Source organism: Anomaloglossus baeobatrachus, chromosome 4, assembly GCF_048569485.1.
Source record: "Anomaloglossus baeobatrachus isolate aAnoBae1 chromosome 4, aAnoBae1.hap1, whole genome shotgun sequence".
Lineage (NCBI taxonomy): Eukaryota > Metazoa > Chordata > Amphibia > Anura > Aromobatidae > Anomaloglossus > Anomaloglossus baeobatrachus.
The window spans coordinates 599,358,659-599,430,747 of record NC_134356.1 but is presented as its reverse complement, the minus strand read 5'-3'; the positions used below and the strand labels follow the sequence as shown (position 1 = coordinate 599,430,747).

General features: G+C 49.6%; 1 protein-coding gene across 2 annotated transcripts; it reads left to right on the top strand.

Moving 5' to 3' along the window:
- The first annotated feature begins 25,412 nt into the window (after positions 1-25,412).
- On the top strand, positions 25,413-70,706 carry PRNP (prion protein (Kanno blood group)). 2 transcript variants are annotated; one of them, XM_075346177.1, is made up of 2 exons: positions 25,413-25,522; positions 65,722-70,706. In XM_075346177.1, exon 2 carries the CDS (start codon positions 65,732-65,734, stop codon positions 66,488-66,490), a length of 759 nt encoding a protein of 252 aa, XP_075202292.1. In that variant the 5' UTR covers positions 25,413-25,522; positions 65,722-65,731; the 3' UTR covers positions 66,491-70,706. The 2 variants fall into 2 exon arrangements, with proteins under 2 accessions (XP_075202292.1, XP_075202293.1); XM_075346178.1 differs by lacking the exon at positions 25,413-25,522 and adding an exon at positions 25,846-25,952.
- Positions 70,707-72,089: the final 1,383 nt, after the last annotated feature.

The window sequence follows — 72,089 nt, the reverse complement described above, 5'->3', positions numbered from 1 at the left end:
ATCACTGTGAAAAACAAGTATCCTCTACCTCTGATCCCAGAGCTATTTGATCGGCTCAGGGGGGCCCGTATATTCACCAAGGTAGACCTTCGCGGAGCTTACAACTTGGTCCGTATTCGCACGGGAGACTAATGGAAGACGGCGTTCAACACCCATGACGGGCACTACGAGTATTGTGTGATGCCCTTCGGCCTCTGTAACGATCCGGCTGTCTTCCAGAAACTGGTGAATGATATGTTCAGGGACCTTCTCTATGAATGTGTGGTCGTATATCTGGACGATATCCTGGTCTATTCCCCAGACTTGCCGACCCACAGAAGGAACGTACGACTCGTTCTTCAAAGGCTTAGGGAGAACCGCCTGTACGCTAAGTACAAAAAATGTGTGTTTGAACGGACGTCCCTTCCCTTCCTGGGTTACGTGATCTCCGACACGGGCTTTCAGATGGATCCCGAGAAGCTGTCTTCTATCCTTAAGTGGCCCCCTCCTTCCGGACTGAAAGCCATCCAACGTTTCCTAGGCTTCGCTAATTATTATCACCAGTTCATCCCTCACTTCTCTGCTCTGATGGCGCCTCTCTCCGCTTTGACCAAGAAGGGGGCCAACCCGAAGGACTGGTCACCTGAGGTTGACGCCGCTTTCTGTTCCCTGAAGCGGGCGTTTGCCTCCTCTCCTTGGAGGTGGATGCCTCCTTCTCAGGGGCTGGGGCCGTGCTCATGCAGAAATCGTCCACCGGGAAAATGGTCACCTGCGGCTTCTTCTCCAAAATCTTCTCGGCACCCGAACGCAACTATACTATTGGCGATCGAGAGCTCCTAGCTGTCAAGCTGGCTTTGGAGGAATGGCGTTACCTCTTGGAGGGTGCATTATACCCGGTTATCATTTACACTGACCATTAGAACCTGGAGTATCTGCGATCTGCTCGAAGACTGAACCCGCGACAAGCCCGTTGGTTCCTGTTCTTTGCCCGGTTTGACTTCCAACTACATTTCCGGCCCACGGATAAGAACGTGCAGGCTGATGCCTTGTCCCGGTCCTTTGTTCCGGTGGAACAAGAAGAAGAGACGAACCAGTCCACCATCTGTCCCAGTAAAGTCATTCCGGTGGCTCCCGTCACTCTGGCACAGATACCCCCTGGGAAGACTTTTGTCACGGAGAACGTCAGACTTAAAATTCTTCAATGGGGACATTCTTTTAAAGTGGCCGGACATGCCGGTCAGAAGAAAACATGGAGCGCTATTGTCTATCACTATTGGTGGCCATCCCTCCACAAAGATATCGTCTCCTTTGTCTCCGCTTGTCCATCCTGTGCCCGGAACAAGATGCCCAAGCACTTGCCCTATGGTCGTCTCCTGCCTCTGCTGATTCCCTCCGTTCCATAGCAACACATTGCCATGGATTTTATCACGGACATGCCTTTGTCCTCCGGACATACGGTCATCTGGGCCATGGTGGATCGTTTCTCGAAGATGGCTCATTTTGTCCCCATGGTCGGACCGCCTTCTGCCCAGGATCTCGGTGATGCCTTCATTCAACATATCTTACGGCTGCACGCCTTTCCCTTACATATAGTGTCCAAGAGGGGAACTCCGTTCACCTCGCGCTTTTGGAGGGCGCTCTGTGAACATCTGGGAGTATTTCTGGACTTGTCCTCGGCCTACCATCCCCAGTCGAATGGCCAAGTGGAACGTGTCAACCAGGTCCTGACTTCCTTCCTTCGACACTACGTCAACGTCCATCATGACAACTGGTCCACGCTTCTCCCTTGGGCTGAGTTCTCCCATAATCATCACGTCAGTGAATCCTCCTCCAGCTCTCCCTTCTATGTTGTCTACGGTCTTCAGCCTTCCGTTCCATTATTATTATTATTATTATTATTATTTATTATTAATTAATGCTATCCTCGACTTCTGATGTTCCCGCTGCAGATGCCCTGTCCAGGGACTTCTCTAATATATGGAGTTCTGTCAAAATCTCCCTTGAACGTGCTTCCGCCCAGATGAAGAAGCATGCAGACAAGAGACGCCTTGATCCTCCTTGCTTCTCTCCTGGGGATTTGGTATGGCTTTCCTCCAAATACATCCGGTTGAAGATTCCATCTTACAAGTTTGGCCCGCGATACATCGGCCCTTTCAAGGTCGTCAAGCGGATCAATGAGGTCTCATACAAACTGCAGCTCCCAGCCACGATGCGGATCCCGAACTCCTTCCACGTCTCCTTGCTCAAGCCAGTTGTCCTTGGTCCCTTCTCCTCTGATGCTGGTACTCCTCCATCTCCTATTGCTGACGGCGATGTATACGCGGTAAGAGATATAGTGGCCATGAAGACCGTGCGGGGTAAGCAGTTTTTCTTTGTTGATTGGGAGGGCCACGGTTCCGAGGACTGGTCCTGGGAACCCCGAGAGAACTTTGGCACTCCTCTTATACGCGACTTCTTGTCCCGGTTGCGCGGAGGGGGGCGTGAGGGAGGGGGTACTGTCACGCTCCCCAGGTACCGGTGCCGTCTGTCACTCACCGCTCCGGTTCCCGGTCCTTCTGCCCGCGGCTGCCCTCCTCACTCTCCCTCCTCTGCATCATCCGTGCCTCCTGCCCGCCGGTCCCGGCGTCTCCCTGCGACCCAGGACACTCTGTCTGGTCTCCCTGCATCTCCTGCACCGCTTCCTGCTCTAGTCTCCGGCACACGAGCCTCGCGCATGCGCATTAGGGCGGCCGCGCGCTCGCTTACCTCTTCTTAAAGGGCCAGCGTCCCAGAAACAGGATATGGTCAAATACAGGTACAGGGTATATTAGGACTTCCTTTCCATGTGGGTGGTGCCTGATCAACGTGTTCCCATAGCTAGGTGTTCAGGTCCCTTTGTGCCTTGCCTCCATTTAACTCTGTCTCTTCTGCAGAACCTGTCCTGCCACCTTAACCTGGTCCTGACTGCTGATTCCCCAGGAAGTCCCCCGGTGACTGCTGAGGATCCCGCCATCTACCGTCAGCCTGAACCCGTCACCGATCCCCGATTTCACCTGGTAACACCAGCCTTCACATCTCGCTGGACCCAGACCCCCTCTGCGGTTCCTACCCGGCACCTGAATCCGGTTCCAGTCATCCGTCTGGCCACTGGTGCTCGTTGAACTCAGAGACATTCTCGTACAAGATCCCTGAAGGACTCTGATCCCGTACCCATAGTGTTCCGGCTACCGTGCATCTAGGCCCTCTGGTGGGGTGATCGGACAGTCCCTGTATAGGGGTTAACTCCAGGTTGCCTCACTGGGGGAGTCCAGTGCACGGCCCAGTGAATCCACCTCCAGGACATTACAGCAGCGATTATCGGAAGGAAAAGCGGCGGAAGACAGAGTGCAGGACGCGTTGCGGGGACCTGTAAGTGTTATGGCAATGTTTATTAACTGCATGTGTACATGTATAATGTGTTTTTATGTGTTTGTGTTTGCCTCCCATTGTTTTCAATGGGGTTCGAGTGGTTCGGCGAACAGTTCGTCGACTGTTCGTCGAACGGAGCCTCCGTTCGGCGAATCGAACTGAACTCGAACGCTAGGAGGGTGGCTCATCTCTACTCATAAGGGAAGGAGTGCCACATTGGGGTTCAGATACCACTGAGTGGCAAAGAAAAAAAAATTACATTTTTTTCACTAAATTGTTGTTTCAGCGCCAAATTTTTAATTTTTATAACAGCTAATAGGTAAAAAATTGTTCACATAGTTTTTTGTGCAATTTGTCTTGAGTACACAAGTACCTCATACAAGTGCATCGCAATAAATTAGAATATTATGAAAGTTAATTTTTTTCATTATTTCAATACAAAAAGGGAAACGCATATATTATATAGAGTCATTACACACAAAGTGATCTATTTCAAGTGTTTATTTCTGGTAATGTTGATGATTATGGCTTACAGCCAATGACAACCCAAACGTTATTATCTCAACAAATTAAAATATTATACATTATAAGACCAACTGAAAAAATTATTTTAAACTCAGAAATGTTGGCGCCTACTGAAAAGTCTGTACAGTAAATACCTCAATACTTGGTCGGCTCCTTTTGCATGAATTACTGCATCAATGCGGTGTGGCATGGAGGCGATCAGCCTGTGGCACTGCTGAGGTGTTATGGAAGCCCAGGTTGCATTGATAGCAGCCTTCAGCTCATCTGCATTGTTGGGTCTGGTGTCTCTCATCTTCCTCTTGACAATACCCCATACATTGTCTATGGGTTTAGGTCAGGCGAGTTTGCTGGCCAATCAAGCACAGTGATACTTGTGGTTATTAAACCAGGTATTGGTACTTTTGGCAGTGTGGACCGGTGCCAAGTCCTGCTGGAAAATGAAATTTCAATCTCAAAGAAGCTTGTCGGCAGAGGGAAGCATGAAGTGCTCTAAAATTTCCTGGTAGACGGCTGCGCTGACTTTGGTCTTGATAATACACAGTGGACCTACACCAGCAGATGACATGGCTCCCCAAACCATCACTGATTGTGGAAACTGCACACTAGTAGGGCTGAGCGGGCCCGGGCTGTAAATGTCCGGATCCGCGCGGTTTCAGCACTATTCCCGGGCCCGATCTGGGCCCGGGATTCCGGCTGCAGGATCCGGAACCGGCATTTAATAAAAAATGAAAAAAAAACAATAAATAAATAGCGTTTCATACTTACCAGACTCTGTCATGACGGCACACTTGCTTCCGGGTCGCGCTTTCACTTCCTGTGCTGTCCCACAGCTTTCCGTGTTTTCCCCGCCCACCGGCCATCCTCTCAGCTGTGATTGGTTCCTGGCTGACCCGCCCCCCAGCCTGTGACAGTGTCTGCTGTGCAGTCATCGCTTATCGCGGTCAGTACTACGCTGCACTCAGAGCGGGCGGTCGTGCTCTATGGCTGCTCGCTGTAACATGTAGCAGAGCTGAAGCGGCGTGGGACTTCTCCTGTGGATTACGTCGGAACTGCAGGGTGTTTGGGGGTTGATAAAGTGGTGAAGGAGGAGTGTTTTGTATTTTATTTCAAATAAAGTATTTTTCTGTGCCTGTGTTTATTTACTGTCACTTACAGATTTGTGTGATGCAGGTATCTGATAGATGCCTGTGCCATCACACAAACCTAGGGTTTAGCAGCAGCTATGTGCCCCTGCGAACCCCTGCTATTACCCCGAGCTGGTATTGCACCGGTATGTCGCATCTAACAGATGCGACATACCAGACGGCTGCGGGCTGAGGATATACCAGCCCCCGGCCGGCGTTATCTTGGCTGGATGTGAAGATTAGGGGGACCGCACGTCGTTTTTTTTTTTTTGTTTTTTATATATATATATATTTTAAAAAAAGCAAGCGTTTTTTTTCTACGTCGCAGTCACACTTGTGAGCAACCCCCGCGAGTCTGACATCGCAGAACAGCTGCACACTTCTGACAGGAGCGTGCATGTGTTTCTAGGTACATGCACGCTCATGTTCAGACAGCAGCAGGCTGTGCCGGGTGATGTCAGACCCGCACAAGTCTGACAGCGCATCACCGGCACTGCTGCACACTTCTCACAGGAGCGTGCATGTATTTCTAGGTATATGCACGCTCATGTTCAGACAGCAGAATATGGTGTAAAAATCCCAGCATCAAATTTGCATCCCTTGGCCCCCAAAAGTAAAAAAAAAATTTTAAAAATCTGCCACAGGTGGAAATTTGGTGCTGAAAGCTGCTGCAGGCGATTTCAGCACAAAATGTGCACCTCCTGGCAAAAAACCGCGGAAAAATAACCGCGGCAAAAACCGCAGCAAAAACCGCGGCATACAAATTGCGTCAAAACACCGCGATTTTTTGCCAGGAGGTGTAGATTGGATGCAGGAATATGGTGTAAAAATCCCAGCATCAAATTTGCATCCCTTGGCCCCTCAAAAAAAAAAATTTAAAAAAATTCTGCCACAGGTGGAAATTTGGTGCTGAAAGCTGCTGCAGGCGATTTCAGCACAAAATGTGCACGTCCTGGCAAAAAAACGCGGCAAAAATCGCGGAAAAATAACCGCGGCAAAAACCGCGGCATAAAAGTTGCGTCAAAACACCGCGATTTTTTGCCAGGAGGTCTAGATTGGATGCAGGAATATGGTATAAAAATATCAGCACAAAATCTGCATCTCTTAGCCAAAAAAAAATGCGCTTTTTCTGCTAGGAGATGCAGGTCTGTGAACTCAGTGACCTCCACCTGAGGTCAGGTTACCTGCGATTGTGTGGCGCCCCTGACCTGGCCAGGCACCACTGAGTACTGCACCCATGCTGGGGACAGTACAATACAGGTAATCCAGAAGGCTGACCGAGGTGTGACTACACAGGCGCATAGTGATCAGGTCTCACACATGTACCTTTGAGAGGACCCCTGGGGATCCCAGGAGGGGGTAAAAGCCTTCACCTCCACTTGAGGAGTGGAGGGGGCGAAGCCTCCATCTCCACTCAAGGGGTGTGGTAGAGAGCCTGGTTGCTAGGTGGCGTAGGCAGGCACAAAGGGGAAAGAGAAGGAGGAGTAAACAGTCTGAAGCAGAGTGTGGAGGAGTGAGGAGCATGGAAGTGGAGCTCAGACAGGAGCAGCAGTGCAGGTCCCACGAGTGAGCCAGTTTAGTGCAGCAGTCCAGGAAGAGCAGAAGCAGACCCTGGAGCTGTTGCAGTCTAACAGCGTCCGCGCAGTGACTACCGACGGGGGAGAACGGTCACCTGGTAGTGCTGCCCGAACACCACACACAGCTGGAGAGAGAGCAGTGTAGTGGAAAGTAAGGAGACTGTCAGGGAGTACCAGGCCCAAATGGGCGGCAGATCCCGGTGCGGGGATAGATCCACCTTTCCTTGCTAAACCTGCCGGTGTGGGGCCCTTAAAGCCCACGCCACAACACCACAAAAGCCGCAGCCACGTAGCCACAGTTAGGGCCCATAGTTCACAGGAGGCAAGCAGCTGGAGTGATCTGGTCCAGGCGACAAGCAAACGGCAAACAAACGAGGGGAGCAGTTACTTCCCTGGGTGACCCCCATAGGGACTAAAAGTCGGGGTTACCACAAACCACAGAAGGGCTAAGGAAGGCGAGTCGGTAGCCACCCTCATCAGTCAGCCTGAAGGACACCTGGTTCCAGCCTGGTTCATCCCAGCTACGCCCGGGTTACTCACCCTGCCATCTTCAGTGAGTAAAACCCCTGAAAGACATTCTGCTTGTGTTGAGTTATTCTGCGCCTTGTGGTTCTACACACCTACACAGGGCCCTGGGGCTTGCCTCACTCTCAGGAGGCTATTACAACTGGCTGCACCCACCATCAGCCCCAGGCATCCCTTAACCTGCAGTGGCGGTCCCCACTGACCGCAATTCTGAGAGTGGCGTCACGACAATCCTAAAAGAAGATCTCCTACCTGTGACAAGATCCAGCTACGTGGAGTCCCTGAAGGTAATGCACCGACACAACACTGGAGGGGCTTCACATCTGGCGTCACGAACAGGATTCGAACCTGTGCGGGGACTAGACCTGTTCAGACAGGTGACCATGTGCCTGGGCGGTCCGCTTGAAAAATTGGAAGCGCCGCCATATTGCCACCATGAAAAGCGCGCTGAAAAACAACAGCAGCCCGCGCTGGGAGAAGTTACCGCCCACGAAGAGGTGTGGCTACCCAGAGATCCCCTGCAGAGTCCTGACCTCGCAAGTGATGAGAGCGGAGGCGTTCAGAGACGTCGGGACAGAAAGGGAGCCAGAAGCCTGCTGCTGGAAGAGGCAGAGCAGAAACTGAAGAGCCTGCTACTGGAGGCAGCGACGAGTCCACTGCTGGGAAATCGTGCAGAAGAAGGCGCAGAGGAAATGGCGTCTGAACGCAGAGGCCCAGAACCAGGCTCCGCTGCCTGGTGGTATCGGGAGCTTGCCCAGTTCTGCGACCGACTGGAGACCCGGGTCGTAGAGCAGATCAGAGAGGAACGCACGGAGCTTCTGGAGATGGCTGCAGCGGTTCAGGCCTATGAGAGGGGAACCGCACGACGAGTGCCAGACCGGACGGCGACGACTCAGACCCCGATGGTGCCACCAATGGGTGAGTCCAGTGTTGCCCCTGCCAGCGCGAGTGCCCCGACCCCTGCTGCCACGCCCGCGGTCCCTGAAGAGGCGCCCGGCGCGGCGACGCTGAACCAGGCCGCAGCCACGCCAGGTGCGGCCTGCCAAGCCCAGGCCGCCGCAGCGATGCCCTGCCCGGCCCGCAAAGATCCGGCTGCCACCGCGACCCTCATCCATGCCGCGGGTGTGACGCTGACCCAGGCCGCCGCCTTGCTAGGCCCGGCCCGCCAAGACCCCACCGCAGCAGCGACGCTCATCCACGCCGCAGGCGAGGTGCTGAACCAGGCCGCAGCCACGCCAGGTGCGGCCCGCCAAGCTCCGATCGCTGCAGCGACGCCCAGCCCAGCCTGCATAGATCCCATCGCAGCTGCGACGCCAATCCAGGCCGCCGCAGCGATGCCCTGCCCGGCCCGCCAAGAACCGGCCACAGTAGCGACGCCCGCTAAGACTCCAGCTGCGACCCTGATTGAAACTGCAACGCTGATCCAGGCCGCCGCCATGTCAGGCGCGGCCCGCCAAGACCAGGCCGCCGCCATGTCAGGCGCGGCCCGCCAAGACAAGAATGTACCACTGTTTACCCCGGCCTGCAAGGCCAGAGCAGACACCGCTCCCCAGTCTAAGGAAGTCCCTGCTAGGAAGTCCCTGATAGGAGAGGACCCCGAATACTGGAAGCTGAAGGCTGACCTAGAGGCCCAGTTCCCACAGGAGATGGTGGACCGGTATCTGCTCCCTCCGCACACCCCCAGGAAGATTCCGGCAATATCCACGCCAAAAAGTCCACTGCCCTGGCCGGCTGATGAACATCCATCCCTAGCGCTGCCACAACAGGAGTGCTCAGAAGAACTAAGGGGGAGAGGAGGACAGAAGGCTGAGGAGCTGACCCCGGAGCCATCAGCAGGGGATCCATGCCCAGAGCCAGAGATGTTGCCATATTCCCGCTGGGATGAAGAGAGCCCGACACCCTCCGCTGAGGAAGATTTGTCCAGAAACCTCACCTGGGAGCCTGCAAGCAGTGAAGTAGCAACCCAGCAGAATCCAGCCCGCAAGACACGGCGCCGCAGCAGAACAAAGTTTTCCCCTGCACAGCAATCTCCGAATAGGAAGGATGAAGTAACAGCCAGAGACTTGGAAGAGAAACGGTCTTTAAGGAGAGCCAAATCCCAGGTCAGAGGCCCACTTTGTCGTGGAGTAGTGGAAGACTTTAGTTTAAAATCAGGATATGGCTTCATAGTAGCTCCTGGTATGAAGGAAGGCATCTTTGTTAACAGAAGAGACGTTAGAGCCCATTTGCCCAGAGGACATCCAGGAAGGAACCTAAGAACAGGAGATTCAGTGGAATTCACCATGCACCAAGGAGAAAGGGGATGGTATGCATTGGATGTTACACCATGTCTCAGACATCCCTACAGTGAACCTGCAGTCTCAACAGAAAAAGAAACAGATACAGAAAAAGAAACAGATACAGAAGAAGAAGGAAAAGACAGAGATGGAGAAAGCAACAGGTGCCGCAGCCCTACAGGCCCAAGCCCTGGTGAGGAGGAATCTGTGTAAAGTAAAGTAAAGTACAGCAGTTACAAGTTTTGACAAGTTTTGCAACGTTTACAAGTTTAAGAAATGCGCCCACATGAACTAATGTGAGAAACCCATGAACCTTAAGGCTATGAACTGGCTATAGCCACAAACTCTCGCAGTGTACATAGTTACCCCAGAGGTACCACCACCAGAGCCAGCCTGTTTAGGGGCCTGGCTCGCCTGCAACCAGGGAGCACGCCTGTTTATGGGGCCTGGCTCACCTGCAACCAGGGAGCATGCCTGTTTATGGGGCCTGGCTCTCCACCACAAAGAGGGTACCTGGTCAGCACCAACTGTGGAGGCCGCCTCTACATCCTGCCAGAAGAGGCTGAAGGCGCGGCTTCACCAGGCCAGGTATGCCCTGAAGACCACCAGACCATGAAAGCCGCCTCTACATCCTGCCAGAAGTGGCTGAAGGCGCGGCCAACGTGAGAGGGTTTTGGGTGGGTTAACGGACTTGTGGGTGGAGGGTGGTGATGTATGGTACCTGGTGGTTTTAAAAGTTTTACCATGTTTTACTGTTTTATGCATTTTAAACTGTTGTCTTGCAGCCCGAGGACGTGCTGGTGATAACTAAGGGGGAATGTGGCGCCCCTGACCTGGCCAGGCACCACTGAGTACTGCACCCATGCTGGGGACAGTACAATACAGGTAATCCAGAAGGCTGACCGAGGTGTGACTACACAGGTGCATAGTGATCAGGTCTCACACATGTACCTTTGAGAGGACCCCTGGGGATCCCAGGAGGGGGTAAAAGCCTTCACCTCCACTTGAGGAGTGGAGGGGGCGAAGCCTCCATCTCCACTCAAGGGGTGTGGTAGAGAGCCTGGTTGCTAGGTGGCGTAGGCAGGCACAAAGGGGAAAGAGAAGGAGGAGTAAACAGTCTGAAGCAGAGTGTGGAGGAGTGAGGAGCATGGAAGTGGAGCTCAGACAGGAGCAGCAGTGCAGGTCCCACGAGTGAGCCAGTTTAGTGCAGCAGTCCAGGAAGAGCAGAAGCAGACCCTGGAGCTGTTGCAGTCTAACAGCGTCCGCGCAGTGACTACCGACGGGGGAGAACGGTCACCTGGTAGTGCTGCCCGAACACCACACACAGCTGGAGAGAGAGCAGTGTAGTGGAAAGTAAGGAGACTGTCAGGGAGTACCAGGCCCAAACGGGCGGCAGATCCCGGTGCGGGGATAGATCCACCTTTCCTTGCTAAACCTGCCGGTGTGGGGCCCTTAAAGCCCACGCCACAACACCACAAAAGCCGCAGCCACGTAGCCACAGTTAGGGCCCATAGTTCACAGGAGGCAAGCAGCTGGAGTGATCTGGTCCAGGCGACAAGCAAACGGCAAACAAACGAGGGGAGCAGTTACTTCCCTGGGTGACCCCCATAGGGACTAAAAGTCGGGGTTACCACAAACCACAGAAGGGCTAAGGAAGGCGAGTCGGTAGCCACCCTCATCAGTCAGCCTGAAGGACACCTGGTTCCAGCCTGGTTCATCCCAGCTACGCCCGGGTTACTCACCCTGCCATCTTCAGTGAGTAAAACCCCTGAAAGACATTCTGCTTGTGTTGAGTTATTCTGCGCCTTGTGGTTCTACACACCTACACAGGGCCCTGGGGCTTGCCTCACTCTCAGGAGGCTATTACAACTGGCTGCACCCACCATCAGCCCCAGGCATCCCTTAACCTGCAGTGGCGGTCCCCACTGACCGCAATTCTGAGAGTGGCGTCACGACAATCCTAAAAGAAGATCTCCTACCTGTGACAAGATCCAGCTACGTGGAGTCCCTGAAGGTAATGCACCGACACAACACTGGAGGGGCTTCACAATTGCAGATGAAGGACCGTGGGAACCTCCAGCTGTGACCGCAAATAACCTGAGTGACGGCACCGCTCAATGCGCAGCTCTTTCATTCTCTGGAACTCACAGAGAGCGGTCGCTCGTGCCGCTCTCTGTGATATTCAGATGTAGCAGAGCTGAAGCGGCGTGGAACGTCGTGTGGATTACGTCGGAGCTGCAGGGTGTTTGGGGGTAATAAAGAGGTGAAGGAGGAATGTTTGTATTTTATTCCAAATAAAGGATTTTTATGTGTTTATTTACTGTCACTTACAGGTTTGTGTGATGCAGGTATCTGACAGACGCCTGTACCATCACAAACCTAGGGTTCAGCAGCAGCTATGTGCCCCTGCAACCCCTGCTATTACCCCGACTGGCACTGCACCACGCCAGCGGGAAGAGCCGGTATCGCACACCGGTATGTCGCAGCTAACAGATGCGACATACCGGATGGCTGCGGGCTGAGGATATACCAGCCCCCGGCCGGCGTTATCTTGGCTGGATGTGAAGAGTAGGGGGACCGCACGTCGGTTTTTTTTTGTTTGTTTTTTTTTACTTTCACCGGAATCACAGGTGCGAGGGGCTCTGGCAGCACCCGGCAGCCTCGCACGTGTGACTCCGGGCACTGGATAAACAGCACAGATACTGTACGACGGCTGGGGCTGCAGCCGAGCGCTATAACTGTGCTGCCGAGTGTGTTTACCACCGTGACCGACAGTGCACTGCTTTCCCCGCCCACCGGCCGTCCTGGCGCCTGTGATTGGTTGCAGTTAGCTGACACGCTGCCACTCAGGATGGGGGCATGTCTATCTGCAACCAACACATGCCGGTGGGCGGGGAAAACCATGAATATTGAATTGTCGGCTCCGGAAGGTAACAGCGTGACCCGGAAGGAGTGTGTCGCCATGACAGCGCTTCAGTGAGTATGCCGCGCTCGTTTCCAGCCCCCTAGCCCCTCCACAAACGTTTTAACCCTCCGGATTCCGGTCCCCATTGACTTATATGGGCACCGGATTGCGGAGCGGATCAGACTTATTTTTAAGTCTGTTAACAACCCGCCGGCCCCAGATTATTGCCTTCCCACTCAACTCTACACACTAGACCTTAAGCAGCTTGGATTGTGGCCTCTCCACTCTTCCTCCAGACTCTGGGACCGCGATTTCCAAGTGAAATGCAACATTTACTTTCATCTGAAAACAACACCTTGGACCACTGAGCAATAGTCCAGTTCTTTTTCTCCTTGGCCCAGGTAAGATGCTTCTGGTGTTGTCTATTGGTCATGAGTGGCTTGACACAAGGAATGTGACGTTTGTAGCCCATGTCCTGGATACCTCTGTGTGTGGTGGTTCTTGAAGTACTGACTCCAGCAGCAGTCCTCTCCTGATGAATCTCCCCCAAATGTTTGAATTGCCTTTTCTTAACAATCCTATCAAGGCTGCGGTTAACCCATTTTTTAGTGCACTTCTTTTTACCACACTTCTTCCTTTCACTCAACTTTCCATTAATATGCTTGGATACAGCACTCTGAACAGCCAGTGTCTTTACCAATGACCTTCTGTGGCTTACCCTCCTTGTGGAGTGTGTCTATGATTGCTTTCTGGACATCTGTCGTCAGCAGTCTTCCCCATGATTGTGTAGCCTACTGAACCAGACTAAGGGACAATTTTAAATGCTTAGGAAGCCTTTGCAGGTGTTTTGTAGTAATTATTCTAATTTTCTGAGATAATGACTTTTGGGTTTTTATTGGCTATAAGCCATAATTATCAACAGAAATAAACACATGAAATAGATCCCTCTGTTTGTAATGACTCTAATATACTGTATGTATCCCTTTTTGTATTGAATTACTGAAATAAAATAACTTTTTGAAGATATTCTAATTTATCGACATGAACATGTATGTGTTCAGAAACCATTTTTCCAGCACAGTGCAAAGCTCAGAAGTAAAGGAGCGCCATATTATAGAGTTGGCTGTTATGGTTTGCAGGTGCCATGTCATATTGGCAGAGCCCAGCAAAACAGCAGGACACCCACTAGTGACCTAATTTTACACACTACATCTCTCAATGAATTCTTCTAGGGATGCAGTGATCGTATTTACATCATAGATGTGTCAGAGAATTTTATATTATTGAGCAGTGGAGAAAAAATAATTACATTTTTACTACAAAAATTTTTAGTTTTAGCTCCAGATTTTACATTTTGACATGAGGAAATGGATAAAAGCGGCATCAAAATTTGGCACACAATTTCTGCTAAACGTAAATCTACCCCACATGTGGCAGTGCAGTTCTGCTTTGCTACATGGTGAGACTCAGGAGGGAAGGAATGCTATTTGACTCTTGGGGCACATATTTTTGTAGAATAGTTTTCAGATCCAGATATACAGAGCCTTTAAGTACCACCTCAAGTGACCCCATTTTGGAAACTACACCCCTCAGAGAATTTATGTACAGGTGTAGTAATGATTTTGACTCAAGCGGTGTTTACGAGAAACAAACATGCAGTGAAAGTTGCTGAGTGAAAATTGCAAATCTGCCATTGTACTATCCATACATTGTAGTGCCTGTACGTTTTTGTGTCCAGTACATGACTCCGGAATGTCTGACTAAGGCCTTTTCTATTTACCCAACATCTCATACCCACTGTGGTTCTTATCTAAAACAAACTCAAACACTGCGTGACATTGGCTATAAAGGCCACAGCAGCCCCATTTATTAATAACTGAATTAAGCAACATAACAATACAAATCTTCAATACAAATCTTCATTGAAAAAAACCCAAAGGAGGGGGGGGGGGTACCTGAAGGTTGACCAAAACTGTTCCTTGCAACATCGGCCCACCTCCTGACCCTCAGTCGCAACACACCGACTCGAGCGCCCTGGCCAGATGTTGCCCACACCATGTCCCGCTGAGACTCAACCCAGCAAGGACCCGTTTTACCAAACATTTGCACCGTTAGAGGTAACCCGCTCCGGCACTGGGTTCCGTCCTCTCCTCTGTGCAACCCCCACCTTCAGACACCCCCCTCCTTTCCACCGCTTCGACAGATCACGATCTTCCTTCTCTTCTTCATCGATGTTGAATCAATCTTCAGGGCGGGCGGGCGGGAACAATTCCAGTCACCGTCCAGGTAGGAATGCTCACCCCCTCCCCTGACCTGACCTATATATGACCCCCTCCCAGTACCACCTCCTAACCAATCAAACTGACCCCTAGTCCTAACAGCCCCTTAGTTCCACCCCCAGATTTCCCGCTCAAACTAACTTTACACATTAACCCCTTACTGACACTATGGCCTGGCATCCCTCCTAGTCATGCTGCCCTCCCTTGAGCCCCTTTGGGACAGCAGTACGGGCTATTCCTTGACTCCGGAATGTCTGACTAAAGGCCTTTTCCATTTATCCAACATCCCATACCCACTGTGGTTCTTATCTAAAACAAACTCAAACACTGTGTGACATTGGATATAAAGGCCACAGCAGCCCCATTTATTAATAACTGAATTAAGTAACATAACAATACAAATCTTCAATACAAATCTTCACTGAAGAAAACCCAAAGGAGGGGGGGTACCTGAAGGTTGACCAAAACTGTTCCTTGCAACATCGGCCCACCTCCTGACCCTCAGCCGCAACACACCGACTCGAGAGCCCTGGCCAGATGTTGCCCACACCATGTCCCGCTGAGACTCAACCCAGCAAGGACCCGTTTTACCAAACATTTGCACCGTTAGAGGTAACCCGCTCCGGCACTTGGTTCTGTCCTCTCCTCTGTGTAACCCCCACCTTCAGACACCCCCCTCCTTTCCGCCACCGCGAGTGCGTATGACCCCTTGTGCGCGCGAGTCCTCCCACAACACCAGCACCTTCTCGACCCCCGCCATAAGCCCTAAGGCCCATATATCATTTCCAATCGAATTTAAATGGACCCCGTCCCGTCGCAACAAGTCGGCGGACGCCGATTCCAAATCCGGGTGCCGAACCGAGACCCCCCAAGCCGAGAAACAAAACGCCCAATCTCACGATTCACTTTATATCGCGCTCTATTAACAGCCTCCACCGACCTGGCCCGCCGCCAAGCCTGTCGCGCAACAATGTCAGACCACACAATGACTAGACCCGGATGGGATGACAGGAGTCGCAGGAGGTCGCATTTAATGTCCTGAATCAGATCCCTAGACGCCTGAAGACTCAAGTCATTCCCACCCGCGTGTAGCACTACCAGATCCGGTGGCCTATCCAACTCTGCATGGTGGCGCCAGGTAGGCAACACTTCACTCCACATCATACCCCTGACGCCGATCCATCGTACTATCGCCTTCTCCCTGGGAACACCCAACTGGCGGCCATTAGGTCTTACTCCCGCGCGAAAAGCACCCCAGTACACGTACGAATGGCCGAGCACCCACACCAACAATGGTAAACCTACAAAACAAAAGGTTGCAAAATGGAGGGGGGAGGGAGGAGGGGTGGTCGAGAGAGGGGCAACGGAAAGGAGAAGGGGAACATGGGGAAGAATGGGTAATGAAAACCAAGCAACATACCACCCCGACCTAACCCACTCCGTCATATTACAACAAGTATGGTCGCACATATGATCTATACCTAGCCGAGTCCCAGCGTCCAATCTTACGGACGGCCTGCGCGCCCAGGCCCCAACGAGCCGCCTGAGTCGCCGCCCCAATCCGAAAGGAATGAGACGCGAACTCAGCCTCGTTGAGATCGCAACACTGCAGGCACCTCCGAAAGATGCAGACAAACTGGTATCCGGACAAGGCTGACCCGTCTCGATGCGACAAAAAGGAGCCCGAACGGGTTCCCCTCACTTCCAAAAAAGCCGACACCTGTTTAACAGGACACTCCGCTAGGCCAGGTACACCCCACAGTTCCACCACACGACCTCTACCCAGCTGATCCGTCTTTGACCGTCTCAAGCAACACCGTACCGCATTCACACCACAAGCCACATCCTCCAACAACAAACCTCCGTGACACCTCGTGTTCCTACTCACCAGTTCACTGATTCTGAACTCCCCAAAGAAGGGCAAAACAAAAGCGGTCCCAAACAAACGGCATTCATACTCCAAAAAACACACACGGGGCAGAACCGACAACAAATTGCCCAGCAGTTCAAAGGACACCGGGCGCCTAAGGTCTCGGCACACCCTTGCTCTACGGTAACCCTTCAACCCCTGGCGCACCATGAAATCCTTGGTGACGTCCTTCCAACCCAGTAACCTAAAAAAGAAAGCCATGCCAGCCAGCCTGCCAGCAACCGCCGACCATGACAGGCCTTCTTCCTTTGCTCTACCCATCATGAATAAAACTAAATATACCCTGTCACCTTCAGGTACATCCCCTCCAACCTCGGCAACTAAGTCGAGCCAACGATCCTACGCAACCATATAGCTGCGCCACGTACTGGGTGCTACCGATTGTTTGATCAATTCCCAGGCCGGCTGCAAACCAGGTCCCACAACCAGACGGGCCACACTGTCTCCTGCTGCTCCACATCCGGCGCCAGCATCCGAAAACGGTCCCACTGGAAGCGAGATAAAGCATCAGCCACGGAATTCAAAACCCCCGGCACATGCACAGCACAAATCCACAAATTAAACTCCAGACATTTCAACACCAAATGCCGCAAGAGATCCACCACCGGAGGGGAATCTGCTGTCAACTTGTTAACACACTGAACCACCCCCAGGTTGTCACACATAAAATGCACCTTTCTGTCTCTCAGATCCTGTCCCCAAACCTCTATGGCCATGACAATAGGGAAAAGTTCCAACAAAGCCAAATTCCTGGTTAAACCGGAAACCCGCCAAGATTCAGGCCACCTGCCGACACACCATCTCCCCCCAAAATATGCCCCAAAGCCACTGGACCCCGCCGCGTCCGTATAAAGGACCAGCTCATCATTGGACACCACCTCCCGCAGCCACAATGACCGTCCATTATAAAATTGTAAAAAACGGGACCACACTCTCAGGTCCGCCTTGTGCTCGACCTTCAAGCGCACAAAATGCAAAAAATGCAACACACCGGTAGTGGCTTGAGCCAGCGATGGGAAAAAACTCTTCCCATCGGCAAAATCCTACAAGCAAAATTCAACTTCCCCAACAGGGACTGCAAATCCCGTAAACGGATTTTCTTGGCCTCCATGGCCCTTTGAACACAACGCCTCAAATCCCCCAGCTTGTCCTCCGGCAAGCGGCACTCCATCGCAACCGTATCTAACTCAATTCCCAGAAATTCAAAACCGTAACCGGACCTTCCATCTTTTCAGGCGCCAACGGAACGCCAAAGCGGCGAGCAACCTGCTCGACTGTCCGAAGCAAAAGGGAACACTGTGGAGATCCCGCAGGCCCCATACACAAAAAGTCATCGAAGTAGTGCAACACTGAATCCAAGCCCGCCTCTTCCTTAATTACTCACTCTAAAAAACAACTAAACTTCTCAAAATACGAACATGAAATTGAACAGCCCATAGGCAAACAACAATCTACATAAAACTTGTCCTCCCACCAACACCCCAACAGGTGAAAACTGTCCGGATGCACCGGTAACAGACGGAAGGCGGCTTCCACATCAGTTATCGCCAAAAGCGAACCACGACCCACCTTCCTTTGCCATTCCATCGCCATGTCAAAACGAACATACGATACTGAAACCAGCTCAGGATCAATGCCGTCATTCACCGACCTGCCAGTAGGATATGACAAATGGTGGATCAGCCGAAACTTGTTAGGTTCATTTTTAGGGACCAACCCCAACGGGGACACCACCAAATCAGGCAATGGTGGAGCATCAAAGGGCCCCGCCATCCGTCCCAATTCCACCTCCTTCCGCAACTTATCTGCAACTATCTCGCCATGTAATCGAGTCGACTGTAAATTTTTCAAACGAATCTCGCCAGGCTTAACAACTGACGGTATTTTGAAACCAAAACTAAAACCTTCACTCAATAACTCCACCGTCACCCGATCCGGGTATCTACTTAGAAACGGCGCCATCCGATCTACCCTCACTGGAGTCCTCCCTTTTTGACGAAGACTCTGCGGCCTTCCCTTTTCCCTTCCTGAAGCACTTAAGATAACTGTGGGCGCCACCACAGCCCGAACATTCGTGCTTAAATCGGCAGGAGGACCCAAAGCGGCAGTCCTTTTCGTTGAACTGCCAGCAAACGCCCTTTTTGGGCCTCGGCAAGGTGCCAAATGATCCCCGCCAGAACCCCCTGGAAAGGACTGCGATGCCGACTTCGGCGCAGCCATCAGCCGCATCCATAGACTGATTTCTTTGTGGTCCCACCGTAAACTGGATCTGACCGCTTTCCTCTGGCGAAACTGCTCGTCATATCTTAGCCAAGCAGTCCCCCCTTAGGTCCTATACGCTTCACAGATAGAATCCAGATAACAAAAAAGCGCTGAACAGTTATCCGGAGCCTTTTCCCCCACTACACTGGCCAGTATCACAAATGCCTGCAGCCAATTCTGAAAAGTACGAGGAATAAGGCGATAACGCCGCCGCTCTTCCTCATCCTTTTTGCTCTCATCCGGTTTAACCCGATCAAGGTTAAACTTCTCCAACGGAAGTAACTAGAATATTTCAACATATTCGTCCTTCCATATTTTCTCCCTAACCTCCTGCTGCAAATGCGCCCCCAACGGCCCATCAAAGCAGACATACACTTCCCCTCTCACCTTGTCATCTAAACGAACAACATCTACTGCAGCAGCAGCTGAGGCAGCGGGAGGCGCCACCACCGACTCACTAACAACATTTCCACTGGCCACCGCGCCAGCCGCGGGAGCCACAACATCCTGAACCGTCGCACCAGCCGCTCCCTGCCACACCATGCTAGGGCCCCCCACGGGGGCAAATAAACCCCTAACCAACCGCAGCAACTCGGATGCCACGCTGCCGTCACCCGGCACCACATTCATACTCTGCCCACCATTCGGGCCACCGGGCAAATCGCCCATACAACCAACCACATTCAAACCCTGCACGCTACTCATATCACCAGACTCACCATCCACTGCCAAACCAGTCGTACAAGAAATAGGAAAAACCGTGGTCTTACCAGGCTAACTCCATGAAGATCACGAAACAGCCATCACATGTCCTCCGCGTCGCACTCCAGCCGGTTCGACGTCATCAACTATATGGTCCCTGGTGTCATCCTCCGCGACGTCCTACTCAGAGATGGCAGCGTCCTCATCACTGGACCCAGGTCCAGGGAGCCCGCCGTCCGGCAGGCTCGACCTTTGACCCCGTCCGCTCGCAGAACCACCTGTCCTCAGCGTCGTCCGCGACGATCCAGAAGCCGGCGTCTCCGTATAATCCCTGCCTGGGGCAGTCCCCGACATCATCCTGTCGCCGTCCGTCCTCCGGTCCAGAAGGCCAGGCCCCGCTGATCCGGGCCGTCTCCATATGGGATCCACCGCCGGCACTGGAGCCCTATGCACCGCCCGTCTCCCTGTACGTGCTGCAGGGGCCAATGCAGCCTCATCCTGACCCTGTGACCCCGCTGGCCCACGTGACCGCGCCGGCCCACGTGACCGCGCCGACCCACGTGACCGCGCCGACCCACGTGACCACGGCGGGCCAGGTGAGCGCGGCGGGCCAGGTGAGCGCGGCGGGCCAGGTGAGCGCGGCGGGTCAGGTGAGCGCGGCTGGCCAGGTGAGCGCGGCGGGCCAGGGGAGCGCGGCGGGTCAGGTGACCGCGCCGAGTCAGGTGACCGCGCTGGGTCACGCAGCCGTGACGCGCGCGTCACCACTGTGCGCCGCGAACCGGAAGTGGATGGGAGGCCGGCCACGTCACTCACCGCCCCGCTGCCTTGATGCCCGCGGCCCGACTTCCGGCCCAGGCCTCGCGACGTCCCGACTCCTGGATCCACCGCCGCCGCACGTCCTCCACTGGGGCTCCGTCTCTGCTGCCGGCTCCTCGGTGTCATCTCTGGGCTGAAGCGCTCCGGAGGCCGCGATCTTCGCTGCCGCATCGGAGGCAGGGGGGTCCCATCTTCAGCGCCATCGCCGGTCCATCGCTGCAGCTGCTCCTTCATCCACCGCTGTCCGCGCTGCTCCACCATCCTATTCATCTGTGCCATGAGGTCTTCCATCTTCAGGATCCAGATGCTCCAACGATTCCAGTCATCGTCCAGGTAGGAATGCTCACCCCCTCCCCTGACCGGACCTATATATGACCCCCTCCCAGTACCACCCCCTGACCAATCAAACTGACCCCTAGTTCTAACTGCCCCTTAGTTACACCCCCAGATTTCCCACTCAAACTAACTTTACACATTAACCCCTCACTGACCCTATGGCCTGGCATCCCTCCTAGTCATGCTGCCCTCCCTTGAGCCCCTATGGGGCTGCAGTACGGTCTATTCCTTTGTGCCCAGCTCGTGCTTCTGGATATACACACCCTGTAAATTATGTGGGCTCTCCTCACTACAGTAATGTCAAACGTGGATGCTAAATGTGGTTTAGACACACTGTGGGGATCAGAATCAGATCAGATTAGGATATGGTAGAGTAGGTTTTGCTGCAGTCTGGAGTTTTTAGGCTAGGGGGGCAGTAATTATGGGTCTCACCAGCCTGAGATTAGCAGCTCCCAGCTGTTGGGCTTTATCTTTGCTGGCTATCAAAATTAGGGGGGACCGCAAGCCATTTTTTCAAATTATTTATTTAACCCCTTCACGACCGGCCGATTTTTCGCTTTCCGTTTTTTTTTTTGCCATTCTTTTTCTGAGAGACGTTATGTTTTTATTTTTCAGTCAATATGGTCATGTGAGGGCTCATTTTTTGCGGAACGAGCTGTACTTTTAAATGAAACCATAGGTTTTACCATATAGTGTACTGGAAAACGGCAAAAAATTTGCAAATGCAGAAAAATTGCAAAAAAAGTGAGATAGCACTATTGTTTTTGAGATATTTTATTCACTGTGTTCACTGTATGGTAAAACTGATGTGTGGGAGTGATGCCTCAGGTCAGTGTGAGTTCGTAGACACCAAACATGTATAGGTTTACTTTTATATAAGGGGTTAAAAAAAATTCGGAAGTTTGTCTGAAAAAAGTGGCGCACGTTTTACGCCATATTCCGTGACCCGTAGCGTTCTCATTTTTTGGGATCTATGGCTTAGTGATGACTTATTTTTTGCGACTCGATCTGTCGTTTTTAACGGTACCATTTTTGCGCAGATGCTACGTTTTGATCGCCTGTTATTGCATTTTGCGCAAAAGTTGTGGCGACAAAAAACATCATTTTGGGGTTTGGAATTTTTTTGCCGCTACGCCGTTTACTGATCAGATTAATTGATTTTATATTTTGATAGATCAGGCATTTCTGAACGCGGCAATACCAAATGTGTGTATATTTTTTATTATTTTAATCCTTTTTCATTGGGGCGAAAGGGGGGTGATTTGAACTTTTTTTGTTTTTTTGGTTTTTTTTTATTTTTTAAAACTTTTTTTTTTACTTTTTATTTTTATTTTACTAGTCCCCCTAGGGGGCTATAGCGATCAGCAATCCGATCGCTCTGCACGATCTGCTGACCACAGCTACACAGCTGTAAACAGCAGATACGTGCACTTCCTGCTTCCCTGGCCTTCGTACAAAGTGAAAGTGGTTCATGTCTAGCACAGGAGTCATCACATGACCCTGTGCTACCATGACAACCACCGGAAGTCACGTGATCATGTCACGTGACTTCCGGTATCGGGCAGTAAGTAAAACTTTACCGCGATCGCGTTTATAATGGCGCTGTCACATATTGACAGCGCCATTACAGGGGTTAAATGGCACGAGCAGATAACGATTCTGCTCGTGCCTAGCAGGAACACATCTCAGCTGTTAAAATCAGCTGAGATGTGCGCCGATCGCGGCATGCTGCTGCCAGCAGACCGCGGGCAGTAACGTTATGACCGCTAGGACGTTATTTTACTGCCCGTGGTTGTTAAGGGGTTAAATAATTTAAAAGAAAAGACACATGTGGTTCCTCTTCTTTTGATACACTGCCAAGATAAGTGCAAGGCTGGTGACTGCAGCCTGTAACCACATGCTTTATCTATGCTGGTATGAATAGATGGGGGGACCCTACGCCAATCTTATTTATTTATTTATTTATTCATTCATTCATTCATTCATTCATTCGATACTTCAATAGACCGGCAAACATGGTCTGTGATTCCAACCAATCACAGACGCTGTCTGGGGGAGAGGTTTGACTGCCACCAATCAGGGACGCCGGTAGGCGGGGAAAGCAGTGTATATGTATGAGGGATAATTAGCGGCTCCAGAAGCATAGCCGAGGGAGTTGTTACAGCCACAGGAGCAGTTACAACAGCGTCGTGCCTCGATAAATATGTCCTGCTTTGTTTTCTTTCTTTTAGAACCCCCTACACCATTTTACAACACATAAAATTGGCCTCCCGTTTAATTCAATGGGTATCGTATGTTTGCCAGTAAAGATCGGCTAACCAAATTTTGAAAGGTTCGCTCATCTCTAGATGTGAAGAGATTCTGCTCATCTTCTGCTTAAAACAGAAAAAGAATAGAGTAAACATACAACACAGATGACATTGTTTTCAGTGCAATGAAAACCTTTGTGGAGTGCAACGTACTATATTTTTGACCTGGTAGACGTTTTACAAACATTAGAAAGCCTCAATTAAAAATAAATCTCAAATGACTTCCTACTTTGTAGATAATTTCTAAAGCACTAGCTGTAAATTTAATAAGGTTATGTTGTATAATTACAATCTCCTGGATCCGCTTTCATACCAGTGCAATACTGTTAAACAGGTTATCACCACAATTTGCTTCCTGAAATGATTATTCCAGAAGTGCCTTGCTCGACTGTGAATTTACAGCTATAATGGGAGCATGAGCTGCAGTGACATTCAGATCTTGGAGCCTAGGTCAAACCTACGATTGATCAGCAACTTATCTCCTATCCAGTAGACAAGGTATAGCTTGTTGGGTTTTTTTTTCAATGAGCCTTAAATAACTGGATAATACAGCCGTTCTCACAAGGATTCTCATAATTATGTAACTTGGAACAAGGCATGCCACGTGAAAGATGGGGCCTAGCTGGATGTATGGATTTGCTTTGAAGAGGCAATATGCCTTTGCAGACCACATGTTGTGGATGGCTTTGGCTAGTCAGGATCAGATGTTACACAGTTCATCAAGGAAGACTACATCTTCTTTAAAAACTTAGTTTTATTTAACAGAAACTTAGTAACAATGGTGTACATTATAGATTGCAGGCACTCATTTTTTCATACAGTTCTTTATCACAGAGCATCTCTTTACACATTTTCTTCCCTCCACTTGTTCCCCATCAGTACAGAAAGACATTATGACAACCCTCATCAGTACAGAAATGCATCACCAGAACCACCAGGAGTACAGAAACACATCATTAGAATCTCTATCAGGACAGAAACACAGCCTCACAGCCCTCATGAAAACAGGAATGCATCACAAGAACCACCATCAGAACATGAATACATCACCAGGACCATCATCAGTACAGAAATACATCACCAGAACTACCATCAGTACAGGAATAAATCACCAGAACCACAATCAGTACATGAATACATAACAAGGACTACCATACCTACTTGAATTCAGCACCAGAGCCATCATCAGTAATGTCTGTGCAGCCCCATATACATTTGTATCACATGAACCCATAACGTCCAGTATGCTCTTGATATTGATAAGGAGATGGTAGTTGTTGTTATCAGTCATCATCAGGCTGCAGACAACACAGGAACCACAATGCTGATAAGAATTAGTCAGTATCACAAATAAACATTTATATCCAGGTACCTTATAGATGACATAATCTTTGATCAGAGTCACTCTTTCATCCTCTTTTTTTTTTTTCTCCATCTTGCCCAGAAGCCATGATAACTTTTCAGATTTCCATCTTCTCTGGTTTTCTGCAGCACACCCCAACACAATACCCTTAAAAAGAACAGTATCATTATAATGCTCCTGAATAAAAAATATCTGCCCTACGTTGTGGCCCTGAATAAATAAAAGTCCCTTAATGTGTTACCTGCACAAAATATGACCCACACTCTGTCCCTCTTATGGTACATTCTCTACATAATGCCCTCTCATTTTCATATTGGGCACCATCTTCACACTGTCCTCTCACACAGTGTCCCCCCCAATAGTGCCCAATCTCTATACTGTGCCCCATCATCACACTCCTCCTCTTTGGCATACCGTCTCATCCACATTGTTCCGATGCTACCTTCCCGCTATACCATCTCCCCTCACACATTACCCAGTCTCTTTTCTGTGCCACCTGACACTTTTCTCGCCCATAGTGTCTCCTCACATTATTCCTGTCAATCTCTTCACACATTACTTGCTTCCTAATAGTGTCTCCTCACACAGCCATGCCCTAGTAACCATAATGTGTTTACATATAGGTTTAAATGACAAGAGGACATAATTTGGCAGAGTATACAAATGCAAAAATATATTGTTAGGACATAGGAATTAGTGTAGTAATAACAATATGAAAGCAATTGCTGACTCATTCCACAGATTCAACCTTACAAAGTTTAAAATTCAGAAATTGTATTTCCAGTTTAATAATTATTGAATGTTCTCAGTGAGAGGAACACAATTCAATTTTCAATAATTTTTCAACGGGCTAACACGGTACCAAAACCTTTTCACTTCCAGTTTAAGAGAAACACTAAAGAAAAAGGACACATTTATGCCCAGAGAAAAAAAATGAAGTAAAAAGAGGAAGTCATAAGTGGAAATGTCCCCTGCCTTGGAAATTAACCTGTCAACTTTCCCTTAACCACGAGATGAATAATGCATAGCCTTTAATCCTTTTCACTTCCATTTAGGCGGATGTTAGATCCATTTTAGAACACACACAGCACAATCCTTCCCTCCCCATATGGCGGAGATCTGCCCACTCCTCCCAGCCCCCTTCTGTGAACACTGAGTCCTCAGTACCAGCCTCAGGGACCGTCATACATACAGAAGAGATCTGCCTCTCCTCTGCTTTTAGCTAAGGTAAATTCGCTAAAGCCTTTCCTTAAAATGTCTTTCAAAGAGGGTGAATTAACCCTTTTATCATTGATTCCTTTAGAATTCTTTCTTAAAGCAGGCGAGGACAGGAAAACATTGCGGCACGTTCTATAAACCCAGCACATGGCGAAATATACTGCATCCGTTCACCTCCTTAATGCAGTATTATTATAGGAAGACGACATCATGCTCAGCAATTGAACTGCATGATTCAGGCTCATGATTAATTTATTAGGTGGATGTATTATGTGTTTGTTGTGTGTGTGTCATTGCAATGAGGGTGTCTCGAATCGCTTTATTTTATACCATTGATCGTTTTGTAATGAGGCGTAGAAGAAGGGATCTGTCTCTGCTGGGTTTGGAAGGACTAGACTATTAAAAGGAGCATCATTACCAAGACTATTTTTACTGGCGGGTAAGAAAATACTGTTATAATTGTCATATATGTGGTAGGGATGTTATTTGTCATCGTCAAAATACAAATTATGGAGTCGTTAAGAGATAAATGTCAAAGCGTGTGTGAATGGATAAGAACAGTCTGATCTCTACTGTGTTATCACTGGAGACCAGTCTGATCTCTATTAGGATATGAATTTGTGTTAAAATGATAAAATTCCCATGCACCATGTCAGGTGCAAAGCCTGGGGCATCGGGTGCCATGGTGGTTGTCAACAAGATACTCTGTCTTGGATAAGGTGTTTAGATACAAGGCTCGGGCATCAGCAGTATCTTTGTTCTGCAATGGCTGCATCCGCCAATGTATATGTATATCTGATGTCCTTGATGGTTTTGCTTTGTTGTTTTACATTGGCATAGGTGTGGCGATCGTGACCGCGCTTGCCATTCATGGAGTATATATTTGCATTAGTGTTTCCAGGTAAATACTCCATGAAATATTCATCAAAGGCTGAGGACATAAAATGACACCCTAAAGGCTCGGATGTACTGTAGTCCTTGATTTCTATGATGTAGGGAGACGAGATGGCTTAAGGATATACGTAATGACATTAACAACTGATGAAATCATTTTTAATCTGGACATACTGTGCTCTAGCGTTAATGCACGGAGACATCACTATGTATCTTTCTGAAATGCTCGGTATTTCCTGAGTAACCTAATTCAGGCTAGACTAATTACTTATGTAACAGGAAAACAGTCGGATGAGTTTATGTCAATGTGTGTTATGTTATTAGCATTTTCACAAAGTAGTAAAACATCTCTAATGGATTCCTTCATTCAGAATCTATAGATGAAAGTGTGTTGCTTTTATCATGTGCTAATATGAGGCCTTCAAGTTGTTATTACCCATTGAAGCTCATCAATATTCTCTTTGTTGTCCATGGCAACCAATGAGAGCTAGCCTTTCATTTCAGAAATTGCTCTGGAAAAATGTAAGCTGTGCTGTGATTGGTTGATATTGGTTGCAAAGACAGTTTCACTCTTAAGATGGTCGTACATATGAAATAGCTGAGCAATTGTTGGACATATTGTTATCTCTCGCGACTCCTCTATACACATGAGCCCTCAGCTTGGCTGAGCAGCCATGTGATTTCCACAGGGAGAACGCTGCTACCAAACACTTCTGGCAGCGGCTTATATACTGTATACTGAGATCAAAAGGATCATATTAAAATTCTAGCAAAACAATCCAATACTTCTCTCCCCCTACATCATGTCACGGGAGAGCCGGAAAGCACACATACACATCAAAGAGCAGGCGGTTCCATTGGGTTTGTCCCACTTTCATCTAATGTGTATGGGAGCCTTTAGTCCATTTTGTTAGGTAAGAGCCAATGTTCGATTATCATGAATACAGAAGGGTGTTAACACATTAATAATTTTGATGTGATATTTTGCATCACTTTCCATGAGCGGGCCATATGTGCCTTAGGGTCCTTTTAAATTACCAGATAAATTGCTTGAAAAGAGCGTCAGTCACAAATATAGCAAGTCAATCCGTGCTTAATTAAGTATGTTTACATTTGTAAACTATAGGGAGGGTTTGCACAGTCATGGAAATCTTTTGCATTATTATTGGCAACACATCCCCTGTTTTCGAGGCTGAATGTATTGCCTGCCAATGAGGACTTTTAGTTCGGCATAAAAGATGTAATTAGCGATAATCGAATTATCACTGACTATTCTGTCTTTGATTTTGTATGATTGGGCAATGAGTGGGTACAATTGTTCCTACAAATGATTATGGGGCATTTCATCACACTCTTTCGATCAGGGTTTCTTTTCACCAGTTTTCAGGTGATGTTAATAACACTTTATGACTTAGACCTGGTGGTAGATGCTGATTATCGTATTATTCGGCTTATAAAACGCACTGGATTATAAGACGCACCCCAAATTTAGAGGAAAAAAGGTAAAAAAAAATGGGGTCCTCAATGACAAGCCGAGATCTCATCTGTGCACACGCCAACTCCGGGTGTCATTTCTTTAAGTCCACCGCTGGGCTGGAGGTGGCGGGTGCACATATGAGCTCTTGAGCCGAAAGCTCCATCTGCACACACACCGACTCTGGGTGCCATTATTTGAAGCCGCAGCGCCAACCTAAGGATGGCCCCTGCCTCACAGCCCCCCAGGACAGCAGCTCTCAGCACAGCGGCCCCCAGCACAGCAGCCGGCAGCACAGTGGCCTCCAGCACAGCAGCTACCAGTTCAGCTCCAGCAGCCCCCAGCACAGCAGCCCGCGGCCCCCAGCACAGTGCCAGCAGGCCGCAACATTGCCCTTGCCTCCTGCTAGCCTTCTCCAACACCTCCCGTTAAGCTACATTCGGGTTATAAGATACACCCTTCATTTTCATCCCAAATTTTTGGGAGGAAAAGTGCGTCTTATAATCTGAAAAATATGGTATACATCAGTAATTTTTGTTTAAAACATTGTTCCAGGGTAATAAATTTATACTTAACTCCCGGTATACCTTATATCGTGTTAAGCTGTGCTGAGAAAGTCTTAAGGCCGCTTTACACGCTGCGATCTCGCTAGCGAGATCGCTAGTGTGCATACCCGCCCCCATCATTTGTGCATCACGGGCAAATCGCTGCCCATGGCGCACGAAATCACGCGGATCCGTCACACTACTTACCTGCCTAACGACGTCGCTGTGAACGGTGAACCGCCTCCTTTCTAAGGGGGTGGTTCGTTTGGCGTCACAGCAACGTCAGTAAGTGGCCGCCCAATCGAAGCGGAGGGGCGGAGATTAGCGGGACGAACATCCCACCTCCTTCCTTCTCATTGCCGGCGGCCGCAGGTAAGGAGATGTTCCTCGTTCCTGCGGTGTCACACATAGCGATGTGTGCTGCCGCAGGATCGATGAACAACATCGTACCTGCAGCAGCAATGATAATTGGGAATTGGGGAACATGTCAACGATTAGCGATTTTGCACGTAGGTGTCACACATAACGACATCGCTAACGCGGCTGGATGTGCGTCACGAATTCTGTGACCCCAATGTCATCGCTTTAGCGATGTCGCAGCGTGTAAAGCGGCCTCTAATGTCTGCAGTCTTAAAGTCGAAAAATTGCACTTTTAACTGCACTTTAAAATGGCTCAAGAGCAGTTGCGACACGGTGTAACTTTACATTGTACATATTATCTCGACACTGTTGTGAAGATGTAAAAACCTATTAGGAACATGTTGTCCATGTGCAGAGGAGCACTATAATTCCATTATATGTGACTACTCCATAGCATCTGTCGCGGGCGGAGGATGGGACGCTGCGCTCACCCATTGCCCGGGTCCGGCTGCTGCTGCTGCTGCTCGGTGGTGGCTCGAACGGTGGGCCGGATCCCGGGGAATCGAGCGGCGCTCCTCGCCCGTGAGTGAAAGGGGGGTGGTTTGGTTTAGGGATATTGTCCGTGACGCCACCCACGGTTGTGGTGAGGTTGTGACACCACCGCTGCTCTGGACGGGGATCCCGGGAGTGATGACAGGGAGCAGCTTGGATGTTGTTTCTCTCCTCCGTGGGTAGGGGGGTTGGTTGTTCCGGGGCCCGGTGAGGGGTTAGGGATGGCAGACGGGTTACGGGGCCTGGTGAGGTGCAGGGTCACGGGGGCAGCGCTGTGCCGCACGGCACGGTGGTACTCACTCAGCCAATGATGAATGCAAATTCTCCGGTAACACAAATGGCTGGATAGACGGGTCCCACAGACGGCTGCGGTAGCTCTCCCGGTAGGTTGGTGGTGACTGCCTTTCCCTGCACCTGTGTTGTGTTCACGGTTCCAATGGCTTCCCACCGGTAACCCGCTCCCCAGCTTGGATGGATGCTGAGGGAGCCCCTTTTGCCCGCAGGCTCTGGCCCTGGGAACTGTAGCCTTGGCGGTGACTGTGTTTCCCCTTCACGGTGTGAGCTGTTGCCTTCAATCGGGTCTTGACTGCTGGGAAACCCCGGAGGTTCCCTTCGCTAACGGATTTGACCGGTTTTACGGCGACTCCTAGCCTGGTTGGGGTCCGTAAGCCCTGCCGAATGGTGCTGGCCTCTCTTTGTTCCCTGATCCGGTACCGTCGGGCCACCGCCCGTCCCCGGTCCTTACGGTTCACTCCAATCAGCCTCTCCTGCAGACGGTCACCACCGTCTGCCAACCTTGCTGTATGTGCCCGGGCCACTCACCCGGACACGGTCAGTCTCCTCTACTACCACTTCACTTCTCCAAACTCTATCTGATCTCTCAACTGAACTCCTTCCTTTTCCCGCCTCCAGGACTGTGAACTCCTCGGTGGGCGGGGCCAACCGCCTGGCCCACCCCCTGGTGTGACATCAGCCCCTGGAGGGAGGCAACAAAGATTTGTGTTTGACCTAGATGTGCCAAGCCGGGGTGTGGGGTGTGTTGTTGTAGTACCTGTGACGTCCTGGCTTGTCCAGGGCGCCACACATCCAATTCAGGATCCAAACAGGAGTCTAAAATGACACTGCACAACAATATAAACGCAACACTTTTGCTTATTCTCCCATTTTTCATGAGCTGAACTCAAAGATCTAAGACTTTTTCTCTGTACAAAAAAGTCCTTTTTCTCTCAAATATGGTTTACAAATTTGTCTAATTTGTATATAATAGTGATCACTTCTCCTTTGCTGAGATAATCCATCCACCTCACAGGTGTGACATATCAAGATGCTGATTAGACACAATGATTACTGCACAAGTGTGCATTAGGCCGTTTCACACATCCGGCATTTCGCCGCTTTACCGGATCCGTCACACTCCAGTACAGTGCAATACAGTACAATGGCATCGGGCAAGCTCCGGTCACATGCTCCGTTCACATGACAGCATGTGACCGGAGCTTGCCACGATGCCATTGTACTGTATTGCACTGCACTGGAGGGTGACGGATCCGTCAAAGTGGTGAAATGCTGGATGTGTGAAACTGCCCTTAGGGTGGCCACAATAAAAGGCCACTTTAAAATGGGCCGTTTTATAGTATTGGGGGGTCTAGAGGTGTCAGAAAACCAGTCAGTATCTGATGTAACCACCATTTGCCTAATGTAGCAAAACACATCTCCTTAGCATAGAGTTGATCATGTTGTTGATTGTGGCCAGTGGAATGTTGCTCCACTCCTCTTCGATGGCTGTGCGAAGTTGCTGAATACTGGCAGGAACTTGAACACGTCGTATATGCCAATCCTGAGCATCCCAAACATGCTCAATGGGTGATGCAAAAACTGGGATGTTTTCAGCTTACAGGAATTGTGTATAGATCTTGGTAACTTGGCAACATAGGACCATGCATTATCATTCAGCAATATGGAGGTGATGGTTGTGGATAAATGGCACAACAATGGCCCTCCGGATCTCATCACAGTATCTGTGCATTCAAAATGGCATCAATAAAATGCAACTGTGTTCGTTGTTCATAGCAAATGCCTGCCCATACCATATCCCTAACACCACCATGGGCCACTTGATTCATAATGTTGACATCAGCAAACCGCTTATTCACATGACGCCATACACGCAGTCTGCCATCTGCCCAGTACAGTGAAAACCGGGATTCATCCATGATGAGAACACTTTCAACATGTCAGATGCGACTGTGCGCATTTTCCCACTCAAGTTGGTTAGAGAGACTAACATCAGTCAGGTGGAGACCCCGGTGAAGACAACGAGCAGCATATGAGCTTCCCTGATATGGTTTCTGACAGTTTGTGCAGAAATGTTTTGGTTATGCAAACCGATTGTTGTAGCAGCTGTCCAGGTGACCGGTCTCAGACCATCTTAGTGGTGAAGATAATGGATGTTGAGGTCTTGGGCTGGTGTGGTTACACGTGGTCTGCAGTTGTGAGGCTGGTTAGATGTACTGCCAAATTCTCTAAAGCACCATTGGAGATGGCTTATGGTAGAGAACTCAACATTTGTTTCAGCTCTGGTGGAGATTCCTGAAGTCAGCATGCCAACTGCACGCTCCCTCAAAACTTGCGATATTTGTGAAACTGTGCTGTGTGATAAACCTGCACATTTTAGAGTGGCATTTTATTGTGGCAAGCCTAAGGCACACCTGTGCAATAATCATGCTGTCTAAGCAGCATTCTTGATATGTCACACATGTGAGGTGGACGGATTAACTCGGCAAAGGAGAAATACTCACTAACACAGATTTAGACAAATTTGTGAAAAATATTTGAGATAAAATGGCCTTTTGTGTACATAGAAAAAGTCTTAGATCATTGAGTTCGGCTCATGAAAAATAGGAACAAAAATGTGAAAACACACAGGTATTTTATATGAAACAAAAAAGGAAGAAAAAAAAAGAGAATGAAAATAGAAAACAAAGGGATATGTCATATAGGGAGAGCTGGATTCCCTAGCCAAACATAGTTTGCTTTGGGCTTTGGCAATTCATTTTTTTCTGCACTGAATTTTTATTAGGCAGGGTTGGTTTGAGGGTCTGTCTTTCCCTTCAGGGCCAGATATTCTCTGTAGCCTTCAGTCAGTTCAGGTGTTGGGATGATTCATGACTTCTGGATATGTGATGGACCATCATTCATTAGCACATCAAAGGGTACGCTAACACGAGCTGTATGACTTGCTCGAGTCTCGCATTGCATCACCCGGCATGGTCGCTCACTCTACTGACAGGAGCTGGTCGGTTGCATGTATTTTTATGCAGCTGAGATGCTCCTGTTGGGAGAGTGTGTGGCCGTGTCAGGTGGTGCAGATGCAGTGCGAGACTCATACGGCTCGTGTGAGCGGCGCACCCAAATAGCAACTATATGATCCAAATATGTGACCTAATTTTCGTGATAAATGGACACAGCTTTATTTAAAACCACATGACTATGACAATCGCAGAAAGAGTCAGGTGATACTTAGGCAAGTATATTTTGATACCATTAGATCCCCCAGCTGACTGACATACTGCAATTGGCACACAGCAATCCAGGGATGGCACGTTCTGGCTTGCAAAACTAGCAATGCCAGTCCACTTCAAGGGCTCCAGTGACCCAACCAAAGATCCTTTGCCATGTGCTTAACAGCTAAGCCGCCAGTGGATAACACCATTGCCCTCTTCGCTTAGTACTCCATAGCGAAACAGGGATACATACAAATTTTCCTGAGAAACGTTTTCCCGAGAAACAGGGATACATACAAATATAAATCAACAATGAGAGAAAAGAGCCCAGTGCTGCAAGGGAACAGAGCTAACCATTAAGCCCCATGTTACCACTTGTAGTCAATAAGGCCATGACTGGACAGTTGACCAACTTTATTTTTAGTGTGGCCTGTAACTACATCATATGAAGGATCTTTGAAGACATGTTCACAGTGATTTTTCTATGTGGACTTTGAAGCAACTCCAATTTTTGTATTGCTCCGCAAGAGTGCTGCTTAAAATCTAAGTTCCCTGCCCCCTGTCATCTACTCATCTTCCAGTGGCTTCATCTTCTATTACCACCGCTATCTTTGGACTTAGGTGATTTGTGACCTGCCGGCAGCTCCAATGCTTCATGGAGCAGCCGGAAGTCTGTCGCGGGCGGAGGAGGGGACGCTGCGCTCTCCCTCTGCTCGGGTCCGGCTGCCGCTGCTGCTTCGGCCGCTGCTGCTCGGTGGCTCGAGCGATGGGCCGGATCCCGGGGACTCGAGCGGCGCTCCTCGCCCATGAGTGAAAAGGGGGGTCTGGTTTTGGGGATTTATTGTCCGTGACGCCACCCACGGTTGTGGTGATTGTGTGGACACCACCGCTGCTCTGTATGGGGATCCCGGGAGCGGTGACAGGGAGCAGCTTTGTTGTTATTTCTCCCCTCCATGGGTAGGGGGTTGGTTGTCCCGGGGCCCGGTGATGGGGTAGGGGTGGATGGCAGGCCGGGTGCGGGGCCTGGTGAGGTGCAGGGTCGCGGGGGAAGGGCTGTGCCGTACGGCACGGTGGTACTCACTCAGCCTGAGATGTTGACACAGTTCTCGGTAAAACACACGGCTGGAAAGACGGTTCCCATGGATGGCTGGTGTTGCTTTTCCCCGGTAGTTAACGGTGACTGTCTCTTTCCCTGCACCTTGTGTAATGTTGGTAGCGATGGGTTCCCACCGGTTACCCGCTCCCCGACTTGGATATGGGCCGGAGGAGCCCCTCTTTGCCCGCAGGCGCTGGCCCTGAGAAACTGGTGCCTTGGCGGTGGCGGTGTCTCTCCTTCACGGTTGGACTTTTGCCTTCAATCGGGACTTAGTTGTTTGGAGACCCGGAGGTCCCCTTCACTGATGGATTTGGCAAATTCACGGCGACTCCAAGCCTTGCCGGGATCCGAAAGGCCCCTGCCAATGGTGCTGGCTTCTCCTTGTGTACCGGTCCGGTACCGCCGGGCCACCACCCGTCCACGGTCCTCACGGCAACTCCGATCAGCCTCCACTGCAGACGGTCACCGCCGTCTGCTAACCTTGCTGTCTCAGTCCGGGGCACACACCCGGACCAACTTCAGGCTTTCAAACTGTCACTTTTCTCTTTCACTACTTTCCCTCCTTCTACTTCAAACTCCAAAACTTAACTGCCAGTGTTTTCCCTCCTCCAGGACTGTGAACTCCTTGGTGGGTGGAGACCAACCGCCTGGCTCCACCCCCTGGTGTGGACATCAGCCCCTGGAGGAAGGCAACAAGGGTTTCTGGTTTAGCTTTGGTGTACCTATCCGGGTGTAGGGTGTGGTGGTGTCATTACCTGTGACCCCTGGCTGGTCCAGGGCGTCACATTCCCCCTTAGCAAAATGCAGACCGTCTGCGGGCTGCCCGTCCAACACCGGTTTTATTTTTCTGAAAAAGATAAAAACACAATACAAATAAAATAACATCATCCCACAATGGGAGGCACTTTTCTTAAACGTTACGGTAACGGTTGCGGCTGCCGCTCTCTCCCACCCAAGTAACCTGGCCCTGATGCTGCCCCTAAGAAACAGGCAGCACCCCTTGACCCCAGTCCTGAACCAAGTCACCCGAGCGGGATCTGTCCTTCCCCTCCAGAGGGTAGCCACCGGTTCCTGTGGTGGCTGGGCCCCAGCCTGCTCCACTGCGGGCCCTCCCTCCAACCTGCCTCTCCGGAGGCGGTAACGGTAAGCTGCAACAAACATATTTACATGCCACTAACGTTTGTGGTTGCCCTGCAAGTTCACGGGCTTGTCCGTAAGGAGTCCCTTACGCAACTTTAAACGGTCCCCACGTGGACAACGGTGCTGGCAACGGCCGGTTCAATCACGGTTGCTGACAATCAGCTGAGACTTCGGTGATCATTTTCATTTTCTCATAACTTTCAAAACTTTCAAACACATACACATGGATGGTCCCAACGGGGACTGTGCAGCGGTGCTCCGCTGCCCTTACTCTGAGTCCTCGACATCACCTGAGGGAGGGGGCGCGGTGCTCACACGGGCCTCCTGGCTGCCCCTTAACTTGGCATCCAGCGCAAACCACCCCCTTTCCCCGCAGTGCCAGGTGTACTGTACAAGGCCCCCTGGCATCAAGTTGCGGCCTGGGTGCTCTTCTGGCAGGTGAGCATTAACATCCCGCCGGGCTATAAACACTTCTGCCTCTAGGCCCGGTCCATAGATGAGTCCATAGCCCCGGCGGACATCAAACCGCCTCACCTGCCCCTCATACAGCGGGCCCCGGACACGGAAGGTCGCTTGTCTCAGGCTCTCCTTCTCCCGTATCGTACGGGCCACCATCTCCGCCTTTTTTCTTTCTCTCTCCTCGATTTCCAGGCCCAACGGTACCAGCTCCCTGTCCCAGTACGGCGCTGCTGCGAGCTCCGGCGCACGGGTCGGGCCCCGCGAGACCTCTCGGACGCTGCCCACTACTGTTGATCTGGGCGGCAGGTCCCGCGGTGACTTGGCCTTGGACGCCACCTTGCAGCGGCAACCCGGCGCAACCTCAGCCGAGGTGTGGGGGATGGGCACAGGGGCTTTCCTCTGCTGAGCCTTCGGCACGGAGCGGGCTGTCGGCTCCGGCTCGGGGGATTTCTCGGGGGACGCCTCCGGTTTTGACTTCGGGGCCTTCCACGGCAGCACCTCCGGTCGGCTACGGGCTCCGGCTACAGGTCGGCCCGCTGGGGCGGGCATGCTGGGTATCGCTACCGGTTGCGGTGGTAGCAGGCCTAGTGGCAGGGTCACGGCTTCCGGGACGGGTGGAGAGGGGGTTAGCAGGGGGAGAGGGTTTAGACCGGGTCCCGCAGCCGCGATGACCGGCCCTTCAAGGGCATCGGGGCGTGGGTCACTCACCCTCCCTTCCTCAGCTTCCTCCTCGCGTCTCCGCACGGCCGCTATAACCTCCGCCATGTCGGTCTCCCACTCCTCCATGAGGAGCTGCATTTTGACCTGCAGCCTCTGGTGGAGCTGCACGGTCCGGATCTCCACCCACGCTGCAGTTCCAGGCGCGGGGGCTACGGCGCTTCGGGACGGCATCCCCATGTTGCTGGCGGCTTCTCCCAGGAACAAGAGGGCTGCAGAGTCCTTTCGTCCCTGCTTTTATAGCCGCGGCTACATGCGACCAGTCGCCATTTCGTCCCCCTTAGCCTCTTTCCGGCCCCTCCTCTATCGGGGCGGGGTTTTGGCCTTCGCGCCTCCACTACTCGAGAAGACGCTCGAGCGGGAACTTTTCGCGCCAAAGATGGCGGCTTCTGAAATCTTTCGGCCGGACACCTCCGGCGGTAGCAAGGCACACCTCTACCCAACGGCAGAGCGGTAAGATCCTGTTCGTGACTCCAAGTTGTCGCGGGCGGAGGAGGGGACGCCGCGCTCTCCCACTGTTCGGGTCCGGCTGCCGCTGCTGCGGCCGCTGCTGCTCATTGGCTCGAGCGATGGGCCGGATCCCGGGGACTTGAGCGGCGCTCCTCGCCCGTGAGTGAAAAGGGGGGTTTGGTTTTGGGGATTTATTGTCCGTGATGCCACCCACGGTTGTGGTGATTGTGTGGACACCACCGCTGCTCTGTATGGGCATCCCGGGAGCGGTGACAGGGAGCAGCTTTGTTGTTATTTCTCCCCTCCGTGGGTAGGGGGTTGGTTGTCCCGGGGCCCAGTGATGGGGTAGGGGTGGATGGCAGGCCGGGTGCGGGGCCTGGTGAGGTGCAGGGTCGCGAGGGCAGCGCTGTGCCGTACGGCACGGTGGTACTCACTCAGCCTGAGACGTTGACACAGTTCTCGGTAAAACACACGGCTGGAAAGATGGTTCCCACGGACGGCTGTTGTTGCTTTTCCCCGGTAGTTAATGGTGACTGTCTCTTTCCCTGCACCTTGTGTAATGTTGGTAGCGATAGGTTCCCACCGGTTACCCGCTCCTCGACTTGGATATGGGCCGGAGGAGCCCCTCTTTGCCCGCAGGCGCTGGCCCTGAGAAACTGGTGCCTTGGCGGTGGCGGTGTCTCTCCTTCATGGTTGGACTTTTGCCTTCAATCGGGACTTAGTTGTTTGGAGACCCGGAGGTCCCCTTCACTGACGGATTTGGCAAATTCACGGCGACTCCAAGCCTTGCCGGGATCCGAAAGGCCCCTGCCAATGGTGCTGGCTTCTCCTTGTGTACCAGTCCGGTACCGCCGGGCCACCACCCGTCCATGGTCCTCACGGCAACTCCGATCAGCCTCCACTGCAGACGGTCACCGCTGTCTGCTAACCTTGCTGTCTCAGTCCGGGGCACACACCCGGACCAACTTCAGGCTTTCAAACTGTCACTTTTCTCTTTCACTACTTTCCCTCCTTCTACTTCAAACTCCAAAACTTAACTGCCAGTGTTTTCTCTCTTCCAGGACTGTGAACTCCTTGGTGGGTGGAGACCAACCGCCTGGCTCCACCCCCTGGTGTGGACATCAGCCCCTGGAGGAAGGCAACAAGGGTTTCTGGTTTAGCTTTGGTGTACCTATCCGGGGTGTAGGGTGTGGTGGTGTCATTACCTGTGACCCCTGGCTGGTCCAGGGCGTCACAAGTCACAACTCAATACAAGTCTATGAGAGGCTCATTCTGGACCTCATAAAAATGTACTAGAAACCTGTGATGGAACTTCTGACTTCTGGACAGCCTGAAGTTACTGTGACAAGATGGCACCATGAGACCGAAGTGTCTTTAGTCAAAGGGGAAGATGCCGGAAGGTTAGCTGGGCTCAGGGGGCTTAGATATAAAGCTCCTTTCCAGTGCTAATAAAAACTATAATGCTGGAGTAGTGCTTTAAGGACCCTCATAAAGGAACTCTATGTTATACTACCCTTAATTTTGAATCTACAGGAAAAAACCTTTGGTATGCCTTCTGGGGAGTTCAATTTTGCACATGTCTTAAAGGGAACCTGTCAGGTGCAATATGGACCCAGAACCATGAGCAGTTCTGGGTGCATACTACTAATCCCTGCCTAACTGTCCCTGTATCTAGTAGCATACATAAAGAGATCTTTAGGAAAGGTATTTCTAAAGATCTTTTATCATATGCTAATGAGTGCAGGGACAAGTCCCAAGGGCATTAGTTCCTGCACTCATTCCGCCCTCTTAGCATGTTAGTATGCTCACAGCGGAATGCTACCATGCTATTCAATGCAACATCACCAGCAGTGACGCGTGTACCCTTGCTCGTTGATCTGAATGCGCAGCACTTCCGGTCATGCACAGTATGAAGTCGGGTATACGCGTCCCGACTTCAGAGAGGTCTAGTGCGCATGATCGGAAGTGCCTGGCATTCAGAACTGCAGTCACAGCGGACGCAGGTACGCGCATCACCGCTGGTGATGCTGCATTGAGTAGCATGTTAGCAGGCCCCTGTGGGCGTACTAACATGCTAAGAGGGCGGAATGAGTGCAGGAACTAACACCCTTGAGACTAGTCCCTGGCCTCATTAGCATATCATAAAGGATCTTTAGAAATGCTTTTTCTAAAGATATCTTTATGTATACTACTAGATACAAACATTTTATTCCCAGTATTCTGTATTCTGTTGAATCTGCATTTTAATAAAATTGTGAGTCTGGTGCAGCACTATGGTGTGATACACAGAGGTTTATATAAATGGGTCACTTTACTCCAAACCACTGCGGTTGTGTAATGATTATATCTATAAGTGAGCCTGTCCCTCTCTGGGGCGACTGCTCTGAAGGCAATTAGTTGTATCGAGCTCGGGCAGTGCCCATGAATCGCGATGACGTTCTCTTTTCAGCTTGTTTGTGTAGATGGAGCAGACTGAGAACGAGGCAGCAGATGGCGAGGCCTGTGGTTGCTATGGAGCTGCCTCTTACAGAAAGCTCTTTAGCTGCAATACTTGCAGTGAGGAGGAGAAAGGCCTTGTTTACAATGTCGGGAACCCACATTGTGTTATGTATACCTTTCTATTATACTTTTACATTATAGTCGACATATTCTAGTTAGCAATAAATAATTGTAAAATAAAAAGAAATAATAAAAAGAGTATAAAAACAAATTGCGATACATTAGTGAAGCTTCACAAAGAGCCAAATAGGGGAAGTAAGCTTGAAGGAACTTAACAAAGTTATGATGCCACCCTAGGGGTACTAAAATCATACATTCTCGGCAGCACGTGTTTGATAGGAAATGAGCTGCCAATAATATGATATTCTGTGAGCACAGAACGTCTAGTCAACTGGCCTAAACAGGCCATTAATGGACCATCAACCAGCTCATCTAAATAGTTACATTGTTACATAGGTTGAAAAAAGACCTAGGTCCATCCATTTCAACCTTCCTCCATCAATTATATATTTTGTCATTAAGTCATTTATAACCAACAATGTTGTGTTTACTGAGGAAATCATACAATCCTTTTTTTTAAAGCTGTTATAGTATAGGCCATTACTACCTCTTGCGGCAGGGCATTCCACAGTCTGACTGCTCTAACTGTAAAGAACCCTTTCCTATTTAGCTGCCGGAATCACCTTTCTTCCACTCGCAGTGAGTGCCCCCTGGTCCTTAGTATTGTCTTTGAAAGGAATAATTCATGTTCCACTCCTTTATATTGACCACACATGTATTTATACATGTAAATGAGATCTCCTCTGAGATGTCTTTTTTCTAAGCTAAACAAATCTAACTTTTTCAATCTTTCATCATACGGGCGGCCTCCATTCCTTATAATAATCTAGTTTCCCACCTTTGAACTTCTGAATGTCCTTTCTAAAATGTGGAGCCCAAACCTGCATCCCATATTCTAGATGAGGCCTTAAAAGTGATTTATAGAGGGGTAACAATACGTTGGGATCACAGGGTGTAATCTTTCTTTTTATACACCCTAAAATTTTGTTTGCTTTAGCAGCTGCTGCCTGACATTGAGTGCTGCTGCTCAGCTTATTGTCATGTGTTCTGTGTCTCCGTTTCTCCCCCGCGTCTCCAGCGCCCTGTACAGACCAGCAGGTCTCGGCAGTATAAGATCCTCGTCATTTAGGTTCACTCAATAATAAAATAAAAGTGTCCTTCTGATGTTCAAACATACAATGGCTGAGCAGATCTTAGGCCTCACACTGGAGATCGTCTACCTGCTGACCGGAGAGGATTATACAATAGTGAAGAAATCTGCCGAGTGTGAGCCCGAAAATCCCCCTCCATCACTGATCCATCCTGGAGACAACGAGCAGAAGATCGTAGAGATCATCAACAAGATCCTGCGGGTGCTGACCGGAGAGGTCCCTGTAAGGTGTGAGGACGTCACCGTCTATCTCTCCGTGGAGGAGTGGGAGTATATGGAGGGACACAAGGACCAGTACAAGGACGCCCTGATGGAGGAGCACCGGCCCCGCACACCACCGGATGCTTCCAGTAGAAGTATGACACCAGAGAGTTGCCAGAGTCCTCTTGATGATTCCCTTTTGGACCATGCTGACGATACCGAGATCGATGAACCGATTATTGTCAAAGTGGAAGAGGTTGAGGGAGACGAGGAGTATTATGGAGGGGAAAATTCAGCTTATTTGTAATCTGAATACCCAAGTCGTTCTCCTGTTCTGTAGTCCCAAGTTTATGTGGGGCCCTGGACAAGCCAGGACGTCACAGATACTGCAACAACACACCCCACACCCCGGCTAGGCACATCTAGGTCAAACAAAAATCCTTGTTACCTCCCTCCAGGGGCTGATGTCCACACCAGGGGGTGGAGCCAGGCGGTTGGCCCCACACACCGAGGAGTACACAGTCCTGGAGGCGGGAAAAGGAAGGAGTAGAGTAGAGAGAGGAGTTTGAGAGTTGAGGAGTGAAGTGGCAGTAGAGGAGACTGACCGTGTCCGGGTGTGTGGCCCGGGCACATACAGCAAGGTTGGCAGACGGTGGTGACCGTCTGCAGGAGGGGCTGATTGACGTGAACCGTAAGGACCGGGGACGGACGGTGGTCCGCCGGTACCGGATCGGGGAACGAAGAGAAGCCAGCACCATTCGGCAGGGCCTACGGACCCCGACCAGGCTAGGAGTCGCCGTAAAACCGGTCAATCCGTTAGCAAAGGGAACCTCCGGGGTTTCCCAGCAGTCAAGACTTGATTGAAGGCAACCGCTCAAACCGTGAAGGGAAATACAGTCACCGTCAAGGCTACAGTTCCCAGGGCCAGAGCCTGCGGGCAAAAGGGGCTCCTTCAGCCTCCATCCAAGCTGGGGAGTGGTTTACCGGTGGGAAGCCACCAGAACCGAGAACATAACACAGGTGCAGGGAAAGGCAGTCACCGCCAACCTACCGGGAGAAGAACCACCGCAGCTGTCTGTGGGACCCGTCCATCCAGCCGTTTGTTTTACCGGAGACTTTGCATTCATCATTGGCTGAGTGAGTACCACCGTGCTGTGCGGCACCGCGCTGCCCCCGCGACCCTGCACCTCACCAGGCCCCGTAACCCGCCTGCCATTCCTCCCTCACCGGGCCCCGGGACAACCAACCCCCCTACCCACGGAGGGAAGAACAACATCCAAGCTGCTCCCTGTCATCGCTCCCGGGATCCCCGTCCAGAGCAGCGGTGGTGTCACAACCTCACCACAACCGTGGGTGGCGTCACGGACAATAAATCCCCAAAACCATTCCCCTTTTCACTCACGGGCGAGGAGCGCCGCTCGAGTTCCCGGGATCCGGCCCACCGACTGAGCAGCAAGCAAAGCAGCAGCAGCGCCGGACCAGAGCGTGGTGAGCGCAGCGTCCCCTCCCCGCCCGCGACATTTACTTCTATTTAATGTATACACCATATACATTACGCTGTCCTACGTGCATTTAGTTTACATTTATCAACATTAAATCTCATTTGCCAAGTATCTGCCCATTCTGACATCTTATCCAGATGGTTTTGTAATATTGTTCTATCAAGGTCAGTTTTTAATATCCTACATAGTTTGGTGTCATCAGGAAAGACTGACACTTTACTATTAATCCCTTCCACAACGTCATTAATAAAGAGATTAAAAAGAATCAGTCGTAACATAGATCCCTGCGGTACCCCATTGCTGACTGGAAATGGATCCTTAGTTTTCTTACTGATGTAGCATTACTTCTTGCCAGCCTTAGGGGCAGGTGCAGACGGCCATAATTTTAGTCCTAGTGCGATCTAACAAAATATTGGATTGTGATCGGACCAATGTTAGTCAATGGGGCCGGGCATGTCAGGTTTTTTCCCTGGACAGTGTCTGCCAAAGGAAAGAAATTGCTGCATATCCAAGTTTGATCCGATATTCGGATTGCACTCGGCCATGCAAGTCAGTAAAAGTCATCTGAGTGCAGTCCGATTCTCTCACACTAGGCTGACACTTGGATCACTCTGATTATAGTTTGATCAGAGTATCAGTTGCATAATCGACCCGATTCTCCTGGATGAGAGAAGCTGCGGCCATTTGCACCTGCCCTAAGACTGTGTTCTCAAGATCTGATCTGCAGGTGTGGGCTTTTTACATTTTGCTTGCACAATCATTTAAAGGGAATCTATCACCAGGTTTTTGCCACCTAATCTGAGAGCAGTATAATGTAGAGACAGAGCTCCTGATTCCAGCGATGTGTCACTTACTGGGCTGCTTCACGTACTTTTGATGTAATCATTGTTTAATCAGCAGTAGATTATCATTAGAGGACTACATGGCATGCTGCCAGGTAGTCCAGCATGTTCATGAGTTCTGTATAACTCCACCCACACCACTGATTGGCAGCTTTCTATGTTTACTGTATATGAGCAGAAACCTGCCAATCATTAGTGTGGGCGGGTTATACAACTCCACATTCAAATAACTGCTAGAGCTGGAGAAAACAGTGATTTTATCAAAATGACAACAAGCAGACCAATAAGTAATACAACATTGGAATCGGTGTGTCTGTTTCTACATTATGCTGCGTTCAGATGGAATAGCAAAAACCTGTTGACAGATTCCGTTTAACCTTCAAGAGAAAATGGTCTTTTATATAGAAAAGTGCTCTCCTATTGTAATCGGTTGCTCACTTCTGTAGGTAAAACAGCTGTTTCCCTATAAGATGAAGTGATTGTTCACGGAAACAGTAAATACAATACAGTCGCATAGACTGCTGCGGGAAAAACTACTGCGTATGAACACAGCATTCATAAATCCAGTGGTACCAATGAAAACGTTTATCATTATATAACGACTAGAAGGTGGCCCGATTCTACGCATCGGGTATTCTAGAATTTACGTATTGTGTAGTTCATGTATGATTTTTGTTATATATATAGAGATGTTGTTGTGTGTAGTTACCAAGTGTTTGTGTAGGGCGCTGTACATGTTCTGGGTGTTGTCTGGGTGTGGCGGGGGGTGAGAGCGGTGTTGTATGTGTGTTGCGTGTGTTGCGTTGTTTGTGGAGCGCTGTGTGTCTGTAGAATTGTGTGTGTGTGTGTTGCGCGGTTTGTGTGTGTGTGGTGTGTTTTGGGGGGAGGTATGTTTTGTGCAATGTGTGTGTTGTGCGGTATGTGCGTATATTTATGTATGCCGCGGTGTTTGTGTGTTGGGTGTTGTGTGTGTGCAGCGTTGTCTGTGTGTGTGGGTGTCTGTGTAGGGCGGTGTTTGTGGTTCCCAGTGTGTGTGTGGTGTGTTGTGTGTGTGTGTGTTGGGGGGAGGTGTGCACCTCCCATCATGCTCCATCCCCCATGCTGCGCACCCCCCATCGTGCTCCATCCGCCATGCTGCGCACTCCCAAACGTGCTCCATCCGCCATGCTGCGCACTCCCAAACGTGCTCCATCCCCCATGCTGCGCACTCCCCATCGTGCTCCATCCCCCATGCTGCACCAGCATCAGACTCTCTGCCCCCAGCATCAGCCTCTCTCCTCCCAGCATCAGCCTCTCTCCTCCCAGCATCAGCCTCTCTCCTCCCAGCATCAGCCTCTCTCCTCCCAGCATCAGCCTCTCTGTCCCCAGCATCAGCCTCTCTCCTCCCAGCCTCAGCCTCCCCCAGCATCAGCCTCTCTTCTCTCAGCCTCCCCCCTCCCAGCCTCCCTCCTCCCAGCCTCCCCCAGCATCAGCCTCTCTCCTCCCAGCCTCCCCCTCCCAGCCTCCCCCAGCATCAGCCTCCCCCAGCATCAGCCTTTCTCCTTCCAGCCTCCCCCAGCATCAGCCTCCCCCAGCATCAGCCTCTCTCCTCCCAGCCTCCCTCCTCCCAGCCTTCCCCAGGATCAGCCTCTCTCCTCCCAGCCTCCCTCTTCCCAGCCTTCCCCAGCATCAGCCTCCACCTCCCAGCCTCCCTCAGCATCAGCCTCCCCCAGCATCAGCCTCTCTCCTTCCAGCCTCCCCCAGCATCAGCCTCCCCCAGCATCAGCCTCTCTCCTTCCAGCCTCCCCCAGCATCAGCCTCCCCCAGCATCAGCCTCTCTCCTCCCAGCCTCCCTCCTCCCAACCTCCCCGAGCATCAGCCTCCCCCTCCCAGACTCCCCCAGCATCAGCCTCCCCCAGCATCAGCCTCTCTCCTCCCAGCCTCCCTCCTCCCAACCTCCCCGAGCATCAGCCTCCCCCTCCCAGACTCCCCCAGCATCAGCCTCCCCCAGCATCAGCCTCTCTCCTTCCAGCCTCCCCCAGCCTCAGCCTCCCCCAGCATCAGCCTCTCTTCTCTCAGCCTCCCCCCTCCCAGCCTCCCTCCTCCCAGCCTCCCCCAGCATCAGCCTCTCTCCTCCCAGCCTCCCCCTCCCAGTCTCCCCCAGCATCAGCCTCCCCCAGCATCAGCCTTTCTCCTTCCAGCCTCCCCCAGCATCAGCCTCCCCCAGCATCAGCCTCTCTCCTCCCAGCCTCCCTCCTCCCAGCCTTCCCCAGGATCAGCCTCTCTCCTCCCAGCCTCCCTCTTCCCAGCCTTCCCCAGCATCAGCCTCCACCTCCCAGCCTCCCTCAGCATCAGCCTCCCCCAGCATCAGCCTCTCTCCTTCCAGCCTCCCCCAGCATCAGCCTCCCCCAGCATCAGCCTCTCTCCTTCCAGCCTCCCCCAGCATCAGCCTCCCCCAGCATCAGCCTCTCTCCTCCCAGCCTCCCTCCTCCCAACCTCCCCGAGCATCAGCCTCCCCCTCCCAGACTCCCCCAGCATCAGCCTCCCCCAGCATCAGCCTCTCTCCTCCCAGCCTCCCTCCTCCCAACCTCCCCGAGCATCAGCCTCCCCCTCCCAGACTCCCCCAGCATCAGCCTCCCCCAGCATCAGCCTCTCTCCTTCCAGCCTCCCCCAGCATCAGCCTCCCCCAGCCTCCCCCAGCATCAGCCTCCGCCTCCCAGCCCCCCCCAGCATCAGCCTCTCTCCTCCCAGCCTCCCCCAGCATCAGCCTCTCTCCTCCCAGCCTCCCCCAGCATCAGCCTCTCTCCTCCCAGCCTCCTCCAGCATCAGCCTCTCTCCTCCCAGCCTCCCCTAGCATCAGCCTCCCCCAGCAACAGCCTCTCTCCTTCCAGCCTCCCCCAGCATCAGCCTACACCCTCCCAGCCTCCCCCAACATCAGCCTCCCCCAGCATCAGCCTCTATCCTTCCAGCCTCCCCCAGCATCAGCCTCCGCATCCCAGCCACCCCCAGCATCAGCCTCCCCCAGCATCAGCCTCTCTCCTCCCAGCCTCCCACAGCATCAGCCTCCCCCAGCATCAGCCTACACCCTCCCAGCCTCCCCCAACATCAGCCTCCCCCAGCATCAGCCTCCCCCTCCCAGCCTTCCCCAGGATCAGCCTCTCTCCTCCCAGCCTTCTCCAGCACGCCGTGCTCCTCTGCCGACACTCACAGATCCGATCGCATACACTCACACACACACACACCCACCCGATCGCATACACTCACACCCACCCGATCGCATACACTCACACCCACCCGATCGCATACACTCACACCCACCCGATCGCATACACTCACACACACCCGATCGCATACACTCACACACACACCCGATCGCATACACTCACACACACCCAATCGCATACACTCACACACACCCGATCGCATACACTCACACGCACACCCGATCGCATACACTCACACGCACATCCGATTGCATACACTCACGCACACACACATTGACGATATTGCACATACGCGCTCATACTCACAACATCCGGAGATACCACATGCTTCTGGCCATGTGATCCTCCGGCAGGTCCTGGAAGCTCACAGCACAGTATCGCGGCCGAGAAGCAAGCGATATCTCCGGATGCTGTGAGTGTGTGGATGCGATGTGAGGTGTGTGTGAGGTGTGTGTGAGAGTGAGTGTGATCTGATGTGTGTGTGTGTATGTGTGTGTTGTTATGTGTGTGCGTGTGTGTATTTTTCGCCGCTGCAGGACCTTGATGCGCTGGTAACTATGCTACCATGGTTACCAGCGCATCACGTCCCCCACTCGCACGGGAGCCCACACCAGCATACGGCGGCAAACCCCAGCAATGCGAGGGTTTGTGTCGGCTGGGATGGCGGAGTATGCTGGTGTGGGCTCCTGGGGGTACAGTACTCACCTGGTAGTCGTGTCTCCGTGTCAGTTCGGGGGATGCGTGCGGGGGGCGGGGCCAGAGCGAGCGTGCATTGCGTGAGGGGGGGCGGGGCGTGGCCGAGTTGCCAATACGTGCAGGGTGCCGGGGCGAGAGGCCAATCCGTGTGGGGGGCGGAGCCTGTGCGAGCGGCCGGCCAATCAGTGTGGGGGGGAGCCAGGGCGAGCGACCAATCCATGCGGGGGGCGGGGCCATGGCGAGGCCAGTGGCCAATCCGCTTTGTGTCACCATAAGGACACAATTTTGGAGCAAGACAGACAGACAGACAGACAGACAGAATAAGGCAATTATATATATAGATTAGAGCAGAATACTAATATAATATGATAATCTCTTTGTGCAGAACTTCAGGAGTACAAGGACTCAGCAAAGGTGAAGAAGTATTTGCCCCTTTCTATTTCATGTGTGTTATGCCGAATAATTGTTAAAGGAAAAGTTTCATATTGCCCCATGTGATTGCACCTAAAAAAAAATCAAAATCCATCCAGTGTTAGAGATTAGCAATCGCTGGGGACATTTATGACAAAGCAAACAATTGCAAACAAGCCCAACCATTGATTTCTCTTTTGAGCAGAACTGTCCTGACATTCACTGGACTGTTATAGATCCTTATCTAGACACGTGCATCATAAAGCTGATTATCTGCCATCCGAGTATCAGAGAGCAGCAAGAATTCTTGTGTCTTTTGCGGTAACATTTTCTGACACTGTGAGTAAAGTGTGAAATGCTCCAGCGGAGGGAGTGAGAAAAAGGAATTTTTGTGACTGTGGCCGGGAGTGGGATGTGTCATGGGATGTATGACATTTCAGCTAAATATAGTCAGGATACATTCTAAAAATATGTCTAGGCAGTGTCGGACTAGGGTGACAAGAGCCCACCAGTCACATTGAGTTTGGGGGCCACTGTTCAGCTATATACATATATTACATTATCTTCATTCACAAATTTACCATATAATAAACTGGGCAGTTTTAAAAATAAATGATGGGATACTGCCATTGTCAGTACACAGTGTATCAAGAGTATTGTGCCAATACTACTCATATAAGGTGGTAGATGACCAACTCCTGCATAGGGCCCCCCCGGGAATTCCCCTGTCCCCCGGTGGGCCAGTCCGATTTTGTGTCTACGAGAAACCCAAGTGAAATTTTAATAACTAATAGGATTTTTAAATTCCCCAAAAAGACAGGGACAAATAATATCTCTATCAATTATTCCAACCATGACTTTTATTGAGTTTCACCAAGTTTTTATGGTATCCCCTATTGGGATAAGGAATAACTTATAGATTACTGACGATCTGATTGCTGAGACACAGCAATCCCGAAAACTCGAAATCCCGAATTTGCAGCCCTTCTTTCCATTCATTCTTTGCTACCCCGACGCAAACAGTTTAGCTCTATATTCGATCAGTCTTCCCCCTATTCTATTGATAAGAGGTCATTTAAAAACATTAAAACCCTTTTAACTTTTGATTTATGTAAGCAATTCATAAATACTTTTAACCCTTTCCTGATCGCTTTCCAATGTCACAAGTCTCCATATACCAAGCGGTAGCAGTGTCCACGCCATACCCATAATATGAAGGCCATGTTACACAGCGCTGATCGCTGCTATTAATCATTTAAATGCCACTCACATGGAAGGAAGAGATACACGATGTCTGTAATGTCTGACGCCCACTTTTTCCATCTCCTTATGTACCCTTGTAAGTAAATAAAAGACATGCACTCTGTGTATATATATATTTTTTTTGCACGTGGGTGTCTGATTGTGTTTTTCCTTCCTTCAATGTGGTTTGTCGTACGCGATCTGTCCGGAGTCCTTAATTTTGGCATGAATATCATAATTATTTGAAATATGTATATTGTTTTATGATTTCAGTCATACATTTTCTGGAGCTTATTGTTACTCATAATTATAAAGGGAATCTGTCACCAGGATTTTGCAGTGTAAGCTGAGGACAGCATGCTGCAAGGGTTAAAAGAGTAAAAACATCCGTGTTTCTCTTATCTGTGTGCAAGCTACTCATACTAAAGGGTTAATTGCTCTGTGATTAACATTGGTGTGACTCTTCTGCAGGTGCAGACCAGTTGAACACACCCGCTGATGTGATTGACACCTCATTCACTGCACAATCTCTGTTAAAAGCCTGGGTGGGCGGGGACAGCTCCCAGATCTGCTACTCTAAATTCTGAAATAAAGTCAGAACAGCTCCACACAGTGATCTAAGATAAACTTGGTTAGTTTCAGAATCTCTTTGCCTACATTATGGTGCTCTCAGATGAAGTAGCAAAAGAGGTTATAGGGAACTTGCCATCTTGGAAAACTCTATTTACTTGCAGATATAGGGTTAATCTGCATGTCAATAGCGTTACTATCTGCCCACCTTACTGAAAGTGCGGCTACCAGGAGAAAATAAATTTATTTCCTCCCATAAGATGCTGGCTTTAAGTCATAGGGTGTTTATCTCTCTGCCAATTAGGCCCACTTTTTTGGTATTTTTAATTCATTGGGGAAGTGCAGGGAGCTATTACAGTCAATGCTTATAGCACCTCTCAGTATACTGTGAACAGCAGCTGCAAGCATGCCTCAACACTTTGATTGACAGCTCGCTTAGCACAGATGCACAGTGCCAGGGCATGTTTACAGCCTCTGCTCACTGTATACTGAGCAGTGACTCCCGGGAGGAAAAAAGTTAAAGGGAATCTGTCACCAGGTTTTTGCCACGTAATCAGAGAGCAGCATAACATAGGGGCATAGATCCTGATTCCAGTGCCGTGTCACTTACTGGGCTGTTTAGTGTGGTTTTGATCGAATGACTGTTTAATCAGCAGTAGATTATCATTTCATGATTATGCTGCTCTCAGATGGGGTAGCAAAAACCTGATGACAGATTATCTTTAATTCTCTCCCTTGCCCTCTTTTCAGTAAAATGGCTGGGCAGCCTTGTAACAATATTAAACTGCCGATGTATCCTTTATCTGGAGATAGTGTTTTCCAAGGTGACAAATTCCTTTTAAATGTATATATATATATATATATATATATATATATATATATATATATATATATATATATATATATACAGCGGGTGAAATAAGAGTAGAACATCTCAACAATTTTCTAAGTAAATATATTTCTAAAGGTGCTATTAACATGATTTTCTCACCAAATGTTGGTAATAACCCATCTAATCCACACAGGAAAAGAAATCAAACCATAGATGTTCACAAATTAAGTTGTGTGTAGCAATGAGAAATTAAACAGGTAAAAAACATTGAACACATGAAGAAAGAGAGCTGCAAAAAAGACATGGAAAGTCATGACATCTGCTGAAATCTATCAGTAATTAGAAAGCAATCCTGCCACTTATTGAAAAATAATATCAGTAGCTTCAACTGATGACAAATAAAAAGGTAACTCATTAGGTGTTACACAAGAAACATCTCTTGATGGGTAAAGCCAAGGAGCTGTCTCAAGACCTTCACATCCTTATTGTTGTAAAATATATTGATGGCATTGATTACAGAATTTCTAAACTATTGAAGGCTCCAGTGAGAACTATTGGGGCCATAATCCGGAAGTGGAGAAAACATCAGTTCACCAGAAACCGGCTACAACCAGGTTCTCCCTGCAAACTTTAAGACAGAGGAGTAAAAAGAAATATTAGAAGAGATGTCCGAGAGCCAAGAACCACCTGTGGAGAGCTAATAAAAGACCCGGAATCAGCAAGTACAATTGTTTCAAAGAAAGTAATAAGTAATTCATTCAACCTCAATTGCCTGTGTGCACTTTCACCACGCAAGACTCCATTGCTGAAGAAAAATCATGTTCAAGAGCATTTAACATTTGTACAGCAAGATTCAGGCAAGCCTGTGAAATACTGGAAGAATATAGTCAGGATAGACGGGACCAAAATTAAACTCTTTGGATGCCATTATGCACACAGTGTTTGGAGGCCTTTAACACCATACCAACAGTGAAGTTTGGAGGTGGAAGCATCTTGGTGTGGGGCTGATATACAGCATACGGCACTGGCAATCTTCGTATAATTGAAGGAAAAATTAATGGACAAATGTGCCCACACTTTCTTGATAAATATCTGCTGCCATCTACCTGGAAAATTAAGATGAAATGAGAATGAACATTTGAGCAAGACAAAAATCTCAAACAAACAACCAAGGAAACTCTCAATTGGTTTCAGAGAAAGAAAATAAAGCTGCTAGATTGGCCAAGCCGATCACCTGACCTGAACCCAATAGGAAATTTATGAAAGGGGCTAAAGAGTTCATAGAAGAAGCCCACGGAACCTTTAGGATTTAAAAAGTGCTTGTGTGGGAGATTGGACCAAAATCACACCTGAGCAATGCATCTAACTATTTCCTCTGTACAGGAGGTGTCTTGATGCTGTCTTCACCAGAAAGGTTTTTGTATGAAGTATTAAATACATTTCAGTAACTGTGTTCAATACTTTTTCTCTGTGTCATTTTTCATTATTACACATGACTTAATTTGTGGACATCTTTGGTTTGATTTCTTTGTCTGTATGGATTGGATGGGTTGTTACCATCATATGGTTGGAAATTCATGTCAATAGCGCCTTTAGAAATAAATTTATTAAGAAAATTGGTGAAGTGTGCAATACCTATTTCACCCGCTATATATACAAATTTAGCCATATTTGTATTGAGAACTATCTATCCAGGTCATTTTTACCACACAATGAAAATGTAAAATAAATTACAATTTTTCACTATTTTTTTCCCCTATTTTCCTGCACATTGTATGTTAAAATTAATGGTATTCTTCCAAACTAAAACTCGTCCCCCGAAATGCAAGCCCTCACACAAGTTATGTTGATTGATAGAAAAAGAAAAAAGTACGGTACTTGGGATCAGCAGAGGAAAAAACTGAAAGTAAAGAGATGAAAATTGATCTTGGTGGGAAATGGTAAAAGGCTATTCTTAAAGGGGGTGCACAGAAAGCAGTTGCACCACGCCGTGATGCCTGGGAAAAATGCAAAGGCCTTTCTGCCACAAAAAGATGACCCCAGTATTATACATAGTATTTACAAGGTAAAATACCCTTTTACACATTTGTACACATTTTGTAGGGCTTCAAGTTACACCTCTGAGATTCCCCATTTAGGTTCGACAGCATGCTGGAGAGAAAACACGCAGACCCAATAGTATCTGTGTGCTGCCAGTCCATCACTCACCAAGAGGAAATTGTGCAAAAACCACTCCCCCATGGCCGCTCGGCACAAGAGGCTGAGCTGATGGCTAATGCAGAAACGTGTAGACTGGCAAATGTAAGCTGACTCAAGGTACGCTTTTTGGGATCGCCCATGATTATGGGACTGTTTGATATAGCAGGAACTTTGTGTGATCCTCTGGCAAACTAATCAAAAATGCGTAGACAGTTGCCACCCTTTTGCATCCCCTTCTATATCCTCAAGAGGTGACAATTGTAAAGGTGCAGGCTCATATCAGACTATATCACACTCTAGGCAACTGGCAACTAAAAGGTTGATGAGACTGCCAAGCAGGCAGCCCTTCTCCCATTAGGTGATCAAATAATGGTTGCGGATGTTCAGGAGTTGGAGACAGGAGTGGATGTTAAGGTACTGTCACACTAAGCGACGCTCCAGCGATCTCACCAGCAACCTGACCTGGCTAGGATCGCTGGAGCATCGCTACACGGGTTGCTGGTGAGCTGTCACACAGGCAGATCTCACCAGCGACCAGTGACCAGCCCCCAGCCAGCAGCGATGCGTGGAAGCGATGCTGCGCTTGGTAACCAAGGTAACCAACCCGATATTTACCTTGGTTACCAGCGCACACCGCTTATCGCTGGCTCCCTGCACTCCTAGCCAGAGTACACATCGGGTTAATTCCCCGATGTGTAGTCTGGCTATGTGTGCAGGGAGCAGGGAGCCGGCACTGACAGCGTGAGAGCGATGGACGCTGGTAACAAAGGTAAATATCGGGTAACCAAGGGAAGGGCTTCTTGGTTACCCGATATTTACATTGGTTACCAGCGTCCGCAGAAGCCGGCTCCCTGCTCACTGCACATTCAGTTGTTGCTCTCTCGCTGTCACACACAGCGTTGTGTGCTTCACAGCGGGAGAGCAACAACTAAAAAATGGTCCAGGACATTCAGCAACAACCAGCAACCTCACAGCAGGGGCCAGGTTGTTGCTAGATGTCACACAGAGCGACATCACTAGCAAGTCGTGCCTCAGCAGCGATGTTGCTAGCGATGTTGCTTAGTGAGACGTGGCCTTTACTCTGCTGGTAACCCTACAAGCCCTAGCTCCAGAGATGGAAGAGAAAAGTCAGAGTGATACTGGATCCTTGGTGTCGCGGGCGGCGGGGAGCTGCTCGACTAAACGCTGATGCTCGGGTCCGGCGCTGCTGCTGCTACTGCTGCTTGGTGGCTTGAGCGGTGGGCCGGATCCGGGGACTCGAGCGGTGCTCCTTACCCGTGAGTGAAAAGAGGAGGATTGTTTGGGGATTGAGTCCGTGACACCACCCACGGTTTGTGGTGAAAGTGGGCACCACCGCTGCTGGTGACGGGGGATCCCGGGAGCGTTGTTAGGGAGCAGCTGGGATGTTTTCCCCCTCCGTGGGTAGGGGCTGGTGGTCCCGGGGGCCCGGTGAGGTGACGGGGAGGCAGGGCTGGCGAGGTGCAGGGTCGCTGGGACAGCGCGGCGCGGTGCCGGATGGCACTGGTGTACTCACTCAGCAATAGAAAGTCACATGAGTCTCCGGTAAACCAAACGGCTGGATGAACGGTTCCCGCGGCCGGCCGCAGTGTCTCACTCCCCGGACAGGTAATGGTGGCTGTCTTTCCCTGCACCTTAGTAGTTTGCTTTTGACTCCGATGGCTTCCCAACGGTGGTCCGCTCCCCGGCGTATAGGTGCCGTAGGAGCCCGATTTTGCCCGCAGGCGCTGGCCCTTGGGTTTCTAGCCTTTGGCGGTGGCTGTATACCTGCACGGTGCGGACGGTTGCCTTCAAACGGGACTTGGTACTTGGGAAACCCCTGGGGTTCCCGTCACAGTCGGATTTGACAATTAACGGCGGCTCCAAGCCTGGTCGGGGTCCGATGGCCCTGCCTGTGTGTGCTTAGTTTCACTCCGTTCCCCGTTCCGGTACCAGCGGGCCGACGCCCGACCCCGGTCCTTTCGGCTCTGCGGAGCGCCACTAACTCCTGCAGACGGCCACCACCGTCTGCCAACCTTGCTGTACGTGTCCGGGCTCCGACCCAGACACCTGTCTTGCTCCTCACACTTCCACTCTCCTTCACTTTCCTAACTCAACTCCTTCCCTTTCCCGCCTCCAGGCCTGTGAACTCCTCGGTGGGTGGGGCCAACCGCCTGGCTCCACCCCACCTGGTGTGGACATCAGCCCCTGGAGGGAGGCAACAAGGGTTTTTTGTGTTTGATGTGTGTTTCTGTCCGGGGGGGTGGGGGTGCGAATGTTATTCATGTGGCTACCTGGCTTGTCCAGGGCGCCACATTCCCCCTTGGTAAAACGCAGACCGTCCGCGGGCTGCCGTCCATCACCGGGTTTATTTTAAACTGAAAAAGATAAATAACATTTAACATTTGCATGCTTGTAAGGACACTTGAACGTTTCAACAATAAACATATGTACACTTTTAATAATGACGGACGGACGGACTTTCGCTCTCCCACCCAAGCAACCTAGCCTTGATGCTGTCCCTAAGAAGTGGGCAGCACCCCTTTCACCCCAGTCCAGGTCCAGGTCACCCGAGCGGGAACGGGCACGGTAACTCGCGCCCGGCTGTCACGTCAAGGGACCCCATGTCCAGGGGGCCCCCCAAACCTCCAGAGGATCGCCACCGGTTACGGTAGTGGCGGGCCTGGGCCATCACTTTCCTCCAGGCCCATCCTCCAATTCTGCCTCTCCGGAGGCGGCAACGTCATCCATCCCAACTTATTTACAAACCCACAAGTTCGTGGGTGCCCTGCAAGTTCTCAGGCATTGTTCATGAAGAGTTCCTCATGCGGACGGTAACACAGGGTCCCTCCAGGGACAACTTGTCGGCAACGGCCGGGTTAATCACTATATGCAATCAGGTAAAACTCGGTTGATTAGTACTTTTATCATTCAGGAACAACGGTGCTGGGGGTCCCAACGGGGACAACAGTTTGCAACGGTGGACCGCTGCCTTACTTCAGGGTAAACTCCTCACAGACCTGTTCCACCTCAACATCCTGCTGGCAAGGTGGGGGAGGGGACTGGGACTCTGCAGGGGCACTGCGGCCTACCCTCACCTTCACGTTGAGGGCAAACCAGGCCCCCGCTCCCCGCAGTGTCGGGTGTAAGACACAACGTCCCCGGGCAACAGATCTCTTCCGGGGTGACCGGTGGGCAAATGGGCATGCACGTCCTGACGGGCCACAAATGCTTCGGCCTCCAGGCCCGGTTCATAAATGAAGCCAAAGCCCCAACGGGGGTCGAATCTTCGTACCTGGCCTTCGTACACCGGGCCCCGTACTCGGAAGGTGGCATGGCGGAGGTTGTCCTTTTCCCGGATGGTGCGGGCTATGACCTCTGCCTTCTGCCGCTCCCTCTCGGCAATCTCCCAGCCCAACGGGGTCGGTTCCCTGTCCCAATAAAGGGCGTCTGCGTGTCCCCGCACACGGGTTGGGCCCCGCGGGACTTCCTTCACGCTGCCCACAACTGGCACCCTTTTTGGAAGCTCCCGTGGTGACATGGCCTGGGGTGCTGCCTCACAGCGGCGACCCAGCGCAGCCTCCGCCGAGATTTGGGGTTTGGGTACAGGGTTCCTCACCGACTGGGCCTCCTCTTGGATCGGACAGATGGCCGTAGCCGGGACAGTCTTAGGTGCGGCCACTTCCGCTACCGCCGGCTCGTCTTCACGGACGGGCACCTCCCGCCGGATTTTCCACGGCAGCGGCTCGGGTTGTCTTTGGACGCCGCTTGCCGGCAGGCCCCTCGGGGCGGACGGGCGGAGCACAGCTACCGGGGGTGGGGATAGCGGACCTAGTGACGGGGCAGCAGCGACCGGCACGGGTAGCGGGGGAGGCAGCAGGGCGAGCGGGCACAGACCGGGCCCCTCACCCGCAGCGACCGGTCCAACTTGGACACAGGGGCGTGGGTCACTTATCCGCTCTCCCAATTCTGCCTCCACCTCGCGTCTCCGCACGGCCGTCGCTATCTCCGCCATTTCGGCCACCCATCCCTGCAGGAAAGATGCGACCTGGGCCTGCAGGCGGCTACACATCCTCGCGGTCCGGACTTCCACCCACGCCGCTGTTCCTGGCGTGGGCTCTGTAGCTTCAGCGGTGTCGGACGGACGGGACATGCTGTGCAGCTCTTCTTCCAGGAACCAGTTGGTTTGCAGAGTCCTGGCGTCCCTGCCTCTATAGCATCGGCTACATGCGAACAGACACCATTCGCCCCCCCTTGGTACTCGATTCGCACTCCCTCTTTAGGGGCGGGGCTTTGCTTTTCACGTCTCGTCTGCTCGAGAAGGCGCTCGAGCGGGAAAATCTTCGCGCCCAAGATGGCGGAATCTGAAATTTTTCGGCCGGACACCGCCGGCGGGACTACAAGGCGCACTTCTACCAGCTGGTAGAACGGTAAGGTTCCTGTTCGTGACGCCAAGTTGTCGCGGGCGGCGGGGCACTGCTCAACTAAACGCTGACGCTCGGGTCCGGCGCTGCTGCTGATACTGCTGCTCGGTGGCTCGAGCGGTGGGCCGGATCCGGGAACTCGAGCGGCGCACCTCGCCCGTGAGTGAAAAGGGGAGGATTGTTTAGGGATTGAGTCCGTGACGCCACCCACGGTTTGTGGTGAAGGTGGGCACCACCACTGCTGGTGACGGGGATCCCGGGAGCGTTGTTAGGGAGCAGCTGGGATGTTTTCCCCCTCCGTGGATAGGGGCTAGTGGTCCCGGGGCTCGGTGAGGTGACGGGGAGGCAGGGCTGGCGAGGTGCAGGGTCGCTGGGACAGCGCGGCGTAGTGCCGGATGGCACTGGTGTACTCACTCAGCAATAGAAAGTCACATGAGTCTCCGGTAAACCAAACGGCTGGATGAACGGTTCCCGCGGCCGGCCGCAGTGTCTCACTCCCCGGACAGGTGATGGTGGCTGTCTTTCCCTGCACCTTAGTAGTTTGCTTTTGACTCCGATGGCTTCCCAATGGTGGTTCGCTCCCCGCCGTATAGGTGCCGTAGGAGCCCTTGGGTTTCTAGCCTTTGGCGGTGGCTGTATACCCGCACGGTGCGGACGGTTGCCTTCAAACGGGACTTGGTAGTTGGGAAACCCATGGGGTTCCCGTCACAGTCGGATTTGACAATTAACGGCGGCTCCAAGCCTGGTCGGGGTCCGATGGCCCTGCCTGTGTGTGCTTAGTTTCACTCCGTTCCCCGTTCCGGTACCAGCGGGCCGACGCCCGACCCCGGTCCTTTCGGCTCTGTGGAGCTCCACTAACTCCTGCAGACGGCCACCACCGTCTGCCAACCTTGCTGTACGTGTCCGGGCTCCGACCCAGACATCTGTCTTGCTCCTCACACTTCCACTCTCCTTCACTTTCCTAACTCAACTCCTTCCCTTTCCCGCCTCCAGGCCTGTGAACTCCTCGGTGGGTGGGGCCAACCGCCTGGCTCCACCCCACCTGGTGTGGACATCAGCTCCTTGAGGGAGGCAACAAGGGTTTTGTGTTTGATGTGTGTTTCTGTCCGGGGGGGTGGGGGTGCAAATGTTATTCATGTGGCTACCTGGCTTGTCCAGGGTGCCACATTGGGACTGAACTCCGGAACTAAGCCTCTTCCTCCAAGACATGTACCATTTATTATACTGCACATAACCCCATTGAGTTATATTCTGCCATGATACCACCATGTTCTGATTAATACTTGTAACTGCGTTAAATGTGTTTTTCATTATAATAACAAGACTATTGAAAAGTAAAGAAAGGTCAGAGTGGCCGGAAAAAGTTGCCGGGTGTGGTTTCTCAAAGACTCAAAGATTTTTTTGTGTCAACAGCCAGAAGGAGTACTAAAGCTATGAGGATAGTGTGGCAATTGGATTGGTGGCCAGTAACTGGAAATATAAGGGAAGGGACTGGGAATGTATTTCTTTCTGCTTGCAATGTGATATATGGAAAGAACCAGGGTGTGGTTACCCTTAAAGAAAATTTCATAATCTAATTCAGACTTTACTGTTCCAGCTTGTTGCCTATTATAGTTAGTCCTTCTCATCTTGCGTGCAGCTTCTTGTTGATGTGATCTCGCTGCCTGCCTTATATTCATAAATCTGATTCTCTTTCATCACAAGATGTTGACTGGAATGAAATAATGTCCCTTTTCAAAAATGTTCTCCATGTTCTTGGCATCATTTCCTTTGATGTCTGTCTATTCTAAAATAGCAGAAACCAGCCAGCTATCCCTCCAGGAAGGACCCAGCCAAGGGGTGGCTCTTTTTAGGAGACCAACATAACCACCATACTAAGTGGCCCTTTTAGTCAATATCCAACTTTTTGACAAGTTTAAAGATATGACAAGGGAAATACCAAGGTCACGTATCCATCCACAGACAGCTGTTTCGGGGTATTCCCCCTCATCAGTGTGGAGTAGGGTTCTGGCCAGGTGGGAGCAATGCCTAGTAGACTAACAAGACAAAACAATCACTGATCTTGGGGAGACCAGCCAGAGAAAACACTGCCGGCAGCAGGGCGCTCAAGACAGTGAAATCCTAGGTACATTGCCCCCTGGGAAATATGCAAATCAAATCAAGTCCGTGCAGCCTCTGTTAGGAGTCTCAACACAGAAACCAGCCAGATATCCCTGGCTTTTCTCTGGCTGGTCTCCCCGAGATCAGTGATTGTTTTGTCTTGTTGGTCTACTAGGCATTGCTCCCACCTGGCCAGAATCCTACTCCACACTGATGAGGGACAATACCCCAAAACAGCTGTCTGTGGATGGATACCTGGCCTTGGTATTTCCCTTGTCATATCTTTAAACTTGTCAAAAAGTTGGATATTGACTAAAAGGGCCACTTAATATGGTGGTTATGGTGGTCTCCTAAAAAGAGCCACCCCTTGGCTGGATCCTTCCCGGAGGGATATCTGGCTGGTTTCTGTGTTGAGACTCCTAACAGAGGCTGCACGGACTTTTTTGATTTGCATATTTCCCAGGGGGGCAATGTACCTAGGATTTCACTGTCTTGAGCGCCCTCGCTGGCTGCCGGCAGTGTTTTCTCTGGCTAGTCTCCCCGAGATCAGTGATTGTTTTGTCTTGTTGGTCTACTAGGCATTGCTCCCACCTGGCCGGAATCCTACTCCACACTGATGAGGGGCAATACCCCGAAACAGCTGTCTGTGGATGGATACCTGGCCTTGGTATTTCCCTTGTCATATCTTTAAACTTGTCAAAAAGTTGGATATTGACTAAAAGGGCCACTTAATATGGTGGTTATGGTGGTCTCCTAAAAAGAGCCACCCCTTGGCTGGGTCCTTCCCGGAGGGATATCTGGCTGGTTTCTGTGTTGAGACTCCTAACAGAGGCTGCACGGACTTTTTTGATTTGCATATTTTCCAGGGGGGCAACGTACCTAGGATTTCACTGTCTTGAGCGCCCTCGCTGGCTGCCGGCAGTGTTTTCTCTGGCTGGTCTCCCCGAGATCAGTGATTGTTTTGTCTTGTTGGTCTACTAGGCATTGCTCCCACCTGGCCAGAATCCTACTCCACACTGATGAGGGGCAATACCCCGAAACAGCTGTCTGTGGATGGATACCTGGCCTTGGTATTTCCCTTGTCATATCTTTAAACTTGTCAAAAAGTTGGATATTGACTAAAAGGGCCACTTAATATGGTGGTTATGGTGGTCTCCTAAAAAGAGACACCCCTTGGCTGGGTCCTTCCCGGAGGGATATCTGGCTGGTTTCTGTGTTGAGACTCCTAACAGAGGCTGCACGGACTTTTTTGATTTGCATATTTCCCAGGGGGCAATGTACCTAGGATTTCACTGTCTTGAGCGCCCTCGCTGGCTGCCGGCAGTGTTTTCTCTGGCTGGTCTCCCCAAGATCAGTGATTGTTTTGTCTTATTCTAAAATAGCGTTATTGGGTGTTAAAATAAGGATACTATGGGAGGCATATCATGGAATCTGGTATATGCTTGTTTATATCCTATTCAAATTGTAATAAAGATCTTACCACCTTTAAAAGCTTTTGATGGGGCCAATTCCCTTTTACTAGGAAGTGAAATTATTCATTGTAAAATAGATTACAGGTATTGTGGCTGAGTATAAAGTTACTTGGCAGCACTGGCAAACAGATAAGGCGCCCACCTCACTCAGGGAATATTCACTAATTTCCTCTTCTGTTGGATATGCCTTAGGCTGTGTGCACGTGTGCGATCTGCACCGCACCTAAAAGGTGCGCTTCAGAGCGCAGCTGAAAAGCTCCGTTCTGAAGCGCATGGTGCCGGCAGAGAACGTGCGCTCTGCATGCTGCCTCTCCCTATAGACAGCATGCAAACCACACGGAAGAAGTGACATGTCACTTCTTAGAACGCAGCGATTCGGGCAGCAGCCGAATCGCTGCGTTCTAATATGCCTTGTGCGCATGGCTCCTGCACAATCTCCATAGACTGTGCAGGGGACGCAGGATGCATGCAGTTACGCTGTGCTGCAGATCGCAGCGTAACTGCATGTAATACGCACACGTGCGCACATAGCCTTAATGTCTGATAGATGCAGGTCTGTAACACTCACGGCTGGTGTTGGGGGCAACAAGTGGGATTAGTGGACCCACTGGACAACAGGGGGACCCAGGCTTACCCTTAGTGGGAGAGGCTTAACTAAGCACCTACCACCAGGTAGACGCCAAGTACCACTCCCATGGTAGTGACCAGGACTGTGGCAGCTGACCCCCCAGGACAGGAGATGGTCTCAGGTATGAACACATATGCAGGCAGGTACAAGTGAGATGAACAGGGTAGATAGGCAGGCAGATACAAACAGGTATGGTGGATACAACAGGGAATGATAGGTATGGGAGGGCAGACTCAGGAACAGGTGAATGATACAGGGGTAACAGTACCTGACAACTACATAGATAAACATGACTAACTGGGAACTTTGTGCAGGCACCTTCCCTAATGGGAAGGTGCCTTAAATACATAGTGCTTCTCAGTCATAGGCTGAGAGGCTTTTCTGGAAAATGGCATGCTGGCCCTTTAAGAGGAGGGTAGGTGTGCGCGTGTGCGTTTTAGGTGCACTCCCAGGAACCCTGTGCATCATGGGAGGGAAGAAAGGCAGGAGAGCAAGTGTAAGGCCACGCCGCACCAAGGGAAAATGGGACCCGGCCGCGCCTGTGAGTAAGGCAGGGACGCCGACTCTGCAAGGTCCCACGTCTAAAAGCCCAACCTAGCTCAAAAACAGAACCCCATCTTGTGGTACTGTGAATAGAGGTTTGCCCCATTGGTGCAGCTGTCCATCAAGCTGATCAATTCTGGCAGAGATAGAAGCAGATTTGTCTGATAAGAAATATTACAAAGATGCTTATTTTAATGTGAACTATTGAGTTATGAAATAAAAATCAAAACTATGGTTATGCTTTAAAAAGAACTGTCACTTGACATATATGTATTATTCCCTTACCTGGTGTAAATACCACAGTTGTCCTGAATCTTGCACTATTTTTTGCTCCTACACTTCTTCATGTCTGAGATATGGCTCATTCTTCCCTATGTCAGTTTAGCCTTTTAATCCAAATGGGTCTGGTCCTTAAAGTGAACCTGTCAGATTCCATATGCCCTCAAACCTAGCAGCAGGGACATGTGTGGGCTAAAAATCCCTGCCTAAGCATCCCTGTCTAATAATATTGTGTAAAAGCAAAGTATAAAAAAAAGGGTTTATAACTTATGTTTTCCCTATGCTAATAAGCAATGGGAGTAGTCGCAAGGGTGTTGATTTGCCCCAACTAGTCTGCCCTCTTTCTGTGGGTATGATACCATGATTTCAATGAGCTGACGTCACCACCGGCTCATGGAAATCTCATTCTTGCGTGCATCTTATTCCCGACTTCAGACGCGCTCTGCGCATGGTCGGAAGTTCAGGAGACTTAGGATCATGTGCAGTGAGCTTGTGAAGCCGACAAGCATACACCTGGCTAAGGAGGCCAAGCGACACTGCGGGAATGAGAAGCGTACATGCGCGAGATTTCCATGAGCTAGCGGTGACGTTGGCTCATTGAAATCATAGTATCACGCCCACAGGGACGTGATACCATGGAAAGAGGGCAGATTAGTTGGGGCGAAGCAACCCGTTGCGAGTAGTCCCAGCGCTTATTAGCATAGGGAAAACGTAAGTTATGAACCCTATTTTTACATTTTGCTTTTACACGGTGTTATTAGACAGGGATGATTACGCAGGGATTTTTAGCCCACACTTGTCCCTGCTACTAGGTTAGAGGGCATATGGGACCTGACAGCTTAACTTTAAGAAGATTCTCATAGAGAAGAGTTCATGACCACACCTACTTGGATAAATAGACTTGATTTACATGTAGGGAAGAGGGAGTTATATGTCAAAAATAGAAAGCTGCAGAAACAAAAAATGAATGATGGTAGATTAAGGAGAAAAGCCGCATTTAAGGCTACTTTCACATTTCCGTCTTTTACCCTCGGTCACAATCCGTCGCCTTGAGAAAATACGGTATCCTGCAAAATATTTTACAGGATTCAGTTTTTTCCCCATAGAGTTGTATTAACGACAGATTGTGACTTAAGGCTACTTTACACACTGCGATATCGGTCCCGATATCGCTAGTGTGGGTACCCGCCCTCATCTGTTGCGCGACACGGGCAAATCGCTGCCCGTGCTGCACAACATCGCTCAGACCCGTCACACATACTTACCTGCCCGGCGACGTCGCTGTGACCAGCGAACCGCCTCCTTTCTAAGGGGGCGGTCCGTGTGGCGTCACAGCGACATCACTGAGCGGCCACCCAATAGCAGCGGAGGGGCGGACCTAAGCGGGACGTAACATCCCGCCCACCTCCTTCCTTCCTCATAGCGGCCGGGAGGCAGGTAAGGAGAGCTTCCTCGTTCCTGCGGCGTCACACATAGCGATGTGTGCTGCCGCAGGAGCGACGAACTACATCGTTACTGCTGCAGTAACGATAATCGAGAATGGACCCCCATGTCACCGATGAGCGATTTTGCACGTTTTTGCAACGATGCAAAATTGCTCATCAGTGTCACACGCAACAACATCGCTAATGCGGCCGGATGTGCGTCACAAATTCCGTGACCCCAACGACTCCGCATTAGCGATGTTGCAGCATGTAAAGCCCCCTTTATGACATCCGTCTCATGATGGATCAGTTGTGGAATGACTGACTGTCAGGTGGAAGCAACGTAGAATGTAACGTTTTTTGTGTTCATGGAAAAAACGGGCAGCGAAAAAATCATTTATTAGAAATAAAAAACACAAACAAATTCCCTCATTACCATTTTATTAACCCCGACAAAGCCCTCCATGTCCGGCGTAATCCACGGACCTCCAGCGTCGCTTCCAGCTCTGCTGCATGGAGGTGACAGGAGCAGCAGAATACACCGCCGCTCCGGTCACCTCCACGCAGCTAATGAGATGAGTAGCGCGATCAGCTGCTGTCAGTCAGGTAACTCGCGGCCACCGCTGGATCCAGCGATGGCCGTGGGTAACCTCAGTGACAGCAGCTGATCGCGCTACTCACCTCAGTTTCTGCGTGGAGGTGACAGGAGCGGCGGTGTATTCTGCTGCTCCTGTCACCTCCATGCAGCAGAGCTGGAAGCGACGCTGGAGGTCCGTGGATTACGCAAGACATGGAGGGCTTTGTCGAGGTTAATAAATTGGTAATGAGGGAATTTGTTTGTGTTTTTTATTTCTAATAAATGATTTTTTTCAGGTGTGTGTGTGTTTTTTTACTGTCACTTACAGATTAATCATGGAAGGTATCTCGGGGAGACGCCTGACATGATTAATCTAGGACTTATTGGCAGCTATGGGCTGCCAATAACTCCTTATTACCCCGATTTGCCAACGCACCAGGACAAATCGGGAAGAGCCGGGTACAGTCCCAGAACTGTCGCATATAATGTATGCGGCAATTCTGGGCGGCTGCTGACTGATATTTTTAGGGTGGGGGGCTCCCCATAACGTGGAGCTCCCCATCCTGAGAATACCAGCCTTCAGCCGTATGGCTTTATCTGGCTGGTATTAAAATGGGGGGGGACCGCACGCCGGTTTTTTTAATTATTTATTTATTTATTTCACTGCACAGTATAGACACGCCCACCGGCTGCTGTGATTGGGTGCAGTGAGACAGCTGTCACTCAGCGTGGTGGGCGTGTGTGACTGTAACCAATCACAGGCGCCGGTGGGCGGGTAAAGCAGGGAATACGAGATTGATTAATGGGCGGCCGGCTTTTTCAAAATAGTAAAAGCCGCCGGAGTTTTTATAACAGCCGTGCAGCGCCGCGCCGGAGATCGGGGAACGGTAAGTATGAACGAGGGGGGGAACTGACCGACAGACAGCTAGAGGGACAGATAAGACAGAGAGACCGACCGACGGACTGAGGGAGAGAACGAAACAGAAAAAGAAAAAAGACCGACATCACATGAAAAAAGCACAAAACGTACAGGGAGCAAACAGAGATGCGTCCGTGTCACTCGGACGTGCGCACAGACCCATTGACTTTCATTGGGTCCGTGCTGCGTGTTGCGTGCAGAAAACGGACATGCTGGCGTGAGACATGGACCAAAAAACGCATCACGGAGACGGACTCACGGACATAACCAAAAACGCAATTGTAACCGCAGAGATATAGTAACATTGGTGCACATTTGGCCGTGTCTCCAGTATACACGGAAACGGACCAAACACGCACGTGTTTCACGGATGTGTGTTTCAGGCCTTAGGGGGACGTTCGTGTGGCATCACAGCAGAACGTCACACAGCCGGCGACCAATAGAAGTGGAGGGGCGGAAGCAGCCACATTAACGACACTCCCACCTTGTTGCCGGAGGACGCAGGAACACTGTTGTTCGTCGTTCCCGGGGTGTCACACGTAGCGATGTGTGCTGCCTCAGGAACGACGAACAACCTGCGTCCACAACGAGCAACGACATTTTGAAAATGAACGACGTGTCAACGATCAACGATTAGGTGAGTATTTTTGATCGTTAGCGGTGGCTCGTAGGTGTTACACGCAATGAAGTCGCTAACGATGCTGGATGTGCGTCACGAATTCCGTGACCCCGACGACATATCGTTAGATATGTCGTTGCGTGTAAAGCGGCCTTAAGGCCACATGTCCACGTTGAGTATTTGGTGAGTTTTCTACCTTAGTATTTTTAAGCCAAAACCAGGAGTGGAACAAATAGAAGAATAGTATAATAGAAACACGGACTCCATTTCTGTATTTATCACCTACCCCTGATTGTGGCCACAAAAAACTCACCAAATACTCAACATGTGCACGTGTCCTTATAGAAATAAATGGAGACCTTCACCAATGGGGCCGATCTCCATTCACAGTTGCGCAATCAGGGGCCTGTTCTTGAGATAGATTGGGCTTTCAGAGGTGAAACTTGTATATCAGACACTGGCATATCCAACAGATGTGCCATAACTGCCGGGAACTGAAATATCCCTTTTAAAAAAAAGATTGGTAATAAAATACAAATTTAACTACTGAGTTTCATGTTTAACATTATGAAAAATAAATGTAACCGTATAATGAAATTCGAAAATAACCTTCATTTCTTTTATTGCAGATTGATCAAGATGGCAAAAACGTTCTGGATTCACCTTGCATTAATCTCATTCTTTCTTGTAATGACGGTAACGTCTAAGAAAGGTGGGAAAAGTAAAGGTGGTGGCTGGAGTTCTGGAACCAACCGAAATCCTAGTTACCCAGGCAACACTGGAAGTAATTGGAACCCCAGTCATACAGGCAACACTGGAGGCAACTGGAATCCCCATTACCCAGCCAATCCAGGAAGCAATTGGAATACTGGTGGCAACTGGGGAAATAATTATAATCCAGGAGGAAGCAACTTTAATAAGCAGTATAAGCCTCCTAAAAGTAAGACCAATATGAAAATGGTGGCTGCAGGAGCTGCTGCAGGAGCAATTGGAGGTTACATGTTGGGCAGTGCAGTTAGCAACATGAGGTATAGCTTTGACAATGATATGGACTCTCGTTATTATAACAGCTACCAAAACCAAATGCCCCGTCAGGTTTACAGACCAACGTACCAAGGAAATCCATATGTGAACGAAGACAGATTTGTCACTGACTGCTACAACATGTCCATGACCGAATATGTGATGAAGCCGAATGAGGGGAAGAATATCTCTGAAATAGACCAAACTGAATATAGAGTGAAGAGCAGCGTCATCCGGCAGTTGTGCGTTACCGAATATAAAAGGGGACCTGAATATTACAGTGGTTATGGTGGTTATGGATCTGGGTTGAATCTCCTCGTTAGCCCAAGTCTCATCCTCTTCATCACACTCTTTGTATATTTTGTGGTGGAATGATGGGAGACATGAATGCTCACTAGTGGAAAAGGCTTCTGTACATATAGATGAGATCGGTACATGTCCTGCTCCACTGCTTCTTTCTTCTGATTCCCTGTATCATTGCTATATTATGGGATCCCTTTACAACATATGCTGTGTCCTATATTAGTGTACACATCACACATCAGAGCTGTATGATAATTTTAAAAAGAATCAATCTGTCAGTCTTGCTTGGATACAGGTTTTAACCGCCATGTTAGTAACATGAACTTTTTTTATTATTATTGTAAAGAAAAAACCTGCCTTCACTGTGTTTTTAGTTTTTATGGGTTTTTTTGTATTGTTTTCTCTTTTATTGTTCCACCACTCCAGTCACTTTTTTTATTGCATGGTTATTTCGTTAATGCCTAATACCCATTGATCAGTTGACTTGACATACATTGATGGCGTTTTTCATATTGAGTTTTCTTAATATTATTTAGTGGTTGTCATATGTAGAAGTCATTTAGTAAGAAAGACACAAAGGACTGTCATGAAATCTCAGTAACGTAATGGACTGTAAAGACATTTCAGTGAGATTGCTATAGTGGTGGTCTATAAGTGAACCTAATAAAGTATCACTGCCTGACCAGTCATAAAATCTTCAGTTCTGAGCTGATTACATTAAAAAAATTAATATTTACAGGACATGCAAAAAGAAAACCCCCGAGGCCTTTAGTGCAGAATGGTCACCCATGATGTATAATATTTTACCATAAGGTGGCCATACACATTAGACTAAAATTACCATAAGGTGTCCATACACATTAGACTAAAATTATCATAAGGTGGCCATACACATTAGACTAAAGTTGATTTTAAAAAAATTATGATTTTAACTAAAATGACCAGTTTGATGGGAAAAAATAAACATCTAATGATTGATTTAGTGCATGACGAACTCTGTGTCAGCGTCTTGAAAGAATTCGCTCAATAGTTTTAGCTGCCAATGTCGAAGTATCTGTCACCAACTTGTAAGAAGTCACCCATATTAAAATGTTTTGTCCAATAGATACTAGTTCATGAGATATTTTTACTGAAAGAACCTTCACAAAATGTTTTCAAAAGGTTCCCGGAAAAATCAATTTCTCTTTGCCTGGTGTCATTGATTAAGCATGGCCAGTTTGATTGACTTTAACAACCAATGTGGACAAAAGTGTGCATGATAATGATCATTGAAAAGACAACCATTCATTCACTGGTTGTTCATCCTACTTTTGTGGTGTATGACCATTTTACAGCTTTATGCTCCATCAGATATGTTGACTATATAGGTTTCCTCCTCTTTTAGTTGATGGCAGTTGACCTTCCAAATTAACCTCCAATTGATAATGTTTACATGCCCTATTTTAACATCTTTTTCCTTCTTTTGGATGATTTTTCTGCACTTTTGGCCATCATACGCACGGTCAACAAAAAACCTGTCCACAATAAACAACCTCCATCAAATTTACATTGTAGCTGAATAGGCTTAATTGTCTGTGACACAGACAGCCCAAGGATGTGCTAAATTTATTAAGAGGTGCACCTTACTCTAGTCGGATTTAGGCTCAAGACTGGGGTCCCCTTTCCTTAAAGGTAATCTTACTACAGGTTTTTGCTATGTAATCTGACACCAACATGAATGATTCCAATGGTCTATCATTTAGTTTGCTGCGTAAAATAAAAAAGAGCCTGTGGAAGAAAAGGTGCAATACGGTCTTACCAGGTAGGCAGGAGCAGAAGAAGGGAAGAATGTACTCACCTATAGGGGTTGTGAAAGGTCACAACACCTAGAGAAGCATGTAATGGTGGAGATAGCTGCAGCACCGGAGATTCAGGCAGATAGAAAAACATCAAAGGAGACCGGTTGTCATTGCCATGCTTTTCACCACTCCGAAGACGAAAATTAAATCATCCAAGTCTATATTAGAGGAGCTAATATAAGTCAAGGCGTTTCTATACTCACAGCCCCCTTAAGGATAGTGCTCTATGCTTGTCAGTGCTATTTTGTCCTGAAGGGGGCTGTGATCCCAGAAACACGTTGACTTATTTTAGCTCCTCTAATAAAGACTTGGATTATTTAATTTTCGTCTTTGGAGTAGTGAAAAGCACGGCAATGACAACCGGTCTCCTTTGATGTTTTTCTATTAGTTTGCTGGGTGCAGAAGTTTTGATCCAATCAGTTTTCTCTGCTGCAGAGCTCAGTTGTTGGGCTGTGTGTAACCCTGCCCACACCACAGCTTTCTGTGTACAATATATAATGACTGAGAGCTGCCAATCAGTGCTGAGGGCGTGGTTGGACTAGGAGGTACAAAGCCACTTGTCCAGTAGTTGTAATCTCCTGGTAATAAAACAGCAAAACACAGCCCAGTAGGTGACAGATCCCTGTAATCAGGGTCTCTGCTCATACATTGTGGCAATCTCAGATTACATAGCAAAAATCTTCTGACAGATTCTCTTTAACTTGTACCATTTTACATTTTTAAATATTACAGTACATACAAATTATTATGAGAAGTTTCTTTGGTTTACTCTATCGTGCACCTGATTGCGCCTCTACGTTTTTAAGGTACCAATATGAAAGAACAACTTTGCTTTCAAGGGGAAATAAGTTTTACAATTTGGAGTTACTTTTATAATTTGGTTTACAGTTTAGCAAAATAGCACCATCTTTGGTAACGCATTCCAATGAAACACTATGGTGTCCTGATAATTCTGGGCAATGAAGGTAATCTACAAAAAAAATGTTTACAGGGTACTACACTGCTACATAGCTATGGCTAGATTAAAACATTTGTCTGCAAATAATTATAGATATGAAGTATACATACATGTGCAGTATCTATATAGACATTCAGTATGTTGTGTCATTCATATATGTATCCAGAGTGTGAGCGCAACACTGCCAATATCATATAGAAATAAGAAGCATTGTTCAGATGCTCAAACAATGAAGCTGGTGTTGTATTTGTGGATATACACAATAGTTTACTACTCGGACAAGTGTACAATATGTGCCCCTGACTGTTTATCTAGATATCAGAGGCGATCACCTCCAGGATATTGACAGCAGTAAGACCACATCTTGTAGACTCTTCTCCGATGAGCTTTGATGATCTCCAGATCTTGCACATACAGTCGTCCCCCACTATACTGTAGCTCACTTATTGCGGCTTCACTGTATCGTGGGTACTGAGGAAGGGGGTGGCAGTGGTGGTGGAGTGGGGTCACAGGAGGCAGCTGGTGGAGCAGGGTGATGCTGCGGGCGGTGCAGCGGGTGTCCGAGGTACTCACTGTGAGTGCTGGCAGGAGCATCCAGAAACTGTCAGTTGTGCGGGCTTCAAATATATGGTGCCAGGAGCCGGCGCGTGCACAGAATGAGTGAATGAATCGGCTCAATGACGACCCGAGATCTCATATGTGCATGTGCCACCTCCGGGCGCCATTTTCCTTAAGGCCGCTGCTGGTAGATCAATGGGCCGGAGGTGGTGAGTGCACAGATGAGATCTTGAGCCGATAGCTCAATCTGCGCACACGCTGACTCAGGGTGCGATTATTTCAAGCCCTTACCGCCGACATTTTCAGGATGGCTATTCAAACCAAGCCCAATTGCTTGGTGCACGTTTGCCATGGCCAAACACTTCAGTCCCAGCAACTTTTTTTTCCAACTATCCCAACCCTCCTCTCACTCCTGTGAAGCCAGAATTGTCAATCTAGAAATACAGCGTGGAGATAGGTGGAAAAATAAGGAGGTGAAAAGGAGCACTGAAATGCACGGCCATGCCAAGGGTGCGCCAAATGCTGTGCTGTGCTGTGCACTGCAATTTAATTTCCTCTGCAGATTTTTTTTTCTTTGCAGCACTTGAACGTGATTTGGTAAAACCTCACCCACTTTGCTCCAAAGATACTACATTGCAGATTTTCCTCCTCAAAATCAGGCTAGAGAATCCATAGAGTATCCACCCCAAATGAACATACCTTTATGCATCAAGCACTCATGCAGCATGATCACAGTGCAGTTGTCTGCAGATTGTACAGCGTCAGTATGGGTATATATACAAGCATTTGCCTCTGTGTTTTTTTATGTTTGAAGCAATGTATTGAACTGTGTTCTTGTATCCTCGAAGAATGTCCCTCATGATATATATACCGCATTCTGTTTCGCACGTTGTATGGAATGGTTTATAATAAACTACTGTGGATTATACAGACACTGGATTGGTTGTTACCTTTATCCAGGACAAATGACTTCATAGAAAGCCACTGAAATCCTCTTACAGAAATCACTATACATGTCCCTTAAATAGCCAAAGTGTCTTAATGCTCAGGTATGACAGAAGCGATTAGTGCTTTTAAATGCAAAGAACAGGCATTTGGCACCTACTGTGTGATTGTATCAATCAGTGCATCAGGAAAACTTCTTAAAGGCAATATACTGTATCTGCAGGTTTTTGCTATGAAATCTGAGGACAGCAGGAGGTAGGGGATGAAACATTAATTTTAGGAATGTGTCACTTATTAGGCTGTGTGCTGTTGTTTCAATACAGTGAGTGGTTTATCAGTAAGAGATTATCACTGCCCATAGTAAATCGCTGTAAATCCTGGTCCAACTGCACCCCTAGCACTCATAAGCAGCTCAGTGTCAGTATACAATGTACACAGAAAGCTGTAGTGTGAGCAGGGTTAGCTTTCTGAGCTGAACTACATCTAAAAATTTGATTGTGTCATAACTGTTGCACCCAGTCAACTAAGTGACACATTGTTGAAATCAGGCTCTCTTTTCTTACATTATGCTGCTCTCAGATGAGGTAGCATGCTGTCCTCAGCTTACATTGCAAAATCCTGGTGATAGATTCCCTTTAAAGAAGACTGAAGATACGCCCAGTTGGTTTGTAAACAGAGATTTCCCAAACTGTAAATATCTCTGCAATGGAGTGATGCAGCCAAAATTCACAAGAGCGGCAGAGTCAGGGGAGCTGCTGATAAGTCTTTGGCTTTCTGATCTTTTTTTGTTTCTATGGTAATGAATGTTACATCACATGAAAGCCTTATGTGTCTAATAAATGTTTTCAAAATTTAGTTTTTGTTGCTTATGGCAACAGTGTTCTACGCACGAGGGAAAACAAAATGCAATATTCACAGCAACTGAGAGCAGAAGAGTGATAAAATTCTTGTTTCTGCAAGGAAAGTCCAAGAAGGATATTCATGGTGATATGTCGCAGACATTGGGGGATCAATGCCCTTCATATTCCACAGTTAACAACTGAGTTGCAAAATTTAAAACAGGCCCCTTCAGCACCAATGATGAGGAATGTCCTGGACGACCGAGAGTGGTTGTTGTTCCGGACATCGTCAATGCTGTGCACAACCTCATAGTGGAGAACCGATGAATTTCAGCTAAAGCAATAGCATACATCATGGGGATTTCCCGTGAATGTGTTTGTGTCATTATCCATGAACATTTGGACATGAAGAAGCTATCTGCAAAGTGGGTCCCCAAATGTTTGACAACAGATCAGAGAAGCATGCGAATGAAAACTTCCCGTTCCATTTGACAGCATTTCCAGACTGATAGGAACTTCCTTGATTAACAGGT

Coding starts and splice junctions, on each gene's coding strand:
- PRNP (XM_075346177.1), top strand. CDS start 65,732: ATGGCAAAAACGTTCTGGATTCACCTTGCATTAATCTCATTCTTTCTT.